Here is a 72,089-nt window from a genome sequence, read left to right as displayed (position 1 = left end):
TAGAACTAGTTGACTTTAGGTTGACAGTTCTCAATCTGTGGGTGGCAAGCCCTAAAGGGATGCAGCATCAGAAAGCTTGAGAACCACAGCCTTAGGGAATGCTGCCCCAGAGTGCCTTGACTGGCAATCTGTGCAGATTTTATTCCAGATAGCTCAGAGTTCAAGGCAAGAGCACAGAATCGACGGTAAATGTACAAAGTGCCTCTCATCACTTCCACCAGATGTGTGTAGGATACAGAAAGTCTCATGGCCAAGTGGGGACTGTTGGCATAGTGCCTTTGAGCATGCCTAAGCTTCATTGTTGAGGGGGAGGAAGAAACATCTTGCCTGTGACATTCTTTGTACACTTCTCCCAGGAGAGTAAACAAAGTTCTATGAGAACAGATTTCACATAGTGTGTAGTGTAAGAAAGGCTTGTACATGCAGACTACTGGTGTGTAAGTACGGGATGTAATAGTACTTGAGAAATAAGAAAATTATCTTCCTAAAAAGTACCAATTGGTTAACTTTTCATGTAAAATGTCCTACTCACCTTAGTAGTATTAACCCACTGGAAAGAGTCTAGACTCATAGAAAGTGTTAGCAAGTGAAATTTTCACATCCAAGATAACCCTGCAGAAAGCCAGAGGCCATTGGTTCATGACTGACAAGGCTAATACAATTGAACATCTGCTCCTTCTTTTCCTTGGAAATATCTTGTGCCAACTTTATTTGCATGGTACAACAATGATAGCTATTTACTATTCACCAAGTTTTGACTATTTGCTACCATCTATGATGTTACCACTTCCTCCTTTAATTCACAGTTATCTTGCTAATTCAGGGACCCCTTCCTTAATGTTGCTTTTGCTGAGCCTACACTACTAGGCTACATAATAGAGTTGTCATGACTCATCTTTGGTCTTGATATTTTAATGGATAGATATTTTTATAGTCACCTATAGTGGGCCCAAAAGGCCATTTTTACATGTTGATAATGTCCTTGTCCCAGACTTCCACTCTGAAACTTCCATTAATTACAAATCGTTTACTTAAGCCTGTTGTTTATATAGTAGGTCATGTGGATACCTCTTAAAACACGACTCTTCCACAAATCTGGCTCTCTCCCAACAGTTCTACCAATAATAATAAGTATCACCATGTTCCAATTTTCCCAAATACCAAATCTGACACCCTCGCTCTCTCACTTTCCTAGTCTGTGTTACAAGTTTTATGTTCTTTTCTTTAAATATTCACTAATTCTAGCATTTGCTGCATCTCTGCTGCCACTAGCAGAATCAAAGCCCTTATCAGCAATTATCACTCTAGCACAGCCCTGTATTTATGAATTTCCTTACTTCCATGCCATACTATTTCTTCACAAAGCAACTGGAGATCATCTTCTCAATGCACAAATAGAGATAAATGTCTTTTACCTTCATTTTCATCAAAGAACTTGTAGGAAAGTCATGTCTATGAAAGGCCCAGTGTTCAGAGGGTGGATTTTTAAGTGTGCCTGAAGCATTGTTTTTGCCAATAGTCTTTCTCCAGTTATGTTTTTCATAAATAAAAGCAAGCCTTCCTTTGTGAGACTTTTGAAGAAATAATTTATTTTAAAGCACTATTTTATTTGGAAGATAGAGTGAGTTGCAAAGTGAGAAGGCCATTGAATGGAGGAGTATCTAAGTTAGACTTCCCATAGTAGATGCAATTAGTTAGTCACCTGGGAAGAGCAAACCTCAATTAAAGAATTGCCTCCATTAGATTGGTGTGTTGGCAGGTCTGTGCACCATTTTCTTGATTGATTATCAATGAGACTTCCCATAGTAGATGTTATTAGTTACTTTTGGCGTTTCACAAAAATTGGAGTCACCTAGGAAGACCCAAACTTAACTGAAGAATTGCCTCCATCAGATTGGCCAGTCAGCATGTCTGTGAATCATTTTCTTGGTTGATTATCAATAGTCTGGTGGTCTTTGACTGCAAAAGAAAGCAGGCTTAGGAAATCAACAAGCAGTTCTACTTCATGGTTCCCACCTCTTCTTCTGCTTGAGTTCCTGCTCTACTTCCTCCCGTGATGGGCTATGATTGCAATGAGTAAACCAAATCAACCTGTTCTTCCTCGGGTTGCTTTTGGTCATGGTGTTCATCACAGCAGTAGAAAGCAAAGAAACACAGAAGATAATCAATTTGTATGTGGTAGTTCTTCATGGCATACAGTATGTAATAGTGTATAGTGGCTGCAGTTTTCACTATCCATCAATGGATTGGATTTGTGAATAATTTAAAAGTTCCCCATCTGTGGTAGTTTGAATGTAACTGGTCCCCCATAAACTCATAGGGGGTATTACTACTCGAAGGTGTTGTTTTGTTGGAATAGATATGGTCTTGTTGGAGGACGTATGTCACTTCAGAGTTGTACTTTGAGGTCTCATACATACCCAAGCATGCCCAATGCTTCAGTCTCCTTCTTGTTGCCTTCTGATTGAGATGTAGCCAACACCATGTCTGCCTAAATGTTCCTATGCTTGGTGTGGGAGAATTGTCTGTATTCTGTCAATCATGTTTTAAGTAAACACTGATTGGCTAGGCAGGAGGTATAGGTGGAAAAAACAGACAGGAAGTGGAAATGATGCAAAGAGAGCAGGAGAATTCTGGGGAGGAGGAAGTTGATTCCTCCCACTCCTGCCCAGATCACCGAAGCAGCAGGATGTGAGCTGCCCCACTGAAAAAGGTACTGAGCCACATGGCTTAAATAGATCAGAAAAATGGGTTCATCAAGATGTGAGAGTTAGCTAATAAGTCGCCTGACCTAATGGGTCAATCAGCATTATAACTTATGGAGTCCTCTGTGTTATTTTCTTCGGGGCTAAATAACTGGGGGGAATGGGCAGGACAGAAAACCCCCAACAAACAAGCCAGCCCCCTTCATGTTACACATGCTCCTCACCATGATGATAATAGACTAATCTTCTAAAACTGCAAGCCATACCTCAATTAGGTGTTTTTCCTTATAACAGTTGCTCTGGTCATGGTATATCTTTACAGCAATAGACACCATCATATATGCAGTTTTAAATACTTGGGGATATAGTTACTCAAAACATACCCTTCTAATTGACCTCATAATTATTGAAGATGCCTTCAGAAACCTTAAAAGAAGACCTAAAAGTGAAAATAATCATGCTTCTTTGCCACTGATGCCTAAAGTACCCCTTTCAACCTCGTGACTTTTTCTAGCCATGATGTTGAGCGATGGTTGACAGATTTGCTGTCAGACTTGAAGTTGAAAGGTTTCCGTGAAGGCTGTTATGAAATGTCAAAATTGACATGTCTCCAGAGGAGATTTTTAAGTCAATGCAGAAAGCTAGTTTTCAGTATAGACTTAAAAATAATTCATGGATTCTTGAATTTATAGTTTTGCAATTTTGAGATCAACGTGATTCATTATGAACTGTGATTTAGAATATAGTGCATGGGTCAGGATATTTCACAGCAGCTGCCATGGGTTTTGTAAATTGATATTTTAGTTAATGTTCTTTTTTCTCAATGTTACTCTGCCTTCAGACCTTTGAGGATTCCCTGGGAGAAGAAACAGTCACCACTTTGAAGCCTGAGAGAGAAGCTCATAGTAACTTTTAAAGTCAGAAGGTATGCTCACTACTTAGATTTCAACTCAGAAAGATGTGTATCATAGTCTTTTTCCTAATACATTTTGTATCTCTTTTATTTATAATGTTTTGTATTACTAGCCATTATTAAAACTTGTTCTAAAAATTAAGAAAAATATCCCCTGTGACCTCATCTGCATTTCTTTTGCCTCTGGCAGGCACACAACTGACCTGAACTTGAAGTCTACATATTGACCACAGGCAGAACTGATTTGAGGAGTGGGTTATAATGAAGAAATGTTTTTCTGGATTAAGGTACGCCATATACCACTTCACTTATCAATCCACCATTGCATCTATAATGCTCACCTGCAATGCTTCCCCATTTCTTTCTTCCCACCCAGAGGTCCTCTGCAGGAGGCTATTCTTTCAGAATGTGCAGACTGCCACCTTGGCATCTAGCTGCTCTGTCTCCTGTCACACCTCTGATTGCCTAGGTTATCTGCTCTAGAGACACTGGTTATTTACTGTAGCTGAAGAGTTAAGATCAGTGGGTTTGGAGTCTTCTCAATTCTACTTTATTCTGTCACTGCCTGGAAGTTAAACACCAAGTAATCATTGATTCCCTGGCATCTACCTTTCTTTTTTTCTAATATTTTATTTATTATGTATACAATAGTGTGTCTGTGTGTATGTCTGCAGGTTAGAAGAGGGCACCAGACCTCATTACAGATGGTTGTGAGCCACCATGTGGTTGCTGGGAATTGAACTCAGGACCTTTGGAAGAGCAGGCAATGCTCTTAACCTCTGAGCCATCTCTCCAGCCCCTGGCATCTACCTTTCTGTTTTGTAAAAATGAGAGACTGTGATGAGATGACTGTTTCTGCATGGGTCTGCAGTAAGTGTACAAACTAAATGGAAACCAACAAAGAAAGGCTGGAAAACAACAGCCTCACTTAGGCAAAGGGTGGAAACATCAGGTACGATTTCCTTTATTGTTTCAGTATTCTCTTTCCTCTTGGTATTCACTGTAACTTCTGGTCAACACCTTGGAAGGCAAGGAGCTGAATTAAAGGAATAAGAAATTCCCCTTATTTGCAAACATGAGTATTCTCTTAGGGATCAGAATAAATTCTAGCTATATAATTTGGCAGAAGTTGTCAAGGCAAATGATTAAAAATATGCAAGTCTCTACAAAGTTAAAGAGAAGTGGAAGGAGGAACTGAGAAGAGTTGTTGAACCCCACCACTGTATCACCTCTCCAGTGGGTGTGATTTTCTTATCTCAGCAAGATCTCTTTGTAAATTTCATCAAATTACTGAAAGTATAGGAGCGATAGAAACCAACAATAGCTCTTATTTTTTTCCACAGCATTTAAGACTGAAATTAAAGGTTACTGCATATCTCTCAACTCTGGCCAATACACTTGTCTTCTTCACACATCTGGAAGGTTGGGAGGCCTGGAAATTTTTTTCTCCAGTCTTCTTTCTTCTGTTCTAGGTCTCAGTTTTCTTTTCTGTTCCTCACTGTGACAAGTATACCTGCTTTTACTTTCTCTCCAGTTTTACTTGTCCTTTGCTTTGCTCAGCTGCCTGCTCTGCCCTTGTCCCTCTATAGTGACTTTTCCCGTTGGTCCTGTTCACCTTGGGACTTGGCCCAACCTGCTCTTTGCTTCAATTGTTCCATGACTTGTCTCTACTGCGATATCTCACCCAAAGGCATTTCCTCAGAAGGGCTTTCTTTGGCAACCTTGAATGTGTCCTTTGCCATTTTTGTCTCAGTTTTATTACATTGATAATACTGAGTTTTAAATAAAAATAAAAAATATTTGTAGTAAGATAATTACATTATTTCCTCCCCTTCTGTTTTTACTTCCAACCCCTCCCATATCCCCTCTCTCTAGCCTTTTCAGGGGCCCCACACTTTTCACTTCTTAAATTCGTTGTCTCTATCTTGTCAATTATTATTTCATGCAAACACACAAAAGTCTATAAATACCACCTACTGAGTCCACTTAGTTTTGCTTGTGAGTATATGATTTCAGGGCTAACCACTTTATATTGGCCATCCAATTAGAGTGCTTGTCCATGGGTCAAATAACACTGATTTTATCTAAAATTGTTTGTTTTATTTTCCTTTTTGAACCACCTCATTGGCAGATGAATTATTGATGCTTTTGACTTTGTTTTGATCAATAGCCCTGGATTATCCAGACTGGAGTAAACCAAAGTTAGTATTCATGGACAATCCTATATTGTTTCTATTTATTGATTTTCCAGACCTGGGTACCTTCTTCCAGGGGATTCTGTCCTAAAACTCACAGTACACAAGTACCATTCTCTGTCTAGGACACTGTTCTTGCATTTAGTGACTCTCACCATGGCAGCTATAAAACTTCACCAACTACTCTACATTCCACTGAAATGATAGATCACACAGTTGTTTATGGGCCTTGCTATTTCTACAACAGTTCCTAGAATGCTTTCTTCCCTTTTACAATCTATCAAAATCAATTATTACATTTTTGATTTTATAAAAAAATGTTATTAATTGTTCAGATGAACCTGAAAAGTGCTAAAAATCTTAGTATAATAAGGCCTGCATGGCATTAATTTCTGATCAGGTATGCTGTGAAGAATTTTATCGGGAGGATTCTTTTCAAGTTAGGATTTTTCATATATATATATATATATATATATATATATATATATATATAAAATTTTACTTCTTTAGTGCAATTTCCCATCTCTCCTCTCCTTCCAGTTTCTTCTGCCTCCTTTTTGCCCACCCCATCCACTCCTCCTCTCTTTTTGTTCTGAAGCCATCGACAAAACATGGCACATCAAGATGTAGTAAGACTCAGCACCACAGGTTGCATTTGAGCTTACATACCCTTAGGGACGCTTTCCTTGTCCTTGCCTATCTCTCTTTTGGTTCCTTTATTTCTCCTAAGTGTTTTATTCTATTTCTTGTATGGTCTCTGTGAATCTGATCTGGGATTTCCCTACTTACTGACAACTTCCTGGAACCTCCAGTTTTGATTACTTACTTCTTTTTTTGCTTAAAAGTAATTTTATTAAATTATAAAAGTTTCCATTTCCGCCCCACCTCCCAACACCCTCCCACTCCCTCCACTCCCTCTCCTCCTCCCCCTCCATCCCCAAGGGCAGACAGGGTTTCCTGCCCTGTGGGAAGTCCAAGCTCCTCCCCCTCCCTCCAGGTCCAGGAAGGCGAGAATCCAAACAGACTGGATCCCCAAAATCCAGTATATGCAGAGGAAACAAGTCCCAGTGTCATTGTCAATGGCTTTTCAGAAAGACTCCAGGCCAGCCACATTCAGAGAATCCGGCCACATTCAGAGAATCTGGTTGGATCATGCGCTCCTTCAGTCCCAGTCCAACTGGCATTGGTAAGCTCTCATTAGATCCGTCCCCTTGTATCAGTGAGTGATAGCATCCCTCGCAGTCCTTATTTCTTTTTTCATTTTCTTTGTCCTTCTGCTCCTCATTTGGACCTTGGGGGGCTCAGTCCGGGGCTCCAATGTGGGTCTCCTTCTGCATCGTCATCCATCTCCAGATGAAGGATCTATGGTGATAAGCAAAACACTCATCAGTATGGTCATGGGCCAAGGCCGGTTCAGGCACCCTCTCCTCTGTCCAGAGAACAATCTGGGGATCCCTCCGTGGACCTGGGATCCCATATACAATCAAGTCTCCTGTAATCCCAAAAATGACTCCCTTAGTTGAACTATATTCTTCCCCGATCCCATATTCATCCTTCCTCCCTCCCCCACATCCCGGTCCACCGAGCTTTGCCCATTCCTCCCCTACTCCCCTCTCTCCAATCGTCTCCCCTTCCAGCAACCCTCCCACCCCCCGCATGCACCCGAGGTTACCTGGGACTCTTGTCTATTTCCTACCTCCTGGCGGATAGCTAAATAATTTTCATCTGGTTCATCTTCTTATCTAGCTTCTCTAGGATCATGAATAACAGGCTCAAAGACCTTTAATTATGGTTAGAATCCACTTATGAGTGAATACATACCGTGTTCCTCTTTTTGGGTCTGACTTACCTCACTCAGTAAAGTGTTTTCTATTTCCATCCATTTGCATGCAAAATTCAAGATGTCATTGTTTTTTACCGCTGAGTAAAACTCTAATGTGTATATGTTCCACACCTTTTTTAACCATTCTTCTATTGAGGGGCCCCTAGGCTGCATCCAGGTTCTGGCTATTACAAATAGTGCTGCTATGAACATAGTTGAACAAATGCTTTTGCAGTATGTTAGGGAATATCTAGGGTATATTCCCAAGAGTGGAATTGCTGGGTCCTGAGGGAGGTTGACTCCCAGTTTCCTGAGAAACCGCCACACTGATTTCCACAGAGGCTGCACAAGTTTGCATTCCCACCAACAATGGATGAGTGTTCCCCTCATTCCACATCCTCTCCAGCATAGGCTATCATTGGTGTTTTTGAGTTTGGCTATTCTGACAGGTGTAAGATGATATCTCAAAGTTGTTTTGATTTGCATTTCCCTGATCGCTAAGGAGGTTGAGCATGACCTTAAGTGCCTTTTGGCCATTCGAAATTCATCTGTTGTGAATTCTCTGTTTAGATCAGTACCCCATTTTTTAAATTGGGTTAATTAGGGTTTTAGTGTCTAGTTTCTTGAGTTCTTTGTATATTTTGGAGATCAGACCTTTGTCTGATGAGGGGTTTGTGAAGATCTTCTCCCAGTCAGAAGGTAGCCTTTTTGTCTTACTGACAGTGTCCTTTGCTTTACAGAAGCTTCTCAGTTTCAGTAGGTCCCATTTATTCATTGTTTCTCTTATTGTTTGCACTCCTGGGGTTCTGCTTAGGAAGTGGTCTCCTGTGCCTATATCTTGTAGACTACTTCCCACTTTCTCTTCTATCAGATTCAAAGTGGTCGGATTAATGTTGATGTCTTTAATCCATTTGGACCTTTTGAGTTTTGTGCATGGTGATAGATATGGATCTATTTTCATTTTTCTACAGGTTGACATCCAGTTATGCCAGCACCATTTGTTAAAGATGCTATCCTTCTTCCATTGTATACCTTTAGCTCCCTTGTCAAAAATCAGGTGTTCATAAGTTTGTGGGTTAATATCCGGGTCTTCTATTCGATTCCATAGGTCGACTTCTCTGTTGTTATGCCAATACCAAGCTGTTTTCAACACTGTTGCTCTGTAATAGAGTTTGAAGTCAGGGATGGTAATGCCTCCAGAAGTTCCTTTATTGTATAAGATTGTTTTGGCTATCCTGGGTTTTTTGTTTTTCCATATAAACTTGATTATTGTTCTCTCAAGGTCTGTGAAGAAGTTTGGTGGGATTTTGATGGGAATTGCATTGAATCTATAGATTGCTTTTGGTAGAATTGCCATTTTTACTATGTTGATTCTCCCACTCCAAGAGCAGGGGAGGTCTTTCCATTTTCTGGTATCTTCCTCAATTTCTTTCTTCAAGGACTTAAAGTTCTTGTCAAATAGGTCTTTCACTTCCTTGGTTAGAGTTACCCCAAGATATTTTATGCTATTTGTGGCTATCATGAAAGGTGATGTTTCTCTGATTTCCCTCTCTGCTTCTTTGTCCTTTGGGTATAGGAGGGCAACTGATTTTTTGGAGTTGATCTTGTATCCTGCCACATTACTAAAGGTGTTTATCAACTGTAGGAGTTCTTTGGTAGAGTTTTTGGGGTCGCTTATGTACACTATTATATTGTCTGCAAATAACGAAAGTTTAACTTCATCCTTTCCAATTCGAATCCCCTTGATCCCCTTATGTTGTCTTATTGCTGTTGCTAGAACTTCAAGCACTATATTGAAGAGGTATGGAGAGAGTGGACAGCCTTGTCGTGTTCCTGATTTTAGTGGAATGGCTTTGAGTTTCTCTCCATTCAATTTGATGGTAGCTGTCGGTTTGCTATATATTGCTTTTATTATATTTAGGTATGATCCTCGTAAACCCAATCTCTCCAACACCCTTATCATAAAGGGGTGTTGAATTTTGTCAAATGCTTTCTCAGCATCCAATGAAATGATCATATGGTTTTTTTCTTTCAGTTTATTTATATGATGGATTACATTGATAGATTTGCGTATGTTGAACCAACCCTGCATCTCTGGGATGAAGCCCACTTGATCATAATGGATGATTTTTCTAATGTATTCTTGGATTTGGTTTGCCAGTATTTTATTGAGTATTTTTGCGTCAATGTTCATGTGTGAGATTGGTCTGTAATTCTCTTTCTTGGTTGTGTCTTTGTGTGGTTTTGGTATCAGGGTAACTGTAGCTTCATAAAAAGAGTTTGGCAATGACTCTTCTGTTTCTATATTGTGAAATACTTTAAGGAGTATAGATATTAGCTCTTCCTGGAAGTTCTGGTAGAATTCTTCTTTGAAACCATCTGGTCCAGGACTTTTTTGGTAGGGAGATTTTTGATAACAGCTTCTAATTCTTCACGACTAACAGATCTATTTAGATTGTTCAGCTGGTCTTGGTTCAACTTTGGTATATGGTACTTATCTAAAAAAATGTCCATTTCTTTTACATTTTCCAACTTTGTGGCATATAAATTTTCGTAGTAAGATCTAATGATTCTCTGAATTTCCTCTGTGTCTGTGGTTATGTCCCCCTTTTCATTTCTGACCTTATTAATTTGCAAGTTCTCTCTCTGCCGTTTGATTAGTTTGGATAAGGGTTTGTCAATCTTGTTGATTTTCTCCAAGAACCAGCTTTTTGATTCATTGATTCTTTGGATTGTTTTCTGTGTTTCTATTTTGTTGATTTCAGCCCTCAGTTTGATTATTTCCAGTCTTCTAGACCTCCTGGGTGTATCAGCTTCTTTTTTTCTAGAGCTTTCAAGTGTGCTGTTAAGCCTCCAATGTGTGCTTTCTCCGTTTTCTTTAATTGGGCACTTAGTGCTATGAACTTTCCTCTTAGCACTGCTTTTATAGTGTCCCATAGGTTTGAGTATGTCGTGTCTTTATTTTCATTAAATTCAAGGAAGACTTTAATTTCTTTCCTTATTTCTTCCTTGACCCAGGGGTGATTCAGTAGTTGATTGTTCAACTTCCATGAATTTGTTGGCATCCTGGGGGTAGCACTGTTGTTGAATTCTAACTTTAATCCATGGTGGTCTGATAAGACACAGGTGGTTACTAATATTTTTTTGTATCTGTGGAATTTGCTTTGTTACCGAGTATGTGGTCAATTTTCGAGAAGGTTCCATGAGCTGCAGAGAAGAAGGTATATTCTTTCCTATTTGGGTGGAATGTTCTGTAGATGTCTGTTAAGTCCATTTGATTCAATCCCTCTAATAATTCTCTTAATTCTCTGCTGGGTTTCTGTCTGATTGACCTGTCCATTGGTGAGAGAGGAGTGTTGAAGTCTCCTACTATTAGTGTGTGTGGTTTGATGACCGCCTTGAGTTCTAGAAGAGTTTCTTTTACATATGTGGGTGCCTTTATATTAGGAGCATAGATATTCAGGATTGAGACTTCCTCCTGATGAATTGTTCCTGTTATGAGTATAAAATGTTCGTCTCCATCTCTTCTGATTGATTTTAGTTTAAAGTCAATTTTGTTGGAAATTAGAATGGCCACACCTGCTTGTTTCTTAGGACCGTTTGCTTGAAAAACCTTTTCCCAACCCTTTACTCTGAGTAGATGTCTGTCTTTGTGGTTGAGGTGTATTTCTTGTAAACAGCAGAATGTTGGATCCTGTTTTCGTATCCAATCTCTTAGTCTGTGCCTTTTTATAGGTGAATTGAGTCCATTAATATTAAGTGATATTAATGACCAGTGGTCGTTGACTCCGGTTATTATGATTTTTTGTTTGTTTGTTTAATAGAGTTTGTATGTGTCCCTTCTTTGAGTTAAGCTCGTGAAGGGTCACTAGATGTCTGAGTTATTGTAGGCAGTGTTGGCGATGTTGGATTCCTTGGGTTGCGATTTTCCTTCTATTACTTTCTGTAAGCCTGGGTTTGTGGCTACGAATTGTTTAAATTTGTTCTTATCCTGGAATATTTTGTTTTCTCCATTGACAGTGAATGATAACTTGGCTGGGTATAGTAGTCTGGGTTTGCATCCATGGTCTCTTAGTTTCTGCAGTACCTCTATCCAGGACCTTCTGGCTTTCATGGTTTCCATAGAGAAGTCTGGTGTAAGCCTGATAGGTTTACCTTTATAAGTTACTTGACCTTTTTCCTTTGTAGCTCTTAATATTCTTTCTTTAATCTGTATGTTTTGTGTTTTGATTATTATATGGCGAGGGGATGTTTTTTTTTGATCAAGTCTATTCGGTGTTCTGTATGCTTCTTGAACCTTCATAGGAATATCATTCTTTTAAGTTGGGAAAGTTTTCTTCTATAATTTTGTTGAATATATTTTCTGGGCCTTTGATCTGCAGTTCTTCTCCTTCTTCAATCCCTATTATTCTTAGATTTTGTTTTTTTATTGTGTCCCAGATTTCTTGAATGTTTTGTGATGAGAATTTGTTGGATTTGCTGATTTCTTTGATCTGAGCATTTATTTTCTCTATGGTATCTTTAGACTCTGAGATTCGTTCTTCCATCTCTTGTATTCTATTGGTTATGCTTGATTCTGTAGTCTCTGTTTGTTTACCTAGATTTTCTATATCCAGCCGGCCCTCGTTTTGTGTTTTCTTCATTGCCACCATTTCAGTTTTCAATTCTTGAACTGTTTCCATTACCTGTTTGATTGTTTTTTCTTGGTTTCCCAGTGTATCATTCACGAATTTACTCGGTTCTTCAAACTTTTTGTTATATTTCTCTTCCATTTCTTTACTCATTTCTTCAATCCTTTTGTTGTACTTCTCATCCAGTTCTTTAAGGGAATTATTCATATCCTGTTGAAGGGACTCTATTGCTTTCATCATGGCATTTTTTTCCAATTCTTCTGAATTAAGAGGTTCAAGTCCTTCTATTGTAGGGTCGTTGGGATCTGGTGGTTTCATGTTGTTTTTTAGATTGTTGGAGGAGTTCTTGCCATGGTGTCTGCCCATCTTTTCCTTCAACTGCTCTATATTGGATCTTCTGGTACCAGGTCAGGTTCCCTTGTTGAGCAGGGACTTCACTGACAGAATGTCTACCTTTCTTCAGGCAGTCTATTGAAACACAGGCACTCCCTCGTGCCGGGTTGCACTCACAGCCCCGTCCCAGCATGCAAGGGAGCAGCTGTGGAGAGATCTTGTGGCCCCAGGGGGACGGGAGAAAGAGAAGGAGGTGTACCTGGATGAGGGCTGGGATGGGATTCGGTAGAGCTCAGCAGGGTATAGCCACCACTGCATGGCAACCATAAAGTTGAGGGGGGTGGGGAAAGTCTGAATTCCTCCTAGCCGAAGTCCTCGGGCCAGGAGCAACTCACCCCTCCTCCAATGTCTGTCTGCTAGAAGATCACTGTCTCTTGCTGGCCAGGAATGTGGCTGAGGTGATTCAGGGCCTGCCTGTCAGGCAGGCTCTCAGAGCACAGGAACTGCCCCTGCCCGACTGAGCCCACAGCCCAGGCTCAGAGTGCCAGGGAGTAGCCGATTACTTACTTCTTGACCCATTTCTTCATTTACTGTAGGAGGAATTAAAATGTCACAAAATGAAACGTCCTGTCCTTCTTTTTGAAATAAAATTAAAAGGAAAAGTTTAAAGTTTAAAAAGGTAAAAACATTTTCACAGCAACCTCTTTTCTTTTTGAATATTTGCTGTGGGTATCAAATGTGAAATCACTAGCACTCTAAAAGATAAATTATGTATGCCTATTTTGCATCTAGAAAAACAGCACTATGCTTGTCTTCTTAAAATACCAGAGTCAAAATAGGGCCAAAGAGGGTGGAAACTCTGTGTTTTAACATGTATTTGTTTAATCACCATTATTATATATTTAGCTCATTTCAGAGAGCAAGTTATTTTTCAGAATCTCTGTCCTATTAATAGTTTATTTACTTGAATCCATGGGTACTTGCTGTGAATTGTTCTTGGGAACAGAGAATAATGGTTGATAGATTACAGAGCCTTTGCTTTTCCAGTTACAAGGGGGGAAAGTACAATTCAAGTATTCACATTAGGGAGAGCACCGGAGGCATCAAGGGTTTCTGTCAGTAACGTGCAGAAGAGTGTCTGGAAGTGCTTTGTAAGGAAGGCCCCACTTGACCTAGGCCCCTCTACATTCAGAAAAATAATAAGTAGCAATAGAGACAGATAGATAGAGGGTAGATGGTTCAGAAATAAGAAAATGTATGGAACAAAGGACACACTGATTTGGGGGATATTAATATCAAACATGCAGATGGGAAGTTAAATCATACAATGCTTGATGGAACAAACGTAGAGATATGGTTGGTTGATTGACTGGCTTGATGGGTAGATGGATGGGTCAGTGGTCACATGGATGAATGGGTAGATGTATGTATGTATGAAAGGATAGCTGAGTAGGGGTGTGTGTATATATGTGTGTGTCTTTCTCTGTGTGTATTGGTGAGTAGATTCACCAATAAGTGGAAAAATGAGTCGGTAAAAGGTTAAGGTGATGGGCAGAAGAGTGAATGAATGTGCATTTTAATCATATTCTTCACTATTGGTGTGCTTGTGTGGTTGGACACCTAGATATCAGTATACTAGTAACAGTATATTGGATCTCTATTTGAAGTTCTAACTCTGTCTAACATCTAGATGAAAAGCTTTAGCTTTTTAAGTTTACGATATTCTTTAATATTAAATGAGAATTTTCCAAGCTGCTAATTTTGAATGTTGATTGTGAGAACTTATACCGAATATGGGCAACTTTGCTAAGAACTGGGATATATATATATATATATATATATATATATAGTAGGACTTATAATATATATCATAAGAAATCACATATATAAGGCCTTATGATACACACACACATATATATATATACATATCATAAGTCCTACTAGTGTTATATTGCTAAATAAGCATAGTATCAAATTGCCTTCTAAATACCTATCCTCAGACAACTCTCACCTCTCAGCTAGAAGTTTCTTCATGGAGTGGATGACAGCTAATACAGACTATCAGCACTGGAAAAGTGACTGTGCTCGGCTCTAATGCTAACATCTAGATCACAGTCCTACCCTCACTCACCACCCAAGACTTAGAGGAACATTGCTGAAGAGAAGAAAGAAATATTTTAAGATTTCCAGCAACTCATGGTGCTGGAGAGTGGCAGTGATATGTTTTTGTTTGTTTTGTTTTCTATTTTTTCTTTTATTTTTTTCCGACATAAGTCAGATTCTCCTCTGTACAGAGAAACAGTTAACACTTTTGTGTGCTGCATACTGAGGTTGGATGTTCTGTAGGTTAGTTGGAATCAGTGTGTTACCTTCCATGATATATTTAATTATTCTGGATTTATTGAGCTGTGTACCCAGTAAGCTGAGGAGTATCTGAACTCTATGATCTACAATGCTCCTTTACCTGCCTGTCCAGAAATCTCAGCCACATATGAATCCATGACTCACTGACACCACACAGCTTTACTTCTCCTCCCCTTGGCAAAAAGTATTAAGAACATCATCTAAAGTTGCAAAGAATCAGCACAATTTACAAATTCATCCTTCCTGCTAAAAGACAAGTTTCTTTAAACACAAACATATTTTAAGCGTTCTGAAAGCAAAATCATATTTTAGAAACCTTCCAAATCTACTCTGGTTCATGTTGAGGCTGGATAAGGGTTAGTGACTCCCTAGAAAGTTGAGTCTGGAAAGGGTCTTTTGCCTCTAGCCAAAAATTTATGACAGATTTGTGATATTTCCTGATGATTAATCAGTCATTGTTTTACCTGAGGCTCTTAAACCAGTGGAGCCTGTATAAATTCTTGGCTGCCACTCAGTGAAATAGAGCCCATGACATTTATTACAAGCATTAGCAGTAATTTACTCCTCATTAATCAGAGCAGCCAGCTACAGTACTTTTCAATCACACAGACTACTTACTTTACTAGTTGGCTGGAATATTTTATTCATCCATTAGTCTCAGAGGCCCTGCAAAGGCTTGTAAATTTAGACGGGGAGACACATCCTGAGCAGTGCAGTGGCCTTTTATGATTGATAGATGACTCATGTTTATATTTGTGCCAAGACTTGGGTTTTTCTACTGACCAAGGTTTGAAATATGCAGCCATAAACAGTACATTTGTGTTGGTCCATCAGATGAAAGGGAGCAGTTCGTGCTTTTTCCCATGCTGATGTGTGCAGAGTTCTTACAGGCAGCTGTTGGTAATCCTGTCTGAAAGCAGAATCAACTTCAACTCTTGGGAACCAGCCAAGCAATTTAACTTGTCACCGCAAATCTCCTCTGCCCAATTTATTTGGTAATTAGATTCTTGTTAAAAGTAAAAGGGACTCTTTGAAGAAGTTGAAGATTTCTTTAATTCTTTAGCATCATTTGTGCATTTTAAAAACAAATTTATGTTTGTATACATACATCCTTATGGACATGTCTGGCTTGAGAAATGAACAGCTCCAGATCAAAGACTCCATGTAACACTTAACTGTGAAATCATTGGCAGTTTCCCAGAGGGCAGTATGACAATGGTCTAGAGCCTGGGCTTGACTGGGGTCACATTTACAATCACTGTCTTATATTCTGATATGTGCATGCAGAATTGTTCACATCCTATCATTGCGGCCGTGGACAGCACAGGAACCAGGAACAACTGGTAATGATAGAGGCACAATATTCCAGGTTCACTTTAGAACTGACCATTTTTGTTATTGTTGTTTCTCTCACTGCTGTTTATATATTGTTTAGATAGGTACGAGAAACAGCATCACTGAGAGGAGCTTGATCAAACAGTATCGTTGACCCATTATCTGAGTTATTCTTTCACACTTCCCTGCCCTTTTGGTCTTCCTTTCCCTCGAAGGATAGTCCTCCTGGACTCCATCTCATGCACGCTGTTTTCTGCAGCCACACAGGGAGCACAACCACAGCAGAGTTTGTGACTAAGAAAAGAACTGTAGTCCCTTTTGACCACAGCATCTCCCCCCATCTGATTCTGTGGTATTATGGAGCTATAAGCAACTTTTTCTTAGGCGTCAATCATCTCAATAATTTTGAATATAGAAGCAACCTTAAAACGCCATGCGAGCATAATAGCAACCAATGTTATATTTATTCTTATTTAATAGATTATAGTTGGCATTTTCTTTGAGTCACCAATTAGCTTCCAAATAAAGACACAAAAACTTATTATTAACGAATGTTTGGCCTTAGCTAATGCTTGTCCAACTAGCTTTTTATAACTTAATTTAACCTGTTTCTAAATTTATCTGCACTTTGCATCAGGGATTTTTATATTATTTTCATTCTGTTTGTCATATTTTCATGCGTCTCCCATCTTTAGCTGGCTGGCTCTTGGTTTCTCCAAGACATCTCCCTGACATTTCCTTTTCTTTTTTTCCAGAACCTAAATTTCTCCTCCTATCTTCGCTCCTTGTCCATCTATATTATTCACTATTGGATTTTCAGCTTTTTATTAGACAAGTTAGGCATCTTAGGCAGGCAAGGTAAAATAACAACACATTGTTATAGAATTAAACAAATACAACACATCTTTACATAGTTAAGCAAATATTCGGTAGCATAAGAAAATGCTACAATCTTTATATAGTTAAACAAATATTCTGCAACATAAACAAATGCAAATATCTTTATGGAGTTAAGCAAATGCAACATATATTTGCATAAACAAATATTCTGAAACTTTAGATTGATTATTTAAAATATTTAAGTGAATAAGATGTTATAAGGTGCTTTACAATTCTTCTACAACTTCTTGACCAGAGACCACAGACAAATGAGAATGTTGCTATGAATATATTTCTTGATGTAATTGTCCAAGGTCAGTAATACCGTTGTGCTGAGACTATACCTCATCAAAATGGTTCTTAACCAATTTCCATGGATGTTTAGATTCATTATAAGGTAAAGCAGGCATGTGAATGCAGGCAAGAACCAGCATTCATAATAATTTGCTGATCAAGTCTTTGCCTTTTCTAGAGTAAACCACCAAGGACTCTGACCACAGGCTTAGATTGTGACCTGCTAGGTGCTTCTTGTAGGGAGGGACAGGGGAGGAGAGCAAGAGAAATCCCACTGAGCATTGCAGTCATTTCTAAAGTATAATTTCTTCATCTGAGTTGTTTAGTTTTCTCTTGGTGACTGCAACTGTTGGCTCTTTTCCAGGGTTCTTCCAAAGTTGATTATGACCTTTGCAATTTGCACTGACATCTCTGTAGAGACAGGATTTGGTACTGCTGACCTGCTAGCTTGATGACATCACCTTGGATATTCATTCAGGCTACACTCTATTTTCAATATTTAGAAAACATAGTCATTCTTGAGAAAGCCATTAGAATTAGTTATAGAAAGATTTATTAAATATGTACTATATGATTATAAGGATTTCAGAAGGTTTTTGGTATTAATATTGGCAGTGATATATAATATATGTGAGATACAAAAACATGCACATTTTGTCCCAGAAAAATATATATCACAGCACAAAGACTCAAGCAACAAAAGCGAGACAGACATGGAATTATGATAAACTTGAAAGCTTCTACACTGTCCAGAAAATAATAACAAAATGTATAGATAGCCTACAGTGAAAGAAAATACTTACAAATTGCAGTATAATTATGAAAGGAAGAAAAAAAACATATCTGACAGAAAACTTGCAAATGAGAATCTATAAGAAAAATAAGGTAAAGCCAGATTTGGTGGACAAGAAATGCAATTGCAACATTGGGAAACTGAGACAAACTGTGTCACATAATGAGACCCATTTTCAGCAAACAAACTTAAGAAAATAAAAATAAAATAAAAACTGAAAGAAGAAATGCAAGCTAACAGAAAAAAAAACAGTTGCCTAGTTACAAAGTAGGCCAACAAACTTAACACACATTTTTTCCAAGAAAAGTACAAAATGTCTAGCAGGTATGGGTAAAGGACCATGACTTCATTAATCCCTGGATAAATTCAAATTAAAAAGCACCAAGGGTATACCCATCATGGTTTTGACCTCTTTGCTCATATTCTCATTCCTCCCACTCTTCAGCTGGACTTTGGGAGCTCAGTCCAGTGCTCTGATGCAAGTCTCTGCCTCTCCATAAGTTGCTGGATGAAGGTTCTATGGTGATATTTAAGATATTCATCAGTCTGGCTATAGTGCAAGTCAAGATCAGGCCTCCTTTCCTCTATTGTTTAGGGTCTTATCTGGGGTCATCCTTGTGGATTCCTAAGAATTTCTTTAGAGCCAGGTTTCTTGCTAATCCTATAATGGTTTCCTCAAACAAGGTATCTTTTTCTTTGCTCTCATCTCTGTCTTTCTTCCTTCTTGACTACCCCATTCCCTCAAACTCTCCTCACCATCCCCCTTCTCCCCTCTGTTTCCCCTTCCACCCTCACTCCTCCTCCCACCCCATGCTCCCAATTTCGTCAGGTGTACTTGTTCCAATACTCAACATCAACACTAAAAGCTTAAGGCACCTGCTTGACAAGAAGAAATGGAGCCTACCCTAGTTGTTTTGATTGTCTGCTAATGATGCTTCTGCTGCTGACCATGCCCCTCCCCTCCCCCGTCCTCCTCTTCATCTTACTTCTTTTATAAGTAGTAATTTTTTTTAATCTTTAAATTTTTCTCTTTTTTCTCTTTTATTCAAAATAGATCTTTCTCATACAATATATCCCAATTACACTTTCCACTCCCTCTAATCCTCCCAACTCCTCCTTACCTTCCTCTCACTCTTGATCTCCTTCCTTTCTGTCTCTCCTTTAGCATAGAGCAGGCTTCTAAGAGATAACAACCAAACATGACAAAATACAATGTAATAAGATAAATCAAAAACTGTCAACTTGTATTTTTTTACACACTACTGAAAAGGAATGTTGCTAGTTGATATCCCTGTCTTGATTCTAACTTCAGTGGTATTGCTTCAGGTTTACCTCCATTTAGCAAGATGTTGGCTGTGAGGCTTGTGTATATAGTTTTTATTGTGTGGAGGTATGTTCCTTTTAGCTCTACATTCTCTAGGACTTTTATTATAATGGTATGTTGGATTTTGTTATGATTTTTAGATAATCATGTAATTTTTGTCTATAAATCCATTTATGTGATTTATTACATTTTTTGACTTGTGTATGTTAAAAACAACCCTGAATTTCATTGCATTTCATGCATAAATCTAATTTAGTCATAGAATATAATCTTTTGGTGTATGTTTGTATTCTATTCACAAGTATTTAATTGTGGGATTTTGAGTCTGTGTCTACTAGGAATATGGCCTGTTATTTTCTTTTGTGTTTGTATCTTTACCTTCTGGGTATTAGGATGTTCTGAGAGTATTTCTTCTGTTTCTATATTTTGGAATATTTTCAAGATTTGCTGTAGATTTTCCTTGAATGTCAAATAGAATTGTGCTGTGAATCCATCTGGGACTGGAATGTTTTAAACTTGGAGGATTTTTATTATTAATTCAATCTCTTAATTGTCATGGGTTTTTTTTTTGGTTGTTGATTTCTTGATTTAGTTTTGATGGTCTGACTTTTCTAGAAATTCATTCATTTCTCTTAGATTTTCCAACCTAATGCAGAACAGGATTTTTACAGTATCCCTTTACACTATTTGGAAATTTCTTTGCTTCTGGTGTAATTTTTTCCTGTTCATTTCTGATTCTCTTAATTTGAGTCCTCTCTTTCTTTATATTGGTTAGTTAGGTCAATGGTTTGTTAATTTTATTCATTTTTAAAGTTCCAGGTCTTAGATTTGTCGATTCTTTGTTTTATTTGGTTCTTTTTTTTTTGTTGTTTTGTTGATGTCTACTCTGATTTTTATTATTTCTTGCCTTTGAGAAGGTTTTGATTTGTTCTTGTTTTTCCAAATATTTGAGCAGCTTAGCTAGACCACTTATTTGTGTTCTTGCTGAATTTCCAATGTAGACTCTTAGAGCTTTAAATTTCCCTCCTAAGATTGCTTTTTAATCTGGCGAGGCTTTGTTATGTTGTGTTTTCCCTTTCATTTAACTTCAGGAAGTTTGTGATTTCTTCTTTGGCCTGTTCTTCATCAGTAATGAGTTGTTTGATTTCTATGACTTTGCAAATTTACTAGTGCTTTCTTGAGAACCAGTGATAGATAGATAGACCTCTGTCGCCAGTCACCATGCAATCAGTTATTGTCAAGATTAGCCTGTGATGTCTGCGCAGGTTTTAGTCATGAAGGATGCTGATGGCCTAGAGGAATCACAGTGCATGGGTGAATAGAAATGGCACAAGCCCCTTCTGTACTTGTTTTGTTGCTGTTCTGCCTCTCTTAACTGTAGAGAAGACTGGAAATTATATTGATTATTTGTCCAGCTATGTCTCCATCACAATTACTGTGTTAAAAGAGTAAAGTACAGTTTGATATGATGCTAAGCAGTTCTGATGTAGGGTATAGTAACCATGTTTTTCAGACAAATCTTGAAAAAAAATTTTAACATTCTTGTATGGGGAAACTAGTGGATATTTATTGTTATCTGTTAACTTGGAAATACTCCGGGGGATGCTTTAAGAAAAGGCTCTATTATAAGCCACTCCTGACATCTAGTTACTGAATGACAACTGTTAATTATCCTCTACTGTTAGAGACTGCACCTTCCCAAGGTCAGAAAACTGGATCTTAGATTTCTTTGTTAGATGCAAATATATTTATTAAAAATTAGATTATTAAAATCTTTACTTATTCTGATGTCTCTATATTTTTAGCTTAATTATTCACCAATTAAGGCACAATAGAAGAACCAACTAGAGTGATAAACACCTGTAACCCCAACCCTGGGAGGCTGATCCAGGAGGTTCATGATTCAAAGGCAGCTTGTGCTTCATAGTGAGACCCTGTATTAAAAACTACAACAACAAACTAAATGAAAGAAGTGGAGAAAATCAGAGAATTGTAATATATATATATATAATATATATATATATATATATATATATGTGTGTGTGTGTGTGTGTCTGTGTGTGTCTGTGTGTGTGTGTGGAGAGAGAGAGAGAGAGAGAGAGAGAGAGAGAGAGAGAGAGAGAGAGAAAGTCCAAATATGTGGGCTGTGAGAATATCTGTAAGAAAACAGCATGCTTGCTCTAAGTAATGCAGAGTCCTAAATGGGAAACGAATATTATCTGACATGCATGCTACAATGGCTACAATGTGCATGGTGGTAGTGCATCTGAGTTATGTGCAAATAACTGGGGGTAGGTAGGGATAGGAAGAATATCTTGCTTTACTAACTTTACTAAGGAGCTAGGATGTGAGTGCATGGAGCTGAGACTGAAGAGAAACTTTGAGGCACAGAAATCAGAATGACCTCTATTCCTATAGGTCTCAGCAGAGTGCCATGTCCTACTTGGAATAGATGCTTCAAACTGATTAATTAGAGAATGGTCCCAAAGAGGGATGCATAAATTTCCCTTAGAAGGGAAAAGAGATGAGATTTCCTGGGTAAACTGAAGTGGGGAGATAAAGTGAAGGGGATAGTGGATGGGAACATGACAGCTTGGATTGATCTAGTTGGGGCTGGGATGGAGGGGGAGAGTAATAAAAGAAGTATCTTGATAGAGGAGGCCATTTAGGGGTTAAAGAGAAACTTACGGTTTAGAGAAACTCTCAAGAATCCACAAGGATGACTCCAGCTAAGACTCCTAGCAATAGTGGAGAGGGTGCCTGAACTGGCCTTCTCTTGTGATTGGTGACTACCCTAATAGTCATCAGAAAGCCTTCATCCAGTAACGACGGAAACAAGATTTAATTGGGGACATCACAGGAAATACCTCCATAAATTTAACATAGATGGCTTCACATGATTTTATTTTTGTGTGCAGTGTAGGAGTGAGTGCACATGTATGTTCAGTTGTCCTCATATATGCAAACACATGTATAGGCCTGGGGTAGATTTCAAATGTGTTCCCCCTTCGTTCCTATCTTATTTTTTGAGTCAAGATCTCTCACTGAGATTCACCATAGTGATATGAGTGAGACTGTCTGGAAGCCCACCTTCAGGACCTACTTGTTTCTGCCTGATCAGGTTTACAGGTGCCCTCCTTTTTCTATGCATCCTGGGGATCTGCTTCTGGGACCTCATGTTAGGGTAGAAGCACTTTAATCCCAGAGCTATCTTCCTAGGCTGTTTTCCTTTTCATCACTCCTCTCTAGCTAACAGAACACCATCCGCCCATACCTGTCACTCCCTTCATTTTTGTTTTTTGTAACATTGTTAGCATTTTATTTTGTTGCCCTCCTGCTCTACTGTCTACCCTTTGTTTATGAAACATAGTTTACAGACATACATCTTAGTTATTCACATATAAACTTTCATTCTAGAAAACACTTGTTTTTGGTAAAGAAAAAGTTAGACCTTCTAGCTTTTGCTATATTTGGGCTTTTGCTTTGATTTGTTTCAGAACTTTTGAGTTTATGCTTGGAAACAATAGACATTTGACTAACGTGTCTGTACTTCAATCTTTTGCAAATAAATGCTATGCTTATCTTTAAGTGTTATTCCAAATTGAGATTATTTTTGGCTGTGTAATTGAGAACACCTGAATATTACTTTAAATTCCATCAAGGTTTTCTAAGAAAACTGGTGAAGTTTCTTCTGCTGAAGTCACAGATAGTTTGAACCTCTCTCTCTCTCTCTCTCTCTCTCTCTCTCTCTCTCTCTCTCTCTCTTATCTTTCTCTTTCTCATCCTGCTCATTTTTTTTGCTTTTTATTTTTGTTCTTTTAAATATCAAAAACCATCGACTCAATCTAGATCTGAGGGAACCTATCCAGATTGTTTCTATAATCTTGGCACTCAAGAACCTGAATCAGAAACCTGTGTAATATAGAGAGACCCTATTGGCAGAAGTGAACCTTTCAGTACTTCAGGCAATTTTCTTAAAAAATAATTGGTGCCCTGCAGTCTGGGCAATCTAGAAAGTATGCCTACTCCTGCTCCCATTATTTGGGACTGTGGGTGCCTCTACAATGAACAAATATATAATGGAGAGGTGGGAAAGGTAAAGTAAATGGTGGAGAGAGGAAGAGAAGGATAAGTGGAGTAAGGATGTGGAGAGAGGTGGAAGTTGAGTTGTGATGGAGGCGAGGAATGGGGATATTCTGGCTCGAGCTGTCTGGATCCATAGCCTTATTGTAACTATGGTATGTGCTGATGACCATGGCTTGTGCTGCCACTGAGGGCCTTTCAAGATGTTAGTGCCCTGGGCTGTCAACCAAGGTTATGAGCATGTCCAGGCCTGGGATGCCACTGAGGGTCTGTGGCAATATCTATGTCTGTTGTCTTTCTGGAGTCAGGGACAAAGACAGAGGATGTTTGTGATCTGGGCTACTGCCTAAATCCATGTTGATGTCCAAGTGCTATGCTTATCTGGATGCAGAAGAGTAAGCCATGTTTCTCACTGAACTGCAGCCCCATTTGTGACTTGGGCATGGACAAGGTGGTCCAGTGCCTCATGTCATGCATGCAAAAAAACTTACCCTGTCCTTCACAAGGGCAGCAGGAGAGAGCTGGCCTGAATGTGTGGATGCAGGAGAACTGGTTCTGTCCTCAATGAGGGAGAAGGGAGGCCAGACAGAGACCTGGATTGACCAACTCAACAGCCACTCAGAGTCAGAATTAAGGCCTTGAGTTGGTCCACTTCAACACGTAGTAGCAGGCCGCTTGTTCATCCAGACCAACCAGAGATGAAATAATCACACAGAAACTATATTAATTAAATCACTGGCCCATTAGTTCTAACTTCTTATTTGCTAACTCTTACATCTTAACTCCATTAATTAACTTAACTCCATTAATTAACTCCATTAATCTGTGCATCGCCACGAGGTCTTGGCCTACCAGCAAAGTTTCAGCATGTCTATCTCCAGCTGTGGCAGCTCCATGGCTTCTCTCTGACTCTGCTCTTCTTTCTCCCAGTATTCAGTCCATTCCTCCCTGCCTAGCTCTACTAGGCCCCACCCTGCTCTGCTATAGGCTCAAAGTAGTCCTTTATGCATTAATGGTAATCACAGCATACAAAGGGAAATCCCACATCACCAGCACTACTGCAGTAGGTGAAGGGGCAGGTCTTGTAAAACCACAGCCACAGGTTCTCCATGATCCTGGGCAACAGCAGCATATCTGAGAAGAGTCTCAAAAAGAGCCCAATATTGATGGCATAGCAGAAGCCAGAGACCTTGGACCAGCCCAGGAACTCATTGCAATGATCATTTGCAAGTAAACTTGTTTGAACACAAGGGTATACTGTGTGACATGCCATAGTTCCTAATGCCACTATGATGAATGAACATGTGACAGAGATGGGGAAAGATGGAGGAGCAGAGTGGTACATGGGGAACTGGAGATGCAACAGTTTTGACTGGTGTGAGAGAAGGCAGTAACTGAGAGAGCAGGTCATAGCCCAGAGAGGTCAGTGAGAAGCTTGTCCTGTCATTTTTTTCCTCTTTTTTTTTCTGTGTGGGTGGGGATAAAGGGAAAAGAAAAATAAGGTAGAACTGGAAAGTAGGGAGGATTGGAGTGCAGTGATTCCCAAGAATCAATAAAAAAAATTTGCTCCACCAAAATATGTTATATTTTTGTTAAAATAAAAACAGCTATCATAGGTTTAAATCACTGATTCATCATCACGTTTATATGCTTGATAAATTCCATGTTACCTAGAGAGCATTTCCTAAAAAACAGTTGTTTTATTAATAGTAAAGCAGGCTTAAAAGTTGTCTTTGCCATGAATTGTGGAGTTGGGCTGATTAGTAAATTTGGAGTATGGTAAACTGTAATGCTGAAGACTGGCAGCATTTGTCTTAGTTTGGTTTCTATTTCTGTGATAAGGACCATATTCAGAAGGAACTTGGTGATTAAAGTATTTTTTCAGCTTATAACTTGTGTTCATCTTTCAACAACATTAGAACAAGAACTCAAGGCAGAAACTCGGAGACAGAAACTGAAGCAGAGATCATCGAGAAGCACTGTTTAGCTACTTTCCTCCCATGGCTTGTCCATCTTGCTCTTTTACAGCACCTAGGTTCCCTATCCCAGATGTGGCACTGCCAACAGTACCCATAGTAAGGGCCCCACAAAAACCATTAGTCAAGAAAAGACTACACAGGCTTGCCCACAGTCTAATCTGGTGAAATTATTTTCTTTCTTTCTTTCTTTCTCTCTCCCTTCCTTCCTTCCTTCCTTCCTTCCTTCCTTCCTTCCTTCCTTCCTTTCTTTCTTTCTTTCTTTCTTTCTTTTTTTCTTACGTTTTTCAAGACAGGGTTTCTCTGTGTAAACCTGTCTGTCCTAGGACTCACTCTGTAGACCAGGCTGGTCTTGAACTCACAGAGAAAGAATAAAATATAAAATACATGGGTTTGTGCCTCAGGTTTGCTTCTGTGTGACCCTCAGTCAGAATTCCCCCATCTAAGCCTCTTTCTGTCCTTTCTACATTGCAGATAAAATTATCTAACTGACATTGTTGCAAGGATCAAATGAAAAGGGTTGACAAACTAACCTCAAAAATGCTCTCAAACGACTCTAACTAAGTTTAGAAAGTGAAATGCTTCACCCTAAATGAGTAATGATTTCTAGTTCTGGGATATTTTTTGGCTTAACTCAACTGCTTTTTCTTTTTTGATGCATTTTCTGGAGCCGTAATTCATTAACTATGTGTTAGAGAATCGTTTACGAGAAAGAGCTATGATCTAGAGTCTCATCAATAAGAAAAATTTATGGGATTCATATTTTAAAGTAAGTAAAAATATTTGAAATAGCTTTTGATAAACCAATATCCTTGCAATATTTTAGTTTTAGAGGTACTAGCATTGTATGTTTTGTTCTTCTGTCAGATCTCAGTTAGAGCCATTTACCTTCAAAGTCCTCAGTAGTCATATTTGGTAAATTGTAGCATTGGCTAATTTAGGTTGAGACTATGCCACCAGAAGTCTGTCTTACTTTGCAGCAAGTGTATGCCACTTGTTATTTTTGTAGACAATGCAAAAATATGTTTCAAAATTCTGTAAGAAACTGCTAATAATTTATCCTGCAAGGAGAGCAATAAGTAGCCTAGAGGGAACCACACTAGACTATCTCTGCCTTTTGTTATTGCTCCTGGCATAGAAGGAGAAGGAGATACATTTTGCTACTTTTCTTTATTCCTGAAAATTATATATTGGCTTTATCAGTCTTCTGCATCACTCTGCCTAAATAATTATCACTTCTTTTCTAAAATGCTATAATTACTATGAAATAGTCTATTAAATTATAATTTTATTTAAGATATAAAATGCAGCCTGGAGTGTAATTCTTGTCTAATGACCGCTTTTCTGGTCATATGCTTTAATTTATGAAGAATAGCTAATAAATGTTTGTGCATATCAGTGTAATCACTGTTAATGGAGACACATGCTTATCAAATATCAATGTAGATCTTGTATATCATATTTTTCAAAAGTCCTAAATCTTCAGAAAGATTTCATAATAATATAGGTAGTAGAATAGTTTGGATAAGAATGACCCCCATAGGCCATATATTGGAATGCCTTAGTCACCAGGGATTGTCACTATTTGAGGTTTAGGAGCATTAGGGGGTGTGGTCTTGTTGCAGTAGGTATGTTCTTGTTGAAGTAGGTGTGGCCTTGTTGGAGAAAGCTTGTGACTGGGAGTATGATTTTAAAAAGCTCCTACCAGGTCCAGAGCTGCTCTCTCTTTGTGCAGATCAGGGTGTAGTGTTCTCGGCTACTGCTCCAGTGCCTGCCTGAATCCTGCCATGCTCCCTGCCATGATTATAGTGGACTAAAATCTTTGAAACTGCAAGCAAGCCCGCAGTTAAATTAAATTCTTTTATAAGAGTTGCCTTGATCATGGTGTCTGATTTCACAGCAACAGAACAGTGAATATTGTAGGGATTAGATTTACCCCTTTCAGTGAAGTCCTAGGTAATAATGTCTTTACTTTTCAACCCATTGTAGAATAAGGAAGCATAAAGAAATTACTTCCTCCAGGTCTTGGTAATTTTATGCTTCTTCACTGAAAAGAGTAAATCTAATACCTATAATATTGAATAAGTTTTGATAAATTCTGACTTTGTGGAAGAAAGCACCTAGGAAGTGGAGATGAAAGTAGGGGAAGGTTAGTGTACTAGAACTTCATGGAAATGGAGATCATGAAAGGGAGAAATTGATGGACAAATGTCACCACAGTGTCAAGCAATCAAGACACAGGTCACCAAGAGCTAGACTGCTTATAGGAAGAATAAATCTCTCCTTGCTAAAGCTAACAGAGGAACTTAGGAGGTGCTTCCAGGACAAATGGATCATTCAAGGCAGTAAGAAGTTGGAAAATGATTTTACTTCATTTTACTCCAAATTATCTTTGAAGTATAAGTGTGTAAATAAATGGAATGTTCAGGTGGGATGGTGGAATACCAGACTAGGAATACTAAGACTCTTGGTCTATGCAAAGTCAAAGTTAGTGAGTTGTTTTGGAGGTTGAAAACAGTGATTTTGATACATTTTTTTCCAGTAGTAGCATACATGATGGAGCCTATCAACAATGAAATTAGTAATCTTACAAGAATGAAGAATTTGTTTCTCTCTTGCAAAGAGAAGTTTCATTGATGAGGAATAGAAAGCACACTTGTCTCTGGGCACGAGGATAAATATTTAGAGTCTAGTTAGTTATTATACTGGCTTATTAAAGTAATGATTATAGGTTTGCCACCTAGATCCATTACTTCACTAGGTCTACGTAGTTGGCTATATTTCCAGTACTCGACTTTCATTCTTGTTGAGTGAGCCTTACGTTCAGTTAGAGAACTGTGGGTTAATGGCAATGTTTTTATGTAACTGTTGCATCATTAGGGTTGTTGTGCCATGGTGGATGCTATTGTAATTTATAGGTATCATAATGGGTACAACTATTGTTCACATTCATCCTTTGGACAACTAATTAAAATATGGATAATAAGTGGTTATGTGTTAGCTAGGATTTATTCATTCATATGCAACACAATTATTTCACATAAGGCTCAGGGATCCTTGTAGAAGAGGGAGAAGAATGATGGTATAATCCAGAGGAATAGGAACTTTGTTTTAAGACTATGTTTCCTAGAAATGTCAGAGAGGTTATGTCAATGAAGTCTCATTAATATGGCTTCCGAAACAAGATCTGAATAATAACATCAAGAGACTCGCTAATATGGAAGGAGGAAGCATGGTAGGGCTTCAACTGTAGACAAAGAAGAACAGATGTCTGGGAAATGTTGAGAGTTGAAGAAATGTTCTTCTCTAGGAAAGAGTTCCACAATTGGTGATTCAATAAATACTAAGTGGGCATTTCTGAGATCCTATCTATCTATCTATCTATCTATCTATCTATCTATCTATCTATCTATCTATCTAGTTATTGTTATATGGAGTGAGAAAATTGTATATATTTATTGAGGAAATACATATATGCATATATATTATTATACTTAAAAAGAAGCCTTGATTTGAGAAAGAGAGCAAGGTGAGTACTTGGAATGGGTTGGAAGGAAGATAGAAAAGGAGAGAATTAATGTAGTTAGTTATTTTATAATTTTAAAAAGAAAAAGAAAAAACCAAATAGGTTTTTTTGCATTCCTTAAAAAATACATAGAGAATTGAAGCTAGAACCCTAGGGTAGCCGGGACAAAAGAAACAAAGTAGGTAAGGAAGGTGTGAGGGATAGTGAGATGCTGAAGACATGAGCACTAAAATCAGGGACTAGCAATAGTGAGCCGAGCTCCAGGCCAGGAGACAGAAAGCTTCGGAAGGAGTCTTCAGGGCATTCTGCCTTGGTGGAAGCAGTCATCATCATATGGTTTCTGATATGTTGGTGGGAATGCAAACTTGTGCAGCCACTGTGGAAATCAGTGTGGCGGTTTCTCAGGAAACTGGGAGTCAACCTCCCTCAGGACCCAGCAATTCCACTCTTGGGAATATACCCTAGAGATTCCCTAACATACTGCAAAAGCATTTGTTCAACTATGTTCATAGCAGCACTATTTGTAATAGCCAGAACCTGGAAGCAGCCTAGGTGCCCCTCAATAGAAGAATGGTTAAAAAAGGTGTGGAACATATACACATTAGAGTTTTACTCAGCGGTAAAAAACAATGACATCTTGAATTTTGCATGCAAATGGATGGAAATAGAAAACGCTTTACTGAGTGAGGTAAGCCAAACCCAAAAAGAGGAACACGGCATGTATTCACTCATAAGTGGATTCTAACCATAATTAAAGGTCTTTGAGCCTGTTATTCATGATCCTAGAGAAGCTAAATAAGAAGATGAACCTGATAAAGATTATTTAGCTATTCGCCAGGAGGTAGGAAATAGACAAGAGTCCCAGGTAACCTCGGGTGCATGGGGCGGGGGTGGGAGGGTTGTTGGAAGGGGAGACGGTTAGAAAGAAGGGAGTAGGGGAGGAATGGGCAAAGCTCGGTGGACCGGGATGTGGGGGAGGGAGGAAGGAAGAATATGGGATCAGGGAAGAATATAGTTCAACTAAGGGAGTCATTTTTGGGATTACAGGAGACTTGATTATATATGGGATCTCAGGCCCAAGGAGAGATCCCCAGATTGTTCTCTGGACAGAGGAGAGGGTGCCTGAACCGGCCTTGGCCCATAACCATACTGATGAATATTTTGCTTATCACCATAGATCCTTCATCTGGAGATGGATGACGATACAGACGGAGACCCACATTGGAGCACCGGACTGAGCCCCCCAAGGTCCAAATGAGGAGCAGAAGGACGAAGAAAATGAAAAAAGAAATAAGGACTGCGAGGGATGCTATCACCCACTGATACAAGGGGACGGATCTAATGAGAGCTTACCAAGGCCAGTTGGACTGGGACTGAACGAGCACGTGATCCAACCAGATTCTCTGAATGTGGCCGGATTCTCTGAATGTGGCTAGCCCGGAGACTTTCTGAAAAGCCATTGACAATGACACTGGGACTTGTTTCCTCTGCATATACTGGATTTTGGGGATCCAGTCTGTTTGGATTCTAGCCTTCCTGGACCTGGAGGGAGGGGGAGGAGCTTGGACTTCCCACAGGGCGGGAAACCCTGTCTGCCCTTGGGGATGGAGAGGGAGGAGGGGAGGGAGTGGGGGGAGTGGGAGGGTGTTGGGAGGTGGGGCGGAAATGGAAACTTTTGTAATTTAATAAAATGACTTTAAAAAAAAGAAATATATGGGTACATGCATGTGTGTGTGTGTATGTATGTATGTATGTATGTACCAACAGTTAATGAAAAAACAGTCTTGAATTTGAAAGAGAATGTAGATGTGTATATGGGTTTGGAGGGAGTAAAGAGGCAGTGGGAATAATATAATTACATTATAATCTCAAAAACGTAAATAGATATTTTTTAAAAGGATAAATTTAGATCTGCCAATTCTCAAAATAAAAGACACTCCTGGTCACACATCTATCTTACTACATAGATATTTTTATATATTATTCATTGATACGCTGGTCACATTAGCAGCAAATGGAAACAGCTTAATATATGAATAATAAAACTATGGTATATTTGCACAATACAATTTATTTAGCTGTAAAGGAAAATGAAAGTTTCAAGAAAATGGAAGGAACTGGAAAATATACACCAAGTAAGGGAACCAGGATTGGACAGATAAATTCATTGTTTGCTTTCTCTTCGTAGGTCTTAGCATGGAATTCTAAACTGAAGTGCTTGTAAATGCTAGTAAGCTAGACAAGGTCCTTAGAAGGGCACAGATAAAAAGACTCCCGAGGGAGGGGAGATATCAGAACATCTGTGATATGTAATTAACTGCTGCTTTGAGCACATGATTATCATAACATAAATACGTACACATATTCATTGATCTCTGGGTCAATGGAATGAAATAGTTCATAATTTAAGATAAAATACATTGACTTAGGTTGTAAAATCTGGTTACATGGGAAATCCAGGACAAGTCAGGTTGGTTGTTATTATAGTGTCCTCTTAAATGCGGGTTAAACAAGCAGGCTGAAATCATGTAGCTAAATATCAAGCAAAGTCTTATGTAACCACAAAATATATTATGAACTTGAATGTGAGACCCAGCCAAAGAACGTGGTCCTCTTTCTAACTTTCCAAATATTTTTTTCTTCCTTCAGAAATCTAAAGAAAAAGAGAGGAAATATATTTGAACAGGGAGAAGAAAAATGTTGGTCTGGAGTTTAATTAGTCAGAGAAAAATTTCTGTAATATTATCAGGGTGTGTTAGGACTTGGTAGGAAAAGAGAGGATAATCTGAACTCTTTAATTCTGAAACTAAGCATTCTCCCCGGGCTTGCACAAAGCACCCTTATGTCCTCATTTGCTTTGGTTATTTATCTGTTTAGTTTTATCCCATGATTTAACTGTGTTTGGGATATGTAAGGGTTTAATTTTGGCTAATAACATCTTACTTCTTCAACAGAGGCAAAACCTTTCTGGTTGAAATTTACATGTCTCGGAGCCATTTTCCGCATCCATGCCAATTCCCCAGGCTCCAAGACAAACCTGTCTTCTTATAGAGGCTCTAGCGGCTTAAGCTTCCAGCTCAGATTTCTTTTGAAAGAGACTGGATGTGATGCAGCAGATTTTTCTCCTTCCCCGAATGGTCGTGGCATAAACACTAAGTCTATATTACCCACTTAGCAAGGTAGCCATGACATTTGGCAAAGGTAGAAGACATTAATATCAGTAGTCATATCTTCAGGCAGACTGATTTTCATTTATGACATCCATCTAGGAGGATCTTATTCTACAGGTCATTGCTTCCTAGGCATTGACCACTGTAGACTTGGGTGGCATCCTATAATTATCAATATCGTATGATAAAGTTTTTGTGTGGTTTGACTTTTCTTAGACTTTCTTCTTTGCATGCAGTTTTTCTCTTCTCATTAAATTTGTGTTGTAAGTACAACCTTAGGACTGAAAGATAGCACCAAAGCTCATTTACGAGTCCACCCGTTTGCCCTCTTTTTGCACCAGAAAAAAAGGAGAGTGGAAGAGTTTAAGCCTTTTCTTGAGATAGGGCGGATCACCACTGAAAAATTCACTGCTAGAACCTTCCAGTCATGACATGATGCTTAAGAAATACGCGATTTTAAAACTTTCTATCAGATAGGGTTTATCACACCTACACACACACACACACACACACACACACACACACACACACACACACATTCATTAGTAAAACAAGCAAAGAAACACAACAATAAACAACTAGGAGTTAGTTTTGTGTTTAGAGCACAGACTCCAATCTTGCCATTTCCTATGAACTGTATTTAGAGTGAGTGGTAAACAGCCACCTCAAATCAAGCTCAAGCCAGGAATCCGGAAAGTGATGGATCTGGGAATCAGAACAGACAGGTTCTCTAAACATGTGTTGAGAATTCTGGCAAACAAGTAGTTCTGCTAAACTGATTGGGTTGTTCCGAGAAGAGAAGCTTAGAGAAGTATCGGGTGTTGATGCAGCCCGGAGACATTTAATGCTTTCTCTCTTCTAGGAATTGAGAGTGTAAACAACCAAAAACCTTTATTGTTTTAATTTGTTTTCAAAATAGTAAAAGGTGGACATACATGCATTCTTTCTTAAAGAACATAGTAAATGTAAATAAGCCTTATGCAAGGGCTATAACTGTCTAAAAGCAAGCAAAATACTTAAATGATACTGTAGCGATTTAAGACAAATCAAGTATGTATATAATTTGGCTAGCCTTAGATATATTACAGAGATAAAGTCAGAGACATATTAATAAATTGGACTCCATTTCTAACTTATTCTTTTTGACCTAATTTGGATTTAGTTTACTATGGTATGGCCCCTCTGCCCTGTCAGATCACAATTCATCAGCTTCTGAAACCCGTGTTTTGATCTTCGCTGGAGAGGGCATCAAGCTCTATTTTCAAAATGCCAAGGTCTGTGGAAATGATGAAGAGTTTTTGATCAGGCTTTAATATAGGTAATTACTTATTGTTACAACTTCATCAAAGACACAGAAAATGCACCTTCAAAGTACTTAGCCGACGTATTATTCTGACACATGTGTCTTGCCTTCCTCTTAGTCCTTAGAAACCATCCATGGCTAGAATGCTATAAGCTACACTTCAGAAGTCACTTTTTAAAACTTGATACATCTAGGTTTCATTCTTGTACCTTTAAAGTTTTACTTCGAAAGCTCAGTGTGAGGAATATGACCCCATCTTCTAGATTCTAATTGGATCAACCAATGAGAAATAAGGAGCAAGGAAGAGTGAGGCTGATACATTCCCTGAGTCTGTAGATAAATCCACACTGGATTGATGAGTTCTTTGATGAAGGCCATTGGTCCACAGGAGCTTCTTTACAATTCTCTATACAGTCTTATAACTGTTTCCTGTTCTTAGAGCCCTGATACCAGAGATGGTCTGATTTCCACAAGTGGTGCTTTTAATCCAGCATTCTATCTCTCAGTATACACACTTATCCTTCTCGTACTATTGCATATATATGCAAACACACATGCTTTTTTTATTTTCTTGTAAGTGTTCAGTGGGTTCATAAATTTAAAAGCAACAGGACTATCTGACACACAAACAGGGAGGGTCTGTTAAGTAATAAGAATGCTATAAATGTCATCTGGCCCATCTCCCCAACAGCATACTATAGAATTGTGAAGAGTCCACCTAGGTGTTTCATTTTGGCCATTGGCTTGAAAGAGAATGGACAGCAGAGAGATGAGATTTAGTAAAAGGGCCTTTAAAATAAACCAAAGTAAATCAAGACTCACTATTTTAGTCAGGGCTCTACAAAGGAACGGAATCAAGAGACTGAGAACCTGGTAGAACCTAGTAGATGTTCAGTCCACAATGCTAGAAGCCTACATGGCAGGCTTCTGGAACATACTCTCTTGTATAACTGTAAGTTTTTACTTTTTGAAAAGTGAGTTTCCAGTGTTTCTCTATCTATGCCCTGGTAGCTACCCTTCTTTTCTGCATTTACACCTTTGGCTGCCTGAGAGGCCTTATAAGGAATCCTCATACATCATTTTCCCCATAACTGACTCATTCATTCAATGTAAAGTCCTGATGGCTCATTAATATGGGCAGAATTTTTTCCCATTTTCTCATTGTGTGTAGCACAATTAATAAAAACCCAGAGACAGATATTAGAGTTCAACCTGAAGAACTGAAGAGCAGAACAACCAGTCACTGGTTCTTTCTTCTACCTTGGACCAAAATGGCAATTTTGCCTCAACAAATACTCAGAATGAGACTCAGCTGAGGCATGTCTCCTCTTATTTTGTATTCCTCTCTAGTGCTGGGATTAAAGGCATGCACTCTTACTGCCTGGCTTCTATGGCTAACTAATGTGGCTACTGGAATTCAAGTTGTGTGCCACCACTGCTTTGCCTGTGTAGCTGATCAGTGTTGCTGTTTTACTCTATGATCCTCAGGTAAGCTTTATTTATTAAAATACAAACAAAATATCACTACATGTGTGAGTGCTGTTGAGAGCAAGGGCATACTGTATTTCCTATTTAACATTTATCTATTTAACAGAATAAATTGATTCCACCTCTTAGCAGCTGTGAATAGTGCCACAGTACACAGAGAGACAGATTCCTCTTCTCGTGGATTTCAAGTCTTTTGTGTGGGAGTAGTGGACTATACGACCTTTCCATTTTTACTTTTTTCTTTTTGAAAAGCATCTGCTTTGGTTTCTTTAAGACATAAACTAATTTACTTTCTCATGTATAGTATTTGTGTCCCTTGTATTCCATGCCCTTTTAAACCTCTTTTATGCTCTATCTTTTTAATAAAAACCATTCTAAGAGGTATGAAATGATTTTGTGATTTTAATTTGCATTTGTATGATACCTACCAATATTCAGCTGATTTCCATTTACCTATTGAGCAGTTGAAATTATTTTGATTAATTTTTTTTCACTACTGCAATCAACCTTAAACATATGGACATTTATGTTTGCAAACAATGCAGTAACATTTCTTCCTCTCTGGCATGTGATGACACCATGCCAGAAGCTCACTTAAACCTGCTTTCATATGCAGGCCAGAAAAGATGGGGAAGGAAGGTGCAATTTTGGAAGTAACATCACAAACACAGAGTGCAAAACTAAAAGTAGGCAGAAGGTGCTCGTTTCTTTTTCTGAGCCTTGACACTAGTTTTGTTCATCATTTCAGTAGGAAGTCTTTCAAGAACAGAAGCTTCCAAGCATGATGCGGTTCTGCCTTGCTCTCTTGTGGCATTCTGCTTTCAATTCAGCCCATCCATCCTGAAGTCCTAACTAGCTGATCTAGAATGTCAAAGAAATCCCACCCTAAGCTGGGCAGTGGCAGCACATGGGTTTGAGGCCAGCCTGGTCTACAGGGTGGGTTCCAAGACAGCCAGGGCTACACAGAGAAACCCTCTACAAAGAAAAAAAAAGAAAAGAAATGAAAGAGAGAGCCAGAGAAGAAGAAGAAGAAGAAGAAGAAGAAGAAGAAGAAGAAGAAGAAGAAGAAGAAGAAGAAGAAGAAGAAGAAGAAGAAGAAATCCCACGCTAGTTTACTTACTTCTCAACTGTTTACCTCCCTTTGAATCTATAAGCAACACACAACAAAACAGAACAGCACTAAATCTGAAGAGGACTTCAGCTGAGACCTTCTATATGAAACATTTGTCCTAGAAGCCACTGGCTAAAACCTGCAGACCTGTAGACAACAGATGATGAAAACAAGTCCAACTAGAAGTATTTATTTCAGGTCCCCAATGGGCTCTTGCTGCTCTGCATCTGTGGATTTAAAGTGATCATCATCTACAGTATGCTAAACGTGCTCCTTCTTGCCCAGAAAATCCACTGCTTGCTTGGTTGAGGCTGCAGGTATGAAACTGGTTCCTGACGTTCTGAAAGTTCAATCCTTCCAGTCTCCTTCCAGTCTTGGGCAAGCCTTGATCAAATTCAGCACCTGGTTTTGGACCACAGTGAGGCCATTTTCTGGCACAGAGTAATTCCCCTGGAGTTTTTTGGCTTAGCCATTTCTGGATTGTTTAGATGGTCTAACTGCTGAGGGCTGATTGTTGGATTTGCTGAGCATCATGTGTGAATTGATCACTTCCAGAATATGTGCAATGAATTCGTTAATATCTTCCAGGGGAAAGATCGTAAAGGCTATCAGCCTCTTTTCGTTATGAAAAGACCTGAGGTGGCCAGCCATGTTCAGGTATGTCTCTGGGTAACGTTCAGGTATGTCTCTGGAGTAACCACAGTGTTTTCACCACTGGCATCCTCTGTGTCAACCCACTGGCAAACATCCATGGCTGCAGCAGTTACATCATCTGTTTTGTAAATAATTTTAGTTGGAGCCTTCTCTGCATGTCTGATTATTCCCACAAAAATGACTTGTGAAATATCAGCGTTTCTAAAAGTGCTGGGCTCAGACTCTTGATTTCTTCTGTCTGCATAGGTGTGGACAACTAGAAGCCCCTGGGAGAAGGCTAGTAGCTGCCAACTTTGCCATAGGTACAGCTACCATATATTCCAAATCTGTTATTGCACATCCTGGTTGGCATTCCCTGAGAAAGGGGCCCAGAAAACTCGAGTCTGAAGAGCTTAGTGAACACCTCAGATCTGTTTCCATTTGTATTTTTTAAATGTCTTTTTAAAGTAATTTTAACTAGGAGTGTTCATTTTCTTTGTGATATTAACATTTATCAGCAATTGAAGAAAAAAATTGATAGACTATTCTAATAATATAAGAGAAAAATAGTTTCTCATGAGAAATGTGTTAAAGTATATTGATTTCTCATTGTAAAAGAGTAGAGATGAGTGACAGTCTCCAATAACATTCTCCTTTTCCCTCTTATGTCACCTTCCCAATAAGAATAATTCTTGTCCATGTTGATCCATAACAGTCCTAATTATTCTGCACAGTATTATAAATGTTCCAATTCAAAATGATAAATCAATAAATTCATTTATTTTTGAAGTAATCTTTATATCAAACATATCTAGCATTTAGGTATTATTGCTTCTTGTGGTTTAAATCTAAGTAACTTAACTAAGTAATTGTTGTCCTCTGGAAATTCAAAATGTACTCTAAAGTTTCCAATAGTTCCATGTATGGAACACATACACTCTACCACTGATAAATGAACTTTATCCATCCTCTGAGCCATTGAATGTGATTATATACACATGATTACATGGATTGTTTTTTTTTTTCACTTCAAGAAACAATCTTTTCCTATATTTCTATCCATATCGGATAATATACGCAATGAATAAATATGCAGCAACTGATAAGCTCTTGGAAAAAAATAAATGATATTGCAGATATAGAAGCAAAGAACACTGAATTAAATATTGAAAAAAATTTCTTTAAAAAAATATAAATTGTGTTATAAGAGTTATAACATTGCTAATAATGATGCCTCTTGGCAAAGTCTAGAGTTAACCAAGAGACAAACCAATTGGGTATATTTGGATGATAGTTTCCAGATTGAGTTAACTGAGATGGTACTGTTATCTTCTTGTGAGAGACTGAACATGGGCACCAGCAGCTCTAACAAGTTGGCTTCTGCCCACACGTTCAACAGTCAATTATAGAGGCAAGTAATAGAAAAAAGCAGAAAACAGACTTATTCAAGGTGGCCATATTAAGGAGGGGAACAAAGACATCCAGTGTATCCCCCACCCCAGCACCTCCATCTTTTCAGGTCATGAGAAGAGCTTCAGGTTTCAGCGTAGGGCAAGAGATATGATCACTAAGCAGTCCTGGACCGTCTGTGTTCCATCATCAATGTCTTGGCTCCAGTCACTCCTGCAGAAAGGCATAGTAAGTTATCTGGAGTGTGTGAAATCTCTTTCTGAGAGGTGACACAAGGGCATGCTCAGTCATCATAAGACTCTTGAAGGAGCTCTAATATCATAGGGTCTATTGTTTCAATTATATGATACCCAAAGGGAGGGGTGCAAAGAACACTTTAAAATGTCTTCATTCCTTCTTGGACACAGGTGTTTTCCCACAACTTTTAGATCTGAATCTTAACAAGAACTATTCCTGTGTCTAAAACAAATACAAAAATAATGCAAGTAGGAAGCAAGGTTAGAAGACATGCAGTACAGAGTAAGAAAGCACACCCTTTTGACTTCAGTGGCTTTTTTGAGGTCCTGGAACAAACTACTCCAATTTTGTTGGCTTTGGGACAGGGCTTTGCTGTGAAACTTCCACTATCTTCAAGCTTCCAAACACTTTGCTTCATCTTTCCACTATGCTCCTTAGTGTGAACTCATTTTGTTTCTGATGATTTCCTCCTTTGTCTCTGAACAATATTCTCCGAAGACATTCCTAATTAACTATGCTGTGATTTCATCTTGAATGTCCTTCATTGCTTAGATGAGATATGTCCTGGTTTGATTTGATCTAACTCCATTTGAGGAATAAGGGACAGAGGAAGAGCTAGTGCTTGGAAAGCCTTGTGTGATCAGCTACAGAAATCGTGCATCTTAAGTCAGGCTTGCCAAGAATACATATGTGAATTTTAATTCTGTCTCTCCTCTTGGTGGTTTTAGCCCCTCGAAAACATTGCTCAGGTTCTTTTCATTAAATAGTTCTATAACAATCGATACTCCTGTAGAAGATTAACAACCATCAATGATAAAGTTTTACAAAACCACAACCAGTGAGTCTGAACATTTAAATAGTGAAAAATTAAAGCAGATGTGTGCCTTCATTGACCAGTGTCCAATGCCTTTTAATTATTTAGAAGTTCTGCTGGGAGTGGGGGCAGAGATAGGGTGTGTCTAATTATCCTTGCTTACAGGAACTAGTCATGATCCATTTACATACACATGAACACAGGTTCAATGATGGTTAGATCAATAACTCTTCTATTTGAAGAGCATCCATCTGGCAGTTTTTTTCTAAACTTCACATAAGAGAAGCTTATATAATGCACAAAGCATAACTACACATACAAGAACAATGGCTATTAGTATCATCACACAGAAGAACCATTGAAGAAATCAAAATTCCAAGTCTCTTACAAACCTAGGGAGCAGTGCTAGTGACCATATTTTCTGTCGTACACATGCATCTTATATACACAGAAGCAGATGGAGCTAGAGTTTCAAAGAGAAGTACTCCAATGACAGCTTTTTTCATTTCTGAATGGTCCTCATTAAAAATACAGGAAATGTCAAAAGAATTTCCTTGGCCATTTTATAGATTGACAGCCCAGATGGAATGCATATTGTATAAAGCAGAAAATTTATGGGTCTATTTGAATGTATTAATAATAAAGTTATATATCTTTAACTCACAAACTTCTTTATAATACATAAAGTTCAGACACATACTTCTAAATACTTCTAGTCATAAATATATAAGTTATTAATGTGTTAAAATCACCTTGAAATAGTTATTTACAAAAGTAGCCACTTGAAAAAGATTAAACATCAAAGGGATTTTGAATTTATTTATACAATATCCTGGATATTCAAAAAACCAACAAGGTATACAAAAATATAGGCAATTATCTTAATAAAACAAAGTATTGATAACTTTTTGATATATATGTATGTATACACACACACACATGTACTAAACTACATAGTTAAACAATTTCTTAACATTATTTACAATTAAAGGTATTATCCAACAACAGCTCTACCAATAACAAAATTAACCCATCTAAATATTAACTATATATGTGTGTGTGTGTGTGTGTGTGTGTGTGTTTGTGTGTGTGCGTCTGTGTGTGTGTGTGTCTGTGTCTGTGTGTACTTAGTATGGACATAATTGTCTCTACACACAGGGCAATCCTAAAATGTTTTAAATGTTTTAAATGAGTTCAGATTTAATTTAAACTTAAAAAGATTAAATCAGTTTATAAACTGTGTGATCATTTTACAACAAAATAATATGTCTGCATATTGTTACTTCTGACAAATAAAAATTAATACCTTTCTGAAATCTATTTTGAAAAAAATTCTTAAAAAATTATATAATCAATACAAAATTTTGTAACCTAGCAAAACTCCATTCTAAAATGCATATTGTTTTATATAAATTAACTGTACCTTAGTCAACTATTTTGGATACTTACTTTCTTACCAAAATACTCACTTTAGATGACTAAAGATCTTTTATGAGTTCTCTAACAGATTTTCTTCCATTTCCTTTTTCAAATTGATAGTTGAAAGCACAGAACTAAATGATCCCACCAGAAAAGAGACTCAAAATTCACATTTAAATTAGTTACCATTTATTTAGGTCTGCCTGGGGTGAAGAACTTATAGCTTTGGTTGTTTGCTTTTCTCTTTGTTTTCTGTCCCCACATCTACAATCAACTAAGAAACTTCTATATTTTTAACTGGCTGCATTTTCAAAGTCAGAAAACAGAGAAAAACAAAACACAGATCCAGAAGCAGCAGCTTATATACAGTAATGTCGTCAAACAACCATTCTTAAAACATTCATAGACACATTTCAAATCGGACTTACCAAGAATAGTAATTTTAGCATGTGGTTCAGTTCAGAAAGAAATTTTAAAATTAGTGGCCAGAGGTTTGTTACTTGCGGAGGACATTTCCACCACACCCAAGGTCTGCATCACCACCCACCTGGTATGGACCTTGGCTCCATATCTTCCACGAGCTAGGTAAGGTCCTAGGGGTTAAAACACAAGATGCACAACACAGAGATAGAGAATTCCAGTCATTCGCCAGTGGAGAATGCCCGTTTATTCAACTTAATTCAGGGTTAATATACTTTGGCCCCAGAAGAGGAGAACCCCCTCCCAGCCAGAGGGGGATGGGAAAGCTGGCACCGATTGAGCTTCTCCATAGGCAGGTGGGCGAGGGGTGCAGGGCAGTGTCAGACAGGGACCTTGGCACCTGGGCTCTCCCGGCAGGTTGAGAAATTACCATAACAAAGTAATATAGAGTCCTAGGCTATTATACCAGGCTAGAGTAGAACAAGCAAGGAGCTTAGCAGGAAACTTTAGCTGGTTAGCCAAAACAGTCCTTGATTTGCATCCCAGGGAGCAAGGGAAGGCCCGGGCCTTACAGTTACTCATTTATTTTTAATAATTCAAGGAGCAGACTAGCTTTCTTAAAAATCCCTAGAAATTCCAGAAATGTGCATATAAGTTCAATATTTGAAATTAAGAGTAGGCAAGATGGCTCAGTGGGTAAAGGCTCTTGTTGTCAATCTTGACAACCAGAGTTTTATCCTGGGACCCACACGGTTGAAGGAGAGAATCAGCTCCTTTAGTATCATGCATTCCTTAGAATCCATCATAAGTTTGTTACAAAAAAAAGAAGAAGAAGAAGAAAAAAACAGAAAAAAAAAGACTCAGTTAGAATTTGCCTAGAAAGTACCACGATACTTGATATTTCTCATGGTTACACAAATCACAATAGACATTTCAAAACTTTGGTTTCTCTGTCTCAAGTGTTTCCACAGAAACTTAAAACCAGAGCAGAATCAAAAAGACAAATACATTTTAACATTCCCCATCCCAGGGGAGACACTCAGTGTTCAATAGAACTTCAAATTTGTTCAAAATATTGTGCAGGCTGACAAGGCCTGTCACAGAAACTGTAACAGCCCAAGTAGTTCAAAACAGCTTAGATGTCCAAAAGATAAAGGTGATCACTAAAAGAGAGTAGCAAGAAAAAAGGTCAAAAAGGCTCAAATTGTTCAAAGGGGCAAAAAAAAAATCATGAGGTACACATTTCAAAGCTCAGGATACATATGTATACACACACGTGTGTGTGTGTTAATATATATTACATAAAATATGTGTATGTGAGTGTGTATGTATTCTATGGTATGTATGTGTTTGCATGTATGTTAATATGTTGTCTCTGTGTGTCTGTGTATTCGTATATATTATGCAATGTGTGTGTGTGAGGGTGTGTGTGTGTAACCTGCTGACAACATTTAGTGTTACTTCTATGTACATGTGTTCAGGGGATTGGAAAATGTATTGTGAAGTTTGTTCTTGGAGAAAATGAATTCTCTGTCATCCACCATGTATTTATTACCTGTACCTCTTCACTGAGGTCTTGTGAACCTTCTTCAAAGCATGTCGGTATGTCCATTGGTATGGTCTTTAAACCTGTGTTGTTTAGGCAACCATGTTGTTGATATTTTATTAGCACAGTTTTTCTGTGATGTCTAGTAGGTGTTATCTCACAGGAGGCATGCTATCCAGGTTCTCTAGCTCTGAGAACATTTCTACCTCCTTGCCTGCAATGTTTGGCTTACTGATGATTGCTTTGTTGGGAAGATATATAATGACTGAATACTTGTAAAATTTATTTTTTTCTGCATAACAGTAAGTGAGTGAGTAAGTACACACAGTATGATTCATGTGCATTCCAAGGAATACTAGGATTTAAAATTCCTCTTTTCTGATTAAAGGATTTAGAAAATTGTGTGTAATTTACAGATACTTTAGTTGTTCTTCATCTCTGACAACTAGAGTATTATATGACTATTGTAAAACTAAGTAAAATGATTTGAGGATTTGATTGAAAGCATGTTCAGTGGTAGATAGATGCATTTAGAGACCTATGGCCATCATTCTGTACAAGGTAAAGCTTAGAAATTCTTCATCTGGAAAAGACAGCAAAGTGTTGGATATGGGCAAATATTTTCCTGTCTCGTTTCAAAGGAGAGATGTCTATTTATGTGGTTTATGCATGATCTATCTTTCTGTTTCATTCTAAATATATTTCTGGATCACTTGTCTAGACACACATAAAAAAACCAACATTAGTTTTGTGGCTAAAAAGGAGATGAAATAATTTTACAGAAGTCAATGCAGCAAAATATGTTCCTTTTAATAAAATATATAACATTTAATTTACTTAAATTTAATAAAAATTTATACAATGTTAATAGAAGAAAAGGGGAAATTATGGGACACTCAGAATAAATATAAAAGTTTATATTAATAATTTTTCAATAAAGATATTTGCTTTGATGAAGTCATTAAGGTTTCATAAGGAGATATTAAAGCTTAATAAATGTAACATCATCATTTAAGTGTGTTTGATGCTCTCAAACTGATGTGATTTCCCTTTCATTTGCATCCCAACCTGCTTCTAGGACACCAAATCTCAGACATTCTCATTTGTACTTCTTTACTCACTCTTATAATTTTTTTGAAAGCAGAAATAGTTATATAATAGAAAGATAGAATCCAATAGTACTAGGCATTTAGTAAATAAGTCACAGACCAGGAACTCCTATATACAGGAGTTATACAGTTTTGAAAACTAATGTTTGTATAGTATCATCATTATTCTCCACTGCTTTCAGTCACACAGATGTCAACCATTTGACTATAACTATCAGGGAACTGTCATTTTAAATCCTGAAGACAAAACAAAAGACAAAGTCTAGTCACCCTGACCATGGTCTAGAGCTGCAATCATTGCCTGTTCATATATGTTACAGGTATAATTACCAAGCTTAAAAACAGTAATTAAGTAATTCTTCTCCAACTTCCCTAATTTTCCACTATTTCTTGACTTTTCTTTTTTCCATTTTCTCATTTTCTCTTGAATTTGTTCCCAAATCACATTGTAACTCTCCATGACCTTCTCCATCTTCCTAGAACCTAAAGCAGGTGGGGAAAAAAGGTCAAATGTTGGGTTTTAATAGTAATTTTTAGATAGTTAGAAATATTTTTTGATTCTTAACCAAAATGACCAAAAGTAGAGGATTGAATGGTGGGGTCAGTGTGAAGTCTAAAATTAAGTACACTGTCCTCTGTAACATAAAAATTATCACTCTGGTCTAGGTCACAGCTGGATCTTATCTTTGTTTTTGAATTATTAAGCACTGATTATTAGAAAATATTGTTCATTGAGTTATACAATGTTTTATCAATGATGATAGGTCTTATTATGTATTACCACACAGTCACATTTTTTAATGTTACAACCAATTGCAACAAAAACTTCCTTTAAGGCTGGGATGCTATGGAGCTAAAAGTTGTTCTAAATTTTAATTTCACAGGAAAGTTTTCATTGCATCATTTGCATGAACATTGTATTCCCCAAAGCAACTGTCTCACATGAGGAAGTACTAGTCAATCTAAAGTCTGAAAAATAAAATCATTTTTATATTAACAATTTAAGATGAAATTATTATCCAGTGAAAGAAGATCAAGTTCAGTTTACAATTCAAATAACCCAATGAATGATTTTTCTCTAAGACTCAGTTCCTTCCTTGATACCTCATAATTTATTAAGGTGAAAAATAGCAAGACTATTTGAACATTTAAAGTTAACAAACATAATATATTTAAAAGCAAGCAGTTTCTTGCTAGCACATGGTGAGGACAATGAGAGGCAGAGGTAGAGATTATGTCATGGGACAAGGGATATGATCTTTCATTTTGTGTTATCAATTCAAACATCATCTCGGTGAAAGAGGCAAACAGTGTCTTATTGATAATATGAGAAAGATTCAGGAGTGGTCTTGTGAATCCTGTGATTCACCTTTTCGAGACTCACTGGCCTGGGACTATGGTTCCTGTATCTAAAGCAGCATTGTCCATCTGTTCATCAGATCATTTTTATATGAGTTTCCCATATTTTCTGACCATGTCACTCTATGACCCATTTTTTCCTACATTTATTGTTTTGTTCTTCACTACATCTCATGAGTATTTTCAGTTAAGCCACCAGAACTGTAATTTATCGATCTTGACATCCAGTCACTTAAATGGGACTGGAAAGTTTTCTGCTGTCCATTTATGTTTCTGTCCTGTGTGCTGGCTACTCTCCATTTAAGTCATCACACACTGGCTCTTCTGTCCAGTTCTGTTATCGTCACTCTGCTTTCACTGATATACTTTCTCTGCTATATATTCTGAGTATTACACAATTGCCAATTCTGGTTTACTGATGAGTGCCCTGTCCCACTTTCGCCCAATTTAAAGCCTTACATTGAAAATCTTCCTCTTTGTGTGTTTTGTTATGTCTGCTTTTGAGGTCATATTTATTGAATTATATAATGAACCATTGTTTTCTGTTGACTTTCTTTACCAACTAAGATATTTACTGTAGAAAATCTTAACTGTGTACTTTCCTACTGTCTCCAGAGTCCCAAACTGCCCACTTGAGTGCTCCTCTTTGTCTGTCTTCTTCCCCTCCTCCCTCCATATCCTTTACCTAAATTCCATTGAGTAGTTTGTTAACCCTTTTTTCATCTCTTATTCACAATATTTTACATACATTTTATTTGCTTTGCTGTGCATGAAGTTTTGATGTGTATCAAGCTTACACTAGCAGCTTAACAAAGGCATGCTTCGCCTCCCTCTTCTCCACATTATTGCTGCAAGATTCTCTACTTGGGTTCTATAAGTTGTTCTCCAGGCAACAGAGTGGCAACTCTGAAAGAATAATTGAGAGAGAGAGAGAGAGAGAGAGAGAGAGAGAGAGAGAGAGAGAGAGAGAAACAGACACACACAGAGAGATAGAGACAGAGACAGACAGATAGAGAGCCTCAGGGTCTCTGTCTAATTTTACCTTTAAGTCTGTGAACTTTCTTGGTTAGGAAATGTTTTTTTTTGAGGTATCACCATCCATGATTTCAAGCTCTACTATGGAATTATCTTCATAAAAACTGCCTGGCATTGGTTTAAAAAGACAGGTGGATCAATGAAATAGAATCAAAAGCCCGTAAGTATATCCACACACTATCGACACCTGATTTTTTACAAAGAAGCGAATGAAAGAAAAACATATTCAACAAATTGTGCTGGCCTAATTGAATTTCTGCATGTATAAAAGTGCAAGTAGATCCATATCCATCACCCTGCATAAAACTAAAGTCTAAGCGAATCAAAGACCGCAGCATAAAACTAAATACAATGAACCTGATGGAAGAGAAAGAGGGAAGAGTCTTGAACTCATAGGCACAGGAAACAACTTCCTAAATTCTGAGAGAAACAATATCACAGGTAATATTAACAACCAATAATTGGGAATTCATGAAACTAAAAAGCTTTTGTAAGGCATAGAACACCATCAATAGGACAAAATGGAAGTTTACAGAATGGAAAAAGATCTTAACCCACCTCATATCAGACAAGATATATAAATAACTCAAGAAACTAGACAAACCAAATAATCCAATTAAAAAATATGGTACAGATCTAAACAGAATTCTCAATAGAGGAATCTCAAGTAGCTAAAAAACATTTTAAAAAATGTTTAACATTCTTAACCATTAGGATGCAATTTGAAACAACTCTGAGATTCTATCTTTCACTTGTCAGAATGACTAACAATAAAAACACAAGCAGCAGCTCATGATGGTGAGGATTTAGAGCAAAGGGAACACTCCTCTATTGCTAGTGAGAGTACAAATTTGTACAGCCACTTAAAAAAATCAATATGGCAATTTCTCAGAAAATTGGGAATTGATCTACGTCAAGACCTTGCTAGAACACTCCCACTATAGCATATCCTCAAAAGATGTTACATAATACCACAAGGACACCTGCTTAACTATGTTCATAAATGTCAACATCATGATTCAGGCTCATGTTTTTCACAAAATATGAAAGAATCCTGCTCATTGAAATGTTACAGATACAATAGCCAATGTGGTTTATAAACATGTCAAACAGGTTGAAGTCCTAGCTGAATATACTTATCCTACATTTTCATTACCCATTTTATTTCTAGAAATAATGAGTCCTTCAATGATTTCTGACTTCTGCAAGAAGTTTCTTTTTAAAGGTATCTTTAATGTTTATTTAATCTTGTTTTATTTGCATTATTCTGAAAGTGTCAGAACACCTAAAACTGGATTTATATGCAGTTGTAAACTTCCATGCGGGTGCTGGGAATCAAACTTTAGTCCTCTGGAAGAGCAGCCAGTGCTCTTAACTGCTGAGCCATTTTTCCAGTCTTTGAAGGTTTATTTATGTTATATATATACACATACACACACACACACACACACACACTATATATATATATATATATATATATATATATATGATATATATGAGTTATATATGAGTGGTCTATCTGCATATATGACTGCACACCAAAAGAGGGCATTGGATCCCATTGTAGAAGGTTGTGAGGTGCCATGTAGTTTCTGGGAATTGAACTCAGGTCCTCTGTAAGAGCAGAGAGTGCTCTTAACCATTAAGCCATCTGTCCAGCCCAAGAAGAAGCTTCTTTGATAAAGGATGTGATAACTGACCTTCACTGTCAGTTTGACTGCATCTGACATCAACTAAAACTCAATCTGTTGGGCACTCCTGCAAAGAATTGTCTTCACTCAGATAATGTGAAGAAGGAAGACCCATACTAAATTTGGGCTACACCATATGATGGTAGCCCAGATTAAAGGAAATAGAAAAAAGAAACTTTGCATTTTTCCTTCTTGCCTTCACTCTGACTGGCAAATTCATCTCTCATTTTACTGAGGCATCCCTCCTCTGGTATTAGAACTAACTTCTTTGAAATTCCAGTGTAGATTCAAGATTCTACATTCAGTAGTCTAGCACCACTTAGGACTGCTAAAACATCCAGCCTTGTGGATTGAATGACTACCAGTTTATCTGCCTTTCTGTTGTGGAACAGCCAAAGTTTGACTACCCAGACCACATGTAGTAAGCCAATCTGATAAATACCCTTTATATATAAAGATGTGTGTATGTAATTATGTATATATATGTAAATATCGAAATATATGTATGTAAATATCTAAATATATGTACACATATACAGCCACATATGTTCTCTCATTATATACCATTATAGTTATCATTCTACCATAAAAATATACTTATTTTGTTAGTCTTGTTCCTGAGAGATCCCTAACTAATATAAGAAATGAGAGTTAAACTTAACTGTCAGTATATGAATAGGTATTTAGAAGGCAGTTAGAAGTTATACTGCTTCGGGAAAGTAGCAGTTGTATGTTCTCTAAAATTCATGACCTCACTAGTCACAGGAAGTTAGTTAGGTTTACAATGCTGGGTATGATCTCTCTTGTTGTGCAGGCCTTGAGTCCAATTATATTACTGTTGGTTACTACTGGGATATAAGAGCCACTATTGCACCTTTAAGGACATTTTACAATAATGGTTATGGTTGTGGTTCATAGGTGTCACAGCAAGGTAGGAATACTACTTGTTTTTCTCCTGGAAAACCTTGCATATCACCTTTCCATGCAATGAAGCCTAGGAGGCTTTTGCAGCAGATGCAGAAAGCCACTTCTGATCAAAATGAAGAGAACAACTGACCATGGGGTCCAGTTTCAATTAATATAGCTCCAGCATAATCCCTGCACTAAGGCTCAAGGAACACAATGGTGAGGGGTGTAGAAAGATGGTAAGAGACAGAGGACCAAGAAGTCTGCTAGAAGTTTGCGTCTTCTAGCTATGACAATGAAAGGGAAGATATATTCATGATATTTCAACAAGTTGGCTCTCTGAACAAGTTCTGAACCTCAGAAACACCAACAGGCATGCCAGTGTATGTGAGGAAAATCTCATGGGGGTCCCACTTCTAGATAAGAAGTACAGGCTATGAGAGAGAAGTAGTCTTTCTCATAGAGGAGCCACATATATGGTTATTGAATACCAACTATTCATCCCTAAAAATGTATACATACTGGGAACACTAAATGGACTCAACTGTTGGCATTTATTGTGCATGCACATGTCTCTCTCCCTCACCCTCCCATGTGTGTCAATAAGCCATGAATTTGAGAGAGGATCTGAGTTTGACCCTAGGTCATAAGAGGGGTTAGAAGGAGAAGAAGGGGGTAATGAAAAATGATGTAATAATAGTTTAATTAATTTAAAAATGCTATTAGAAAAATGAAATAATGAATCACCTAAGTACACCATGATACACTACTTAAAAGCCGAGGGTTTTCCAGGAAAGCTTGGGGTAAATGCCCTTTGGAAAGTGCCCTAGACAGACAAAGAAATTTGAATTTTCAAATACCCAAGGACTGTTTTGGCCATCCACTGAATATTTACCTCATCGATCTCTTTGTAAACTAATACACACACATCCAGATATAATTTTAATAACAATTTGTGACAATTGGCTAGTAACAACCCTGGTAAGGAAGGCTGGCAACATTACAAATCAGTAATGAGAAAGGACAAAACGAAGGGAACTCATCCAAAACGATCAGAGTAAATCACTTATGGGAACATTAAGTCCTAATTGTAAAAATACCACATGTTAATAACCCTTCTGGTGCCCTTGGAGGACGGACTTGTTGGTGGGCATCCAGTGGCCTGCCACCAAGAACAGAAAGTCTGGATGTAACCCAATGTTGAGTTTCCAACACAAAACCCTATCTTCCAGCCTGGCTTGGCACATAGTTAAATATTTGGGCATTTTGTATTGCGGATAACCTCCTGCTGAGATAACAAATGGAGACATGTGTGACGCGCTTCCTGACCAGCAGGAATGGACGATCACAAAATCAAGAATCCTTCTCAATCACAATTTATTAGAGCTCCTTGATTGAAAGGGGGAATGGGGAACAGGGATGAGAGAGAGACAGCGAAAAATCCAAAGACAGCCGCTTTTCTAGGGTGAGAGGCTCGAATGCTGATTGGTTGATGCCATTCTACTAGGACCCAAGGCCACGGGACAGGTCAGGAGACCGAGTCTCTTGAAATGCAAAACAAGGCTCCGAGCACACCGGCCTAAGGCAGCAACAACAAAGGATATGTATACCTCCAGGCTGAAGGACTGCTGGCACTATCTGGCCAAGGCCACATCCTGGCGGCTCCCTACAGACACGTGTATGGCACTGGTGTGGAAAAGCTTCTCCTGAGGTGTTCTCAGACACTATGAGGATGCACAGCTCTGGAGAAGGAACCTTCAGACTTGACTCTTGCCCTCAGAATGGGAGATCAGAAGTTGTAGTTAACTCTGACGGTCACACTTGACAGAAATTGGCCAGATAGGGTCACTTGTTAAGATTTAAAAGTGTACCATTTATATTTTACCCTTACTACGTGATGTTATCTATATACAAGAAATGTCAGTAATATCTTGAAATAGATTAGCCAAACTACCAATTTAAGGTTTCCTCTTTTTGACCTGAACTACAATCTGCCTATTCAGCAAATATACCTAATAAAACCATAATTTTACCTTTAGTTCTTTCATTATGCATACCGTCTCTAGGCTTGTTCATTCTACTATCTGCTCTTTTGTATCCTCTGACCTAAATCACATGGACCCCAGATATTTTTACACTTGTACCATTTGGAATGCATCTTAGTTATCAGAATAGAAGGGAGTATATTCCTGTGCTATGGATCATGTCTTACACGGGATATAAGTGTCTCCTGTTTTTTGGTTTTTTTCTTCACATATATGGTGTCTCATGTCTTCTCCGAGGTGTACAGACTCCATATTGCTCCTCTGTGCCCCTGCATTCTTTCAGTCACACAAACCTTATGAGTGCATGTTTCTCCCCTTTGGTGACTGTCTTAGTTGGATTCCTATTGATGTGACAAAAAGCCATGACAGATAGAAACATGGAAATGAGAAGGTCTGTTTGGCTTTTACTCTGTCAGTAAGGGAAGCAAAGGCAGGAATTCAGGACAGAAACCTGGAGGCAGTAATTGAGGCATGGATGTATGCTTAGCTTAATGGCTTGTTCAGCTTGCTTTCTTATATAACTCAGAACCACCTGCCTAGTGTTGACTACCTCCAGTGGGCAGGGTCTTTCCACACCAATTCTTAATAGAGAAAATGATCTACCAACTTTCTGCAGACAATCTGATTGGGGCATTTTCTTAATTGAATTACCTTTTCCCAGGTAGCTTTACCTTGTGGCTCTGGATTTTAAAGTTACAATACTCTACACACACACACACACACACACACACACACACACACACACACACACACACACACACATCACCACCACCACCGACAACAAGAAAAATAACAACAATAAAACAAAAAACAAAAACACCTTGACCTTCCATAAATACCAAAGCCCTTTAGACTTTAAATAAAACTTTTCTCTGGAATGTGGAGAAAGTGAAGGATGGTTCTGTGCTGATATCAGAGCTATCCATCTGAATATACAAAAGAATTTCTTCCGAGGAAGTCAGAATAAAAAGACAAAGAAAACCACATCCCTCCCTTCTTTTCCAAGAGAGGAAGACACTATTGTATTTATGACCATCTACGTCCATGTATGGTTGAAGGATGAATTACCTGTTAGAAAACACACATGGCCTGTCACATGTTGGTTTGCATTTAAGTTTGTCTGTCATTGCAGAACCAAAGGCTTTCTTGCTTGTAACAGTAAATCATTTCTGGAGAGATAGAAAGTAATTGGTTTGATTCCCCTGAAATTCTACTGTGTAGATAGCAAGTGGTTTTTATGACAAAGGGATGACCTTGTGTGAGGGCCTTGAGCTGGCATTTGCCATCCATCCATTCCAAGGTAGTTGTCCGATATATATGTATGCTGGGGGGGGGGGTTGTATTTATATATGGAAGCTCTCGTTTGCTGTCAGATGTCTTTCTCAATCCCCCTCTTCTTTGTATGAAGCCTCATCTCCCTGAACCTGAATCTTCCCGTGTTGATTAGTGTATCTAGCTAGCTTGCTCCAGAGATTCACTGTCTTCATTTCCTTTGGGACTGGGATCCCAGGTGGGTCCCTCTGCTCGGGCTTTCACCTGGGATTGAGTGATCTAAACCCAGTTCTCACACTTGCTTACACGCATTCTGTCCACTGAGTCATCTCCCCAGCCCAGTCATTTAAAACATCGATTTTCTAGTGGTCAGTCAACTTGAAGGTGACACCATGTTAGTTTGGGATGAGTTCAGTATAGGTTTAAAAATATTTAATATTGTTTTCTTCTTTTGTCTTTTCTTCATTGCACTAGCATTTTTCTATTTCTCAAAGGAACTACCTGGTAGCTGTGTGATCTCTGGCTCTAGCAGGAGGAAGATTTTCCACCCTTTGTCAGTGGAGCACTAGGCATGAAGCTTGAACAGTTACCTCTGGTGTTCTTAAAACTGCACGCTACTGTGGAGAGGCATGGTTATTCTAATACAACATCTAGCATTGGAAGAAAAAAATAACAGTGAAAAGAGGTCTTCTCAGAGTGCTCTGCCTCGGGCCTGGGAAAGAAGGGAGAAGCGTGCCTACAGGGAAAATGCAATCAGTCCGACTCATTGGCATTCTCCACAGTGTTGTCTTGTGGCCCATCCATCCCTGGATCATTTCTGATGTACAAGTTCCCAGAAGCAAGAAGGAGATGAATGCAATGAGAAATGTGGGCCTTCCAGTGAATTAAAATCCCCTGCCAGTGTCATTGGTTCTCAATTGAAAAGTAAACTTAATTAAGAGGAAGGGAAAACTAATGTTGCTGCCCTAATCAAATCCAGGGTTTCCACGCTGCCAAAAAGGAAACCATGCCGAAAAGCGCATGGAGTAAAGAAAATCACAGGCTTTTTATTCTTGCTTATAGTAGTTTGTTTATTCATTTATACACTCTTTGTCTTCCAGAAGATCAGGCCAATTAATCATGCTCATTTGAATTTACATGTTAGTTACAGCTAACTGTAGAAATGTCCCCTCCATGCTGATTCCCTGGTATGGAAATTAAAGAGCTGGCTGATTGATAGATCCCTGGACACTTGAGTCTATCTAGCTGGCGTACAAACCTCAGCAAGAAACTGCAATGGAAGTGTACAAATGAACCTGGAGAAACAGTTTGTGCAGGCCTAAAAGGCAACTAGAAAATGGCCAGCAGTTGTCAAGGTAGTTAAAATTAAGATGGAAGAAAATTTTTCCTTAGTTATCAAATGTTAAAACATGTTGGAAGAGACAGAGATTTAGCCCTGGAATTCTCACTGAACATATGCTAGCATGCTGGTGTATTTTGTTGTTTCTTATATAGCTATAATTGAAATTTAGCTTAGGATTCTACTTCATATCTTTCATGGTAGCTTCAGTTCCCTCAGATTGCTATTGAGAAGTAGCTGGATAAGGTCACTAGATCCACATAAAATTCATACATACATCTGTATACAGTATGCATTTTTCGGTAGGTACAATTCATTCATTCCCATGTAACCAATGGGAAGCACACTTCTTCACTATATCTTTACTACAGCCTGGCTTATAGCCAAGAATTAAAAACATCCAGTTTGCTAAACAATAAAGCTTTCCTAAAATGTTTTATTTTGCCATAAAATATCTTATAAAAAATGAATGTGTATTTATTTTAGACATAGATACTAAAAGAAATTCAATTCAAAAATAGAATTTTGAATAAAAAAAGTTCCACGTCGTTTTAAAAGTGAATGGTAACAGAAAGGGAGTGAGGTGGGATTCTTTCTTCTTGGTCCAGAGTCTGAGTTTGAGGGAAAGACAGGATGAAGCTGGCACTTAGATGTCCTACCCCAAGCCCTTCTTGTGTTTTGGCAAGGTCTCTCATAGCTTCTTCATAACTTTAATAGTTCTGTACTTTTCTGGTTTTCCTTTAGAGCCTTGGTCCAGGTGCTCATTGGACGTTGCTGTGGGTGAATTTAGGCTCTTAGGTTGAGACTCATTTACTTGTGGCTATAGATGTGCCATTGCTCCGGAATCATTTGGAGCTCTTGAGTAATCTCTGCTTTTTCATTGAAGTCCTCTGCATGCTTTCTAAAAAGCTTCTGGGCATATTTCTGCAGGTCTGTTACTAGTAGCTACATGCTACCCTGTTGTTCTGTTTACAACTCTGTATTCTATGGCATCATGAGTGCTACACTCAGATGATGTCTAAAAGTATGTAGCTTAAATCTCCCCTCTCATCCTTCTATATATGCTGTATACTAATCTTATTCAGATGTATTAACATTCTATTAAAGTTACTGGGAAGATAGTGCATTAATTTGGAAAAATCTAATTTCTTTACTTTGTTCTTTACTTTTATCTTATTGATATCTCCAGTATTAAACTCTGCCTTTTTGTTTGTATGGTCTTTGGTTTCCTTCCTTACAGTCTATGTTTTCTTTTCATACATACAAAGCATATACATTTATATTAAATTTACATACTTGTATTTCATTTATTCAGAAGGATTATAAATTATATTTTAAAATATTCTGTGTTCCATGTTTATTCTCAGTTCATAGGCAATTTATTTTTAAAATAATTATCTTGCTCCTGTGAACTTGGCTAGCTCATTTATCATTTCTCAGAAATTTCTGTTTTGATTTGGCAAATCATTGGGATTTCCCGAGTGAACAATCATGCCTCCACTACCATAATCATCATCATCATAATAATAATTACTCCTCTTTTTCATCATCATTGTACTCATTTATTCATCATTTTCCTTGTCATCATTGTCATCATCATCTCCATTATCACTACTACTATCAGCAAAGTCATCATCATCACCATCATCCATCTTGATACTTCGCTTCTTCCTCATCCTCATTATCACTTCATCATCCTTATCATCTTCACCATCAGCACCACCAACCACCACCACCACTGCCATTATCCTCATCACCATCAGAATAATTTAATGCTCTCTTTCAGTGATGATCTATGTGGCCAGTCTCAACTGGCTGGGACTTTTCGTATTAGAACAACGTTCTTGTCTGTTATATAGAATACTAATGACTTCAAACTAATTTCTTACACACTGATAGGTTTCTCCCCAAAAAACATGCAAACCTGAAGATTTTTGACTTCTGAGACAGGTTTCTCTATGTTACTCTGGGTTTACTGGACCACACTTTGTAGATCAGGGTGGCCTCAAACTCAGAGATCCACCTTCCTCTGTTTGTCAAGTGCTAAAATTAAACTAAAATTAAAGGAATTCTCCATGTCCTGTAATCTGTAGATTTTTTTCCTTGGAGTTGTTCAAATTTTGCTGTGTCTGAATGAGTTATGTTGCAAATGTTTTCTGGTGGAAGTCAGTCTCAGTCTAGAAATGTTCTTTTGAGGGACAGTAATGCCCAAGAGCATGAAGACATATTTGAGTCAGGAAAGTAGAACATAGAAAAGGCAACAAGAGAAAATCATGGAGAAAGTCACTCCCTTCATGAACACACATTTTATTTTTTTCATGTCATATATATATTATGTGTGTGCATATAAACATATATGTATATATGTACATATATTTACATATATATTTGTGGGAATTCCAAAGTTGATACCTACAATTATTTCAGCATACTACTTGATGAACAGCCCGCTTTTCCAGAATGGTTTTTTGAGAAGATACTCTTACCAGTTGAATAACTTCAACATTTCTTCAGAAGAGCCTGTGGCATGTGTGTGGATGTAATTTTAGCCTCTCCTCATTCCACCTATCTCCTGCATTTGCTTTTGCAAATACTGTTCTATCTATTATTGCAATTTCAGAGTGGGTCAAAAAAAATCTGAAAGCCCAAGTCGCCTTTAATGTTAGTCTTCCTCATGAGTGTTTGCTATTTTAAGTACTTTACATTCCTGTGTAAAATTTACTCTAGTTTGCCAAATCTAGTTTGCCAATTCAATTTTAGTTTTGAAGCAGTCTGATACAGTTCTGGTTAGCCTTGTACAAAATCGGTCAATCAACCTGGAAAATGCTGTAGTTAGAATCTGAAATGGCTCCAAAGTCCTGGTGTTAAAGGTTTGTCCCCAAACTGACACTACTGGGTAACCTTTTACTGTGGAACTTTTAATCAGTAGGGTCTAATGGGAGGTTTTATGTCATTGGGAGGGTCTGTGTCCTTGAATGGGATAATAGAGTCCTTTGTGTTTCTTTTTATTCAATCAAAGCAATAGGGTTAATCATTCATCAACTGAAACCTCAAAACTTGTGAGCCCAAATAAAACTTTGCTCTTTTATTTGTTTATTTAAGGCATTTGCTGTAACGACAATAATCTGATAAGCACAAACATAAATTCACACATGAATAATATTCAATGTATGGTCATGGTCCTTCCATTTATCTCAGTTTACATGAACATTTAAAAGAAATATCACTTCATGCACTAGGGATAAATACTGGTTCCAAAGTCAGTGACCCTACAAATTGTTCAAGCCACACAACTGCCACCCACATTCAGAGGGCCTAGTTTGGTCCTATACAGGTTCCCAAGCTGTCAGTTCAGAGTCAGCAAGCTCTTACAAGCTTGGGTCAGTAGTTTCTGTGAGTTTCCCCATCATGGTCTTGACCCCTTGGCTTATATTATCTCTCCTCCTTCTCTTTGACTGGACTCCAGGAGCTTGACCCAGTACTTAGCTACAGATTTCTGTTCTTGTGTGGTTAATGGTAGTTTTTTCTCCTCTTATGGTCTATGTACAAATGAAAGATTTTCTGTGATGCTGGTGAATCTACGAACAATGAACTTGGGCTAGGGACCATCAGTGGATTCCTGACCAGTTTAGACCAGCTTAGCTAATTCATCACCCTTCCCTTCATGGCTCCCTGTGTTGGTTCAAGCATGTCATTACTCAGTCGTATGTTTTTGTTACATCTACTTGGTTAATATTGTTTTTAGATCTTCTATTATTCCCAATGACACTGTTGCCCATAGGTTCATGAGTATTTCGTTAAGTGAATGTTTCAAACAATTTCCGTAATTTTATGTCAGTTTTTATTCTGTAAATTTCATGAAGTTTTATCTGCTTTAGACTTCTTTTGAGACATTAAATTTTGATATGTGTCAGTTTGAGTTCTTGAATAAACTACCACTGAAGGGGTGAGCAACAGAAAGTTTACATCTGAGGTTCTGGAGGTTGGGCTCTCTTCTGACTGTCTAATGGTGGTTTAATCTTTGGGTTGTAACATGATTGGGGACTAAGTGAACAACACTAATGTCTCTTTTGTAGCCAAAGATTTCTTCCTGAAGATCTGATATTATCAGTTCATTTAACCTAACTGCTTTCTCAAGGCTGCATTAAAAATTGCCCCTCAATGGATCACTGTCTCAAAATGAAGATTTTGCAAAGACACAATTCCATCACCGTCATAGTCAGATTTTGATCGCTGTAAAGAAACAGTATGGCAACGTTCATTAAGGAAAGCATTTAACTTTAGTTTGCTTACAATTTTAAAGGTTTAGTTAGTTAGCATCATAGTAGGGAGCATGGTGGCATACAGGCAGACATGGTGCTGGAAAAGTTGTGATTTCTATATATGGTTCAGTAGGCAGCAAGGAGAGAGAGAGAGAGAGAGAGAGAGAGAGAGAGAGAGAGCCATTGGGCAACTCCAGTGACACATTTCATTTCCAACAAAGTAAAACCTACCCCAACAGGGCCACACCTATCCCAATATTACCACTCATTCTAATCTCATTACTCCCGGATGAACAAGAATTCAAACTTGTCAGTAATTGTCCTCATTTTTTAATATAATTTTGGTTTTGTCCAAAGCATCTGTTTCAGATAATGATTGCTGTAGTAAGTATTTATCTCTTTCTAATAGTGTCATTATCCCATGTGACAATCTCAATATGCCACTAGAGATGTAAAGAATCAATAAATATCATAGTGCAATTTGCTAAAATCAAGCCAGTTTTATTTAACTCAGTATAACATATTTGGAAATTTTCCATTTCCCTTGAATTTTTACTTGGTTATTTTGTTTTCATTTTTTTCTCCTTTTAATTGTCAAAGGAGGTTTAATTATTATTCTATACTTTTCTTCTCCTGGTTTGGAATATATAGTTCTGTAATTTTAACTCTTCTGGTTTTACTGTTAGTTTAAAGGCCAGTAAAATAGATAAATAACCACTTTTTTCAGAGCTATGTAAATGCCTTCAATTCCTTCCATTGTAATTGGTGCTTTTCCATCTGTATTCATTATTACAAACACTTTTCTTGAAATAATACTTATCCTGGAATTTGAGAGTTCTGCTTAATTTATTTCGCCAACCTGACACATCCTAGAATTACCTGGGAAGAAATAGCCTTATTTGAGGAGTTGTCAGCATCAGAACGACCCATGACCATGTCTGTGGGGATATTTCATTGACTGAGAATTGATGTGGAAGAAACTAGTCCACTGTGGGTGGTGCAACCTCTGAGCAGGTGGTCTTGTGCTGTATAAGAAAGCAATATAGAGAGCAAGCCAGAAAACAATGTTCAGTCATGGCCCACCTCAATCATGGAGTTCTTATCTCCAAGTTCCTGTCTTGCTTGAGCTCCTGCCCTGAGTTTCCTTGGTGATGAACTTTCTATAGAGGTTTGCTTTGTTGCCGAGTATGTGATTAATTTTAGAGAAGGTTCCATGAGGTGCTGAGAAGAAGGTATATTCTTTCCTGTTTGGCTGGAATGTTCTATGGATGTCTGTTAAGTCCATTTGATTCACAGCATCTGTTAGTTCTCTTATTTCTCTATTAAGTTTCTGTCTGGTTGACCTGTCCATGGCAAGAGTGGAGTGTTGAAGTCTCCTACTATTAGCGTGTCAGATTTGATGTGCAATTTAAGTTTGAATAATGTTTCTTTTACATATGTGAGTGCTCTTGTATTAGGGGCATAGATGTTCATGATTGAGACTACATCTTGATGGGTTGTTCCTGTTATGAATGTAAAGTGTCCTTCTCCATCTCTTCTGATTGATTTTAGTTTGAAATCTATTTTGTTAGATATTAGGATAGCTACATCATCTTGTTTCTTAGGTCCATTTGATTGGAAAACCTTTTCACAACTCTTTACTCTGAGGTAGTGTCTGTCTTTGAGGTTGAGGTGTGTTTCTTGTGTACAGTAGAACATTGGATCCTGTTTTCGTACCCATTCTCTTAGCCTGTGTCTTTTTATAGGTGAATTGAGTTCACTGATATTAAGCGATATTAATGACCAGTGGTTGTTAATTCTAGTTATTTTTTGGTAGTAGTGTATGTGTGTTTCCTTTCTTTAGGATATGCTGGTGAGTTATCAGTTTCCTGTGTTTTTGTGGGTGCAGTTAGCTTCCTTGAATTGGAGTTTTCCATCTATTATTTTCTTTAGAGCTGGGTTTGTGGATATGTATTGTTTAAATCTGTTTTTGTTATGGAATATCTTGTTTTCTCCATCATTGGTGATTGAAAACTTTGCTGGGTATAGTAGTCTGGGCTTGTATCCATGTCTTAGTGTCTGCAGCACATCTATCTAGGATCTTCTGGCTTTCATGGATTCCATTGAGAAGTAAGGTGTAATTCTGATAGCTTTATCTTTATATGTTACTTGACATTTTTCCTTTGCAGCTCTTAATTTTCTTTCTTTATTTTGTACGTTTTGTGTTTTTATTATTGTGTGGAGAGGGGACAGGGTTTTGGGTTTTGTTTTGTTTTGTTTTATGATTCAGTCTATTTGGTGTTCTGTAAACTTCTTAAACCTTCATAGGGATTTCCTTGAGAGAGTTTTCTTCTGTGATTTTGTTGAATATATTTTCTGTGACTTTCAGTTGGAGTTCTCCTTCTACCCCTATTATTCCTCGGTTTGATTTTTTCATGGTGTCTCAGATTTCCTGAATGTTTTGTGTTAAGAATTTGTTAGACTTAGTATTTTCTTTGACCAATGAGTCTATTTCCTCCATAGTATCTTCAGCACCTGAGATTCTTTCTTCTAGCTCTTGTATTCTGTTGTTTATACTTGTCTCTGTTGTTCCTATTTGTTTGCCCAGATTTTTCATATCCAGAATTTCCTCAGTTTGTGTTTTCTTTATTACCTCTATTTCAATCTTCAAGTCTTGAACTGTTTGCTTCACCTGTTTGACTGTCTTTTCTTGGTTTTCTTGGTTTCTTTTTAAGGATGTATTAGTTTCTTCCAATTTCTTGTTTGTCTTTTCTTTCATTTTTTTAAGAAAGTTTTTCATTTTCTCTTTAAAGGTCTCCATAATTTTCATAAAGTTACATTTAAAATTGTTTTACTCTGCTTCTTCTGGGTTAGGATGATCAAGTTTTCCTGTTCTGTGACCACTGGGTTCTGGTGTTATCATGTTTCTTTTAAAGGTTGTTGAAGGAATTCTTGCATTGGTGCATACCCATCTCTTCCTTCAAATGAGAAGAGATGTCTTTGTGTCTTGTTCCAATCCTTGCAGTGGCTGTCTGAGTATTTGGGAGTTTTTGTTGGTCTGCTCTGTATTGTCAATATCTGTCTCAGAAAGCCTCAGGTCTCTATGAGACTTCTCTTCAGGTTCAGTCTCTTGGTGCTCTCTCTTGGTGCACTCAGTATTGGAGCAAGCTCTTGGTCTACTCAGTATTATAGCAAGCTCTCATTTCTTAGGTAGGGTGTCACTATTAGCTTTGGAGGTTCAGTGGATGGGTTTGGGTTTTGGGGGAGCCTAGCTATAGTGGATTTCCTGCTGGCTGACTAGAAAAGCTGAGGGAGTTAGAGGGGCCCAGGATTTTGTCCAACTGTGGAGGTCTTAGAGATTGCGGTGTCCCGCCATGTGGCTATTAACTCATCTCTTAAGTCTCCTCAGTCTGTCATGTAATATTCTAATCTTTGGAGTAGATCAGAAACATACCAGAGGTATGTTTCCTTCTTTTGACCAGGAAGAATTAGCTTTATCTTTTAATTGGCCTCAACAAAGTCCTTATATACTGAACTTTTTTATTTATTTATTTATTTCATTTGTTTATAAAGATTTCCACTTCCTCCCCTCCTCCCCATACCCTCCCATTCCCCCCACTCCCACTTCTCCCCCCCATACACTGAACTTTTATGTGGTATTTTAAATGTTAAGAAAGAACAAGTCAGATGGGATGTTTCCCTTCTAGGGTTACTAGGAAAATAGGAGGTCGGGTCCAAAGCTAACACTGAGGGAGGGATCAGTTCTCAGTGACTTCCAAGGCTACTACTCCTTGTCTCTCAACATAATGTTTTCAGATAAGATCTGTCAAATATATCTATCTTTAAAATATGTTGCCCATTTACAAATCAAGCACCGAGCTAGGGGGAGGTGGTGATTCAATTAGCAGCAATTTCTGGAGGTATTGGGTAAAATTCTCTTGAGGAATAGGAGTGGGTTGGAGAAAGAAGAAAATGTTGAATAGTTGCAAAACTTCCAAAGGACACACAACACAGTGTTATAAAGAGAATGATTAGAGATGATCAATTTGCACATCTGGACTTGAACCTTGGAATATCCTATTTCTGGCTACATGGTCTTCAGTTCCTTCATCTAATACAGCAGACTTGCTTCAAAGGGAAGTTGCCTGCAATAGGTGAGCTGGTACATGGGACTTGATTAGAATGGTAACTAGGATTATTTCTTAGCTATACTCCTTTGGAAACATTTTCTAAGGCTCAATACTGCACAAGATTTCGTATATGCAGTAATGCATCACAATCTCGCTCGGAGGTGGCAGTCTATCACAGTCTTCTGAGAGAATAATAGACAATCGGTACTAGATTCATATTTAACAAGGTCATCAGTCAAACACAGCATTAGTGCTTTAAACAAAGAAGGAGAGAGCACAGAGGATGAACTAATTCGTTCCCTTGGGGTTAAATGGTACAGAAAAAGAGGGGGTGCCTAGAGAGGACATTCCATTTCCTTCCTGCCATGATAAATTTAACAGCTTGTCGGAGAAGATCGCTGGGTGGTGAGGAAGGTGGGTTTTAAGGTATTAAATACTACTTGTGTTCTCTGAGAGCTCCAGGTTTTTTATTCAAATGTGTTTCCAGTTCTGAATTTTTAGACATGTCTTTTATTATGCAGAATTAATCAAGAGATATTTGAAAAGACTGATGAATGTTAAACAGAACACAGTGCTTTTCCCCTAGGACCCTATAGACTACCTTGATAGAGCAGCACTTGCTTCTTTTATTTTCTTCCTATTTCTTATGTGCTTCAGTCCCAATGAGGCTGAGACATGGCTAATGTGCTATTGTCCTTCGCTGGGATACAAAGGTCATAAGAATTCCTTTCAACATTAACGTTCTACTTTATAGAGCTGAAAGCTTTGTGCTTGGGACTTGCTCAAGCTTGTCCTTCTAATGAAACACTTGGTCCAAACACTTTCATCATTAAAAAATGTAATAATGAATTCCTTATGAGGCCACAGGAGGAGTGCAGGAGGTTAATGAATGTCAGAGAACAGAAAACAATTCAACCACTACAGTCAATGAATATAGATTTCCTTTATTCTCCTGGAAGTCGTCCACTAAATTTTTAACACCTCTCTCTTACTGTTCTGACAGCTTTATATGAGGCCTAAATGAAAAGAGTATAATCTGGTCCTTCAGCTCGTAGCCTCTGTGTCTTACAGAGTGATGCATCATCACTGAGCCTGAAGCGCTGGGATGCATCAAAGTGTAAAATCTACTCAATGGTATGCCTTGAACTGATTCTGCCTATTTGAAACCTGAAAATCCCTAATGATTGCAATTGTGATTGCTAGGACCAACTCCACCAACCACTTCCCCAAGTTTGTCCCATCATGATAGCTGTATTTGCCTGTTGTTACTCACCACTAATGACATTACTTGGTCTCAGTGGACTCTGTCTCCTAGGTAGGCTCAATCCTGACACTGAATTATATATGAATTTCTGTGATTTAGGTTCCCTGACCCCAGCCCCTCCATTCTTTAGTGTGAGTGGAGCAATGTGGTCAGAAAACATGCCCAGGAAGAGCTGGTGGCAAGCACAGGACACATAGTCATCAGAGGGAGGTTCTTTATAACTATTTGAAAAGAGGATTCACTTAGGAAAGTTGTACCCAAAGAAAATTATTTAATATTCACTGGGAGAATAATTTAAAAATGGGCAAACAAAATTGGTGTAGGATGTAAAATTGGTATAGGATGATGTACTTTCTGAGGATGGAGAATAATGTGCAGTAGCTTGTCGTAGACAAGGTATCACATTTTTGCTCAGAGATACGGGCCATAAGCAGAGCTTATGTGAGGTTATCCTGTGTCTGAGTGTCTCAGTTAGGGTTTCTATTGCTGTGCAAAGACACCACAACCACAGAAACTCTTATAAGGAAAACATTTAATTGGACTTGGCTTACAGTTCCAGAGATTCAGTCCATTATCATCATGGCAGGGTCTATTCAGGTAGACATGGTGTTGAGAATGAGGTGTTCATTTTACATTTTGAACTGTAAACAACAGAAGCAACTGTGTGCCACAGTGAACTTGAGCACAGGAGATATCAAAGCCCAGCCCCACAGTGACACACTTCCTCCAAAAAGGCCACACCCACTCCAACAAAGCCACACCTCCTGATAGTTCTACCCCCTATGGGAGCAATTTTCTTTTAAACCACCACATCTAAGAATTAGGCCAGAGGTCTGAGATTGAACCACATGTTTGGTGCTATCATAAACACCAAATTTGGATTTTTTTTACCCTGAAAAAAGGGAAAATATTTATATTCCAAACTTGGTCAAGGGCCATGTGCAATTCATCAGTGTAATATAATTACAGAAATGTGATGTGGGCTTCCCCTCTGTATGCTGTGAATACGATTGGTTAATTAATAAAGAAAACTGCCTTGGCCTGTTGATAGGGCAGAACAGAGGTAGGTAGATAAAACTAAATGGAATGTTGGGAGAAAAGAGGTGGAGTGGGGGAGAAGCCATGTAGCCCCGCCAGAGCCAAACAGAACTTTAGCTGGTAAGCCACAGCCATGTGGCGATACACAGATTAATAGAAATAGTTTAAATTAATATGTAAGCATCAACCAATAAGAAGCTAGAGCTAATGGCCCAAGTAGTGATTTAGTATGGTTTCTGTGTGATTTTTTTTCAGTTCTGGGTGGCTGGGACAAACAAGTGGCCTGCCTCCTACAGAAATGCTTACAGTCTGCTCTTGGATGGGCCAGGTAGGAGTCTAGTCCTTCTGAGTGTTCAGATTTCCTTTTTAAGATGGATGGATCATTATTGCCATGTGCTGGGCTAGTTTTCTGTCAACTTGACATAAGCTAGAGTTATCAGAGAGAAGAGAACCTCAATTGAGAAAATGCCCCTATAAGACTGGGCTATAGGCAAACCTGTAGGACATTTCGTTAATTTGTGATTCATGTGGGAAGACTCAGCCCATTGTGGGTGAGGCCACCCCTGGACTGGTGGTTCTAAGTTCTGTAAGGAAGCAGGTGAAACAAGCCAGTAAGCAGCACCCTCCATGGCCTCCGCAGCAGCTCTTGCCTCCAGGTTCCTGCATGGTTTGAGTTTCTGTCCTCACTTCTTTTGTTGATGAACCATTATATAGAACTTTGAGTGAAATAAAGTCTATCGTCCCCCAGTTGCTTTTGGTCATGGTGTTTCATCTCAGCCATAGCAACCATAAATGAGGCACTGTGATTTGGCTCTCCAAATAGGGAAATTGTGATAATTTTACATCAGTGCTGACCAGTCACTGGTATTAAAGAACATGTTAGGAAGTGACTGCATTGATGCCCAAAGGAGGGTTTTCAAATCCTCCTCAGCAGCAGCATCACTCAAACTAAAGGTCTATATGTATTTAATGCTTTGTTGCAATTGAAATAAAGGTGTGTCCAATATAGGCAATCCCTAATTATTTGTAGGTGGTTCCTGGTTAGATGTGGAGGTAGGAAGGAAGTAAAACTGCTCATGGAGTTCCTACCTTGCACACTTCCACAAAGGCATCATAAGTGAATAAAATCTCAAAATTTTAATTAAACAATGACAAAAACAATCCCTTGTCTTTCCAGTCTTGCTCAATGATATAAATAAAAAAAAGATAAATGGAAAAAATAAAGAAGTCAAAATACGCTTATTGGCAGAGGGTGATTCTATAGATTTCACTAGAAAAGCCCGAAATATTTTCACAGAAGTGTCAGGATATAAAATTAATATAAAAATTATAGCTTTCATATATGTCAACTAAAAACATTCTGAGGAAAAAAAAAGTCAGAGAATGACATTCATAATGGCCTGAAAACTTACCATGGAACAAACCTAATAAACCAAGTGAAAGCCCTCTCTGATAAGAAAAAAAAAAGCATTGAGATACTGAAGAAAAACAAAACTGATGAAGGAACTGAAGATGTGGAGTACTCCATGAGTTAAAATACTTGATGTTGTCAAATTTGTTATGTTAGAACAAGCAATCTATAGATTTATTGCAACCTCAATCAAATCACCAATGACAATCATTAAGAAAAATTTAAAAAACCCACAAATGTTGGTGATGACATAAACAGAAAAAGGAACCTTTGGTTTTAAACTTGTCCAGCTGCCCCTGAATTTGTGTGGAGTCTCCCCCAAAAAACAACAACAACAACAACAACAAAAATACTAAAACAATCTGCAAACTTTGTCACTCATAGGTACTTATCCCTAACTCAGCATATACAGAGGTTAGTGCACATCAATATTTATTGTAGGCATTCAATAGTAGAGGCATGGATAAATGAAATAAATACATATACAATGGGATATTTTTCAGCTATAAAGAAGAATGAAGTAACAATGTGGTGGTTTTTTGCTTTTTTGGAGGAAAATGGATGCAACTGAAGATAATCACATCAAGTGAATTATAAGAGTATCCCAAAAACAAATACCATATTTATTATTATTTTGTGTCATAAGATCATAAACACTATGTATACATATATGTGTGTATGTGTGTGTGTGTGTGTGTGTGTAGGTAGGTAGGTAGTCATGAAATTCCATTTTCAGGCCAACAAAAGCTTAAACTTAGAGTACCTGGAAGGGAGGAATAATGATTTCATGGGCAGAGATTTGCATGGATTCTTTCTGGTTTCTTTTAAAGAGAAAAGGGAATGATTTTATTTTACCACCTGGTGCAGTTAAAAGACTGAGTGGGGGATGGGGCGAGGAGGTGGGAGTGGGCCATTCATTGTGTTTTCCTTCTAGAATAACTTTCTTCTGTTCACGTCACATTTCTGGAGTTTCCTTGGTGTCATCTGTTCTGACACGCATGGCTTCATCTGCTATGATTCACAAAACTTTCACTGTTTCTGCTCAAGTCTTAGGAAGTCTTAATGATTAGACACTTTATTAAAACATTCATGAAACATTTTCTACCAAACTATTAGGCATTAGACATCACACTCGTAGAAGATAGTGTCTTACAATGCCCAGAATAGACCCAAGATCATGGAGAATACTGAACCTAATACATGCTAGACATTTTCCTGTTCCTATCATGCTTTTAACTTTTGACTGCAAAAGGCAAACTTCACAGCTCTTTTTTATGCGTCTTTTTTGGCACACCGCAAGTCTTGTGCTTTGAGGATATCAGAGACTCAATAAAAGTAACTAGAACACTCTACTGCTAGATAACATGACTTTTGCTAAGCTGCTAGTGCCAGGCAATGCATACATTATGGACACTCTAGACAAAGGGACAACATTTCCTGAGGAAATTCCATCCTGCAACTAATGATTGCCAAGACAGGGAAAATCAATGCTCCACAGATGAGCTTCTGGATAGGTTATCCAATTTCAAGCAGTCATCCCTAAACACACGTATACATGAGCAACTTTAAATGAACCCTGACTATTGTTATATTTTTAAATTTACATGCATATGTATGCGCATATACATGTACTAATTACCAAGAGGCTATGAGTTTGAGAAAGAGAGGCGTGGGGAAGAGGTGAAGGGAAGAGATGGATGGGATAAATGAAGTCAATGCATTGTGCAAATATGAAATTCTCAAAAAGTAAATTAAAAATGTCACTATTTCCTAAAGTTTTATTAAAAGGCCGAAAACTGGAAGTCACACACATATCCTCATCACTTCGCTTCACTGAATGTGTTTTTTATTTTTGATCAAGCTTTGGTTCATTCTGTGCTTCCCACTAGTCTCTCAGTTTCCATCACACATGCGTACTCAGAATGAATAAGCAAGATTTCCCCTGCCTTGTCTCATTTCCTCAGAATACCAATGAATGTGAAATGAAAGCCAACAAGTATTTCATTTCTCTTAGTTAATAATTTTGGAAGAGACCCAAGCCTAATTACAGCTGTCTGAGAAACAATTCCAATGAGTAGAATCTCAGAAAACATGGACATCTTATTGAGATCTTAGTGCCGTCTTCAGAATGTTCTCATACTGTTCCAGTTAAGTGTGATACATGTGAAGCCGTGTGTACAGCACATGGTTTAGGTGATAGGGTGGCATGCAGTCAGTAGCACTCTGCACAACAGCTTTAACCCTTACATCACTAGGTGTGTCCATTGTCCAAACCAGAGCTGGCTCCACCGGGATCTGCATTAGACAAGCATCGTGTGAAAGGCATAGGGGGAAGGATATCGTGATCTATGTTCCTATACATCATTTGTGAGACATCTCAAGTTCTTGGTTTAAAGATCTGTAGGTCTATAGAGCAAAAACAAGGGATTTCCTCTCACACAGTAGCTTTTAGAATGAAGACACTGGCAGAAACCAGGAAAAAAATCTCTGAGACTCAGGAGGCTGGAGTTCAGCTCGTGACAGAAATGCAGATGAAGGCAGGCTCTGAGGTAGAAGCAAGGATCCAGGAATACCCTTTAGCAGATTCAGAACCTTGTGAACAGTCAGATGCACCACATTTACATGGCTGGGCATTTTGGGCTTTCTGATCTCCTCCAACTGCTGCTTGAACAATAGGGTTTCAAAATAATAACATAAATCTTTATTCATTAAAGCCTTGATGGACAAACAACCCAGATATTCTGCCTTGTTCGGAGGTAAAAGCGTGAAGGGAAGTGACAGAAATTTGGCATCTACAATTCTCACATGGTAGGATAATCCTATTCTGGCCAACCTGTAATATAGTACATAGTATTTATTTTATTTATTCATTGAAAAATTCATATTAATTATAATTACATAACTTCACTCACTTGTTCCCTGTCTTTTCTCCAACCCTTTCATGCCCCCTCTCTCGCTCTCAAATAGATAGATAGATAGATAGATAGATAGATAGATAGATAGATAGATATGTATGTGTGTGTGTCTGTGTGTGCATGTGTGTATGAATCCTGCTAAGTTCATTTACTCTAACTTTTGTATGAATCACAGTTTTCATTAGACCAAAAATCAAATTTCCCAGGATACCTGAGCAATATTAAACAGTAAAGGGCTCTTTCAAATTGTTAGTACAATACTTGTTTCAGAAAAATAATAAGCAAAGACAGCATCTTTGATCTATTTTTCCCAGTGTTTAATAACACTAAAAAAGCCAATTAATTTGCATTTCAATGAGTTATCATAAAAACTAATTACCAAAGTGATGGGTAAGTGGCTCAGTAAAATATTCACCTAAAATGTGTCAGGATCTGAGTTTGACTCACTAGCAGGATAACATATGCATACAACAATAAGCTGTCCTTTTGTTATATTAATTAAAATATTATGATACAATGTGTCAGGGACAAGCCTCAACAAAAATACCGTTTTCCAGGGTAGGAGCATGGGAATTTAGAAATGTTAGTAAAGAATACGAAGACACAAAAATAATAAGACAGAAAAATACAGAATTGTACAGCGAGGGAGTACCATTGGATCCTGAAATGGCCTGTGTTTAATTTCCAATTGCTTAAAATATCGCTGATCCCAAAAGGAAGGAGTAAGACAAAAGACTGCATTAACAAGATACAGGGAAATGAACAGACCAGTTGAAGGTCACAGACTACATCCATAGTTAAACATTCTGTTGCTAGAACAAAACAAGTTAGAATCACACCCTAGACCAAAACATTCTATAGGCAAACCTCTCCCTGGGTGGAATTCAATGTTATCTCCTTAAGGAAACTAGAACCTTAGTTGAATCCTTAGACTTTTGTTTGAGGTGGAAACGTATCTACTTCTCTATTCCTGAAATACAAGGTCTGGTTATTAGCCACACCTTTTGGCAATAACCTTGAGAGAGCAGAACTCTCTGATATAAACCTAGGTAGGATCTTTATGTGAAGTAGAAACACAATAACATTGAAGGAACAGAGGTAAGTTTCAACTCTAACCTTTTGTCAAAAGCAAAATAGGCTCACAGTTTTGGGGCTCCACAACAATGAACATTTAGAAAACCAAATAGTCACTGTTCTGAGCATCATTCCACATACATCAATGAGGAACACACTGGTTCTGTTCTCAACCCACAGTAACAAGGATCCTGAACGTCAGTCCTAGTGTCAAGTGGGGAGGACCAGGAATGAGAAAACAAAACAAAACAAAAAACCAGAAAGTTGGGATCAGACGGTCTGCATGAAGTGAAAACTCAAGCAAGCCTGTCTTTTGAGAAACACAGCATCTTATATACTGTTTGTAGGGGCAAGTGGGGCAGAGTCTCTAGAAAACTATCTTAAGATGGGACAAAGTAAGCTGAAGCTAACCAAGCAATGCTGTACCAAGGGACCACAGGGCATCTCAAGAGAATTTCAGAGCAAGCACACAACATCCTAGGGCCTGATAACCAAAGGACTTTGGCAGGGTTTATGTGTGTGTGTGGAGGGGTGGTTTTCAGACTCCCAGGAGCTGAAACCTTAATTCTTTTAAGGCCCTGGGAAAAACCTGAGAGAGGACATTGCTAAATTTGCCATTGGGCAAGGGCACAGAGCCAGTGTTCCCATTGTACTTTTCTTTTGTCAGAGCTTCTGAGAATGCCTTGAATTAGCCTGGCTGGTAAGAGGTTCCACAAACTACACATACTCCCTTTACCCAAGTCATGTAGGAAAGCTAGATCCACACATTAGTAACTCCTCTCATAAGGACACTGGTTATGGTAGGTTAGGGCTCCACCTCTATGACCTCAATAACCTTAGTTACCTCCCCATGGCCTGTTTTCTAAACCAGCCACATTTGAGTTCACATCTGCAAAGAAGATAAGGGACACAGTGCAGTCTCTCATATATAGTAAGTAACCTAAAAATCAGCAATCTTTTGATCTAAATTTCAAAGAATGCAAAGCCACCACGAATTGTAATCAAACACCTGAAGCTTTGCCACCCAAAGCTTGATTTTTCCGGAGCATTTTCTACCTTTCTCTAGCAGTCACTTCCTGTGTACTTTATATTCCCCAACATTCAATCATCTGTGTGATCCCTGCTGTGCCATGTTTTCCATCAAAGATGAAGGCCATTGCTGGCTCAGTGGGAATACAGAGCAAAGCAAACCTGCTCCTAGGAAGACAGTTTGCTGCCTGTATTTGGAACTGAGTGGAAAGGGCGGAAGTACAGGGGATGCTTGTGATATACAACTCATGTTGGCAAATCTCAAGAACTCTCAAGCAGGGACAGGAGTCTTGTTGCTTTGTCACAAGGTGTGGATAAAGGTGAATCAGTTTCCTAACGTACTTGCATATCAGCTAAATGTTGAAAAAATAATTACAGTCATTTGTGAGAATTATGGTTGTGTTTAGAGAAAAATTAAAGCCTAAAGAACTTTTAAAATCCACTTGTGCTATTGAAAGAATGAGGCAGCTTGCAATTTCTGATGCACTCCAGAGGTAAAAACGAAAACCTCTACCTGCCAAAGGGCTATGAAAGTGGTGAAGTTGTGGCATATCCAAGTCAGCAAAGTGTAACCCTGTTAGTCATGTTCTTCTGGGGCTGGCGTCTGAGCAGGGATGCCACGTTAGACATCACGTCGTGAAACCCACCCCAGGCTTCAAGCAAGTACTCTGCACAGTCCCCTTTGTTACCCTCACAGGCAATGATGCCAGCGCCAAGCAGGGAGATCTAAGCATATAGCTACACGCAGTGCACTTTGTAGATCCTGTCTCTCATGCTGTGTAAGTTGTACGCACAGTTTAATGGCTGAAAATAAGATTCAAAGATAGGAATATGTCACTTTGATATAGGGATTATTTTGATCTGAAAACCAAAAGGAATCAACAGACACAAGAAATCCCTGTCTTACCTTCATCTGCAAAATGTTGGTCGTCAGTTCACCTCCGTGGAAGTTTCTGCTCTCTCAGTACATTTTCACATTCTACAAAGAGGAGAACAGGCAGTATTACATGCATGGTATCCAGCAAGGACGTAATCAATGGGCTATCTACACAGACCTTGGTATTTTGAGACAGTTTTTTTTTCTACATGTAGCACAGGCTGGCCCAAATTTCAGTGTGTGACTCAGTTTCTGAATAGAGTGTGGGGTCACAGGTGTGCACTATCTGAGTTTAGAAAGTATTTTCTTTGTCATTTTGAAAGGTAGTGATCCTTACTAATTTGACATCTTTAATTTGTATGCATTTTGAGATTACTTTTTGCAACTTAGCAAGGAGAATTAAACAATGATAAATAAACGTCATGGTATGTAAAATGTTTCTAACACTTGCCCAGCAAGGCTGGTATTTACAGCTGGACTGAGCAGGTGAAGGAGATTGGGATGACAGAGGACCCAGAGAAGGACCCACCTGTTCCAGGGGCAGAACTGCTACAGATAAACACCAGCTGACTTACCTTACCTTCTGGATGTCAGGCTCAGTCAGGCCCCATAGTTTCCAAAATTCAGCAA

At 38.2% G+C, this 72,089-nt stretch overlaps 1 pseudogene; it reads right to left on the bottom strand.

Annotated features, from left to right (window-relative positions):
* Positions 1–36,434: 36,434 nt before the first annotated feature.
* Positions 36,435–37,012, bottom strand: LOC125397900 (replication protein A 32 kDa subunit pseudogene; annotated as a pseudogene).
* Between the last annotated feature and the right edge of the window lie 35,077 nt (positions 37,013–72,089).

This window comes from Myodes glareolus, chromosome 18, assembly GCF_982192425.1.
Source record: "Myodes glareolus chromosome 18, mMyoGla1.1, whole genome shotgun sequence".
Lineage (NCBI taxonomy): Eukaryota > Metazoa > Chordata > Mammalia > Rodentia > Cricetidae > Myodes > Myodes glareolus.
Note: the sequence above shows the minus strand (reverse complement) of the source record. Positions and strands in the feature narration are given on the sequence as shown.